A 72,089-nucleotide genomic window follows, 5' to 3' on the forward strand; every position below is an offset into this window, starting at 1 on the left:
ATGACAATAGTGAGGGGTGTGTCATAATTATTAAGTTAATTAGAATGAATTGAGTGACTGTTAAATATTTAATATATTAGGCTATTGTTATCATATGGAAACATAATTAAATATTGTACATATTATTAGCATTAACATACATTATTTAATTCAATTTCACATATATATTTAATAGTTTGCTATTTCATTTTTTTTAGCAACATGCTCAATGCCTGTGTATTTGAGGTAGGAGATAGGATGGTTAGCTTCAACAAACAAAACTATACATGAAATAGACTACAAAACAAGAAACATGAAAACCTGAAACAGTCCCGTGTGGTACAAACACTGACACAGGAGACAACCACCCACAAAACCCAACACAAAACAGGCTACCTAAATATGGTTCCCAATCAGAGACAATGACTAACACCTGCCTCTGATTGAGAACCATATCAGGCCAAACATAGAAATAGACAAACCAGACATACAACATAGAATGCCCACCCAGCTCACGTCCTGACCAACACTAAAACAAGGAAAACACACAAGAACGATGGTCAGAACGTGACAAGAGCACAGATTACTTTTGTCTTTCTGAAGAAAATGTAGTAATTTGATACCAAATAGAACACAGTTTGCTTCATGAATTCTTGGGCTTTCTCTAAGGTATAGCCCACACTTGATTTTGATACTTGAGTGCAGTCGATATATACCAGAGCTTGCCATGTAGTGTGTACGATTTCCCAAATGGGTAATTATCTGAAAATGCTATAATTCTAGATAAGAGGTATATGTTATACAGTGCCTTGCAAAGTATTCGGCCCCCTTGAACTTTGCGACCTTTTGCCACATTTCAGGCTTCAAACATAAAGATATAAAACTGTATTTTTTTGTGAAGAATCAACAACAAGTGGGACACAATCATGAAGTGGAACAACATTTATTGGATATTTCAAACTTTTTTAACAAATCAAAAACTGAAAAATTGGGCGTGCAAAATTATTCAGCCCCTTTACTTTCAGTGCAGCAAACTCTCTCCAGAAGTTCAGTGAGGATCTCTGAATGATCCAATGTTGACCTAAATGACTAATGATGATAAATACAATTCACCTGTGTGTAATCAAGTCTCCGTATAAATGCACCTGCACTGTGATAGTCTCAGAGGTCTGTTAAAAGCGCAGAGAGCATCATGAAGAACAAGGAACACACCAGGCAGGTCCGAGATAGTGTTGTGAAGAAGTTTAAAGCCGGATTTGGATACAAAAAGATTTCCCAAGCTTTAAACATCCCAAGGAGCACTGTGCAAGCGATAATATTGAAATGGAAGGAGTATCAGACCACTGCAAATCTACCAAGACCTGGCCGTCCCTCTAAATTTTTCAGCTCATATAAGGAGAAGACTGATCAGAGATGCAGCCAAGAGGCCCATGATCACTCTGGATGAACTGCAGAGATCTACAGCTGAGGTGGGAGACTCTGTCCATAGGACAACAATCAGTCGTATATTGCACAAATCTGGCCTTTATGGAAGAGTGGCAAGAAGAAAGCCATTTCTTAAAGATATCCATAAAAAGTGTTGTTTAAAGTTTGCCACAAGCCACCTGGGAGACACACCAAACATGTGGAAGAAGGTGCTCTGGTCAGATGAAACCAAAATTGAACTTTTTGGCAACAATGCAAAACGTTATGTTTGGCGTAAAAGCAAGACAGCGCATCACCCTGAACACACCATCCCCACTGTCAAACATGGTGGTGGCAGCATCATGGTTTGGGCCTGCTTTTCTTCAGCAGGGACAGGGAAGATGGTTAAAATTGATGGGAAGATGGATGGAGCCAAATACAGGACCATTCTGGAAGAAAACCTGATGGAGTCTGCAAAAGACCTGAGACTGGGACGGAGATTTGTCTTCCAACAAGACAATGATCCAAAACATAAAGCAAAATCTACAATGGAATGGTTAAAAAATAAACATATCCAGGTGTTAGAATGGCCAAGTAAAAGTCCAGACCTGAATCCAATCGAGAATCTGTGGAAAGAACTGAAAACTGCTGTTCACAAATGCTCTCCATCCAACCTCACTGAGCTCGAGCTGTTTTGCAAGGAGGAATGGGAAAAAATTTCAGTCTCTCGATGTGCAAAACTGATAGAGACATACCCCAAGCGACTTACAGCTGTAATCGCAGCAAAAGGTGGCGCTACAAAGTATTACCTTAAGGCTGAATAATTTTGCACGCCCAATTTTTCCGTTTTTGATTTGTTAAAAAGGTTTGAAATATCCAATAAATGTCGTTCCACTTCATGATTGTGTCCCACTTGTTGTTGATTCTTCACAAAAAAAATACAGTTTTATATCTTTATGTTTGAAGCCTGAAATGTGGCAAAAGGTCGCAAAGTTCAAGGGGGCCGAATACTTTCGCAAGGCACTGTATATGCAGGATAGATTCAAGCTCTTGGGTAAACAGCTCTCTGCTGGCCTGTCTATCTTCACAGGTAATGTCTTTGGAACATGGATGACATTAAAGCTTGACCGCTGAAAGTTGTTTGCAGTATTACATGTTTTACAAATGTTGTTTTCTTGGGATGCTTGCAGTGAAAGGAATTCTTTGATGCCTCTTTCTGAAATATGCCCTAGTTGAACTATTCATTTTTGAACCTGGCGATTCATGGCTTTCTTGCACTGATTGCAATTTTGAGGGCATAAACTGTGAATATGGAGGAGATCATTGGCTAAGAAATGTGCAGGTAGCATTTCCTTCACGAAATATTCTATAATGTCACACATATCGCTGTTTTGAAGCCTCTGTTGAAGCAATGGTGCTGTTGTCTGTCCTGGTTTCACTGCATCCAACTGTGAAATGACTTTGCTGAATTGTTGATTTGGACTCATACTGTTTGTTTAAAGTAATATTTTGTGACATTCTTTGAAAGCGGATGTTTTCTTCAGAAATGTCACAACAGGAAAGGCTTTACGCTGATAGGATAACGTCAATATCTGAATCTGACTCACAGAAATGTACTTGCTCAGAGATTCTGTAAGGGCCCTCATTAAATATTTCATAAAAATATATAACTCTTGCTGTGTCCTGAATGTTTGTAGATTCTATAGAGATCATCTCTATAGAGATCATCTTAAATCTTAAAAGAGTCAAATATAAGATGTGCCTTGGAGTGTCATTTTTTGGCATTTATCCCTGAATGACAGATTACTGAGCTCAATATGTAGGTCAATCTCACATTACCAACTGCTGAAAGATCAATAAAGCAAGATGAGGATACAAGGTTTCACATTACAGTGGTGACTTTTGACCTTACACGCGAAACATAAAAGTACAAGAATATCTGGAGTGCTGGTCCAAATAGTTTGTCTATTGAGTACGGCTGCACATTTACTGCATGTGCGTGATGCTTCTCCCTTTGCAATCATTTGCTTGAAAAGAATATCAAGCGTGCCTTTTATGTTTGGAAGTGAAATGCTAAACATTGATGTTTCTAATAAGGAGAGATGTGCTGTGATCCATGGATCAGTCCAAAACCCAAGTCCAAGAAACCAACCTTTGGATTGGTTGTGACCGAGATGGGTTTAAGAAAATTATTGGAAGGCTATGGATAATCATGGTAATATAAACCTATAGCAACATGATTTTACTTGGATACAACCTAAAAAAAAAAAATATTTGTCAGGCCAAGCGATTGAGCTGATGCATTAACCATTAGGTTAATCTAGGTCGTTAACAGGTATGTTAGTCCAGTATTATTTACATTGTGTCTTTGTCTTTGTTTACATTTGATTTCACACTGGAAGCAAACAAGGCAGTTTTCTCTCTACAAGCACATATGTATGCCATGTACAGTCTATTACAGTGTATTACATTGGGGACTATGGAGGGGGTGGAGAACGAAGTGTTGCTGGACATGTATGACACTGTCCCCCTCCAAAACTAACCATTTTTGGTTAGTAGAGACCCTACTGAGTATTTTTCACCACACTTTAGCTGAGACAGGTAGAAACGTGTTCTCTTTACAGTCCAATATTCTCAACATACTAGTGTCAACAATTGTACTTTCATTATTTTTTTTATTTTTTTTTTTTTACCTTTATTTAACCAGGCAAGTCAGTTAAGAACACATTCTTATTTTCAATGACGGCCTGGGAACAGTGGGTTAACTGCCTGTTCAGGGGCAGAACGACAGATTTGTACCTTGTCAGCTCGGGGGTTTGAACTCGCAACCTTCCGGTTACTAGTCCAATGCTCTAACCACTAGGCTACCCTGCCGCCCCAATTGGTCGGCGGTCTTTGGTCTTAGAAAATATATTTGTTACATTTGTTTTCAGAAATGACATTGCAATTTCTTGTTGGCACAATAAAAGTGTCCATTGATTAAAATGCAATATAATTTGAATGAGTTATACACGTTGACATTTTTTCAAATGCGGGCTTTTATTTTGAATGTTTCTTACTTTGCCCATACTAAAGTGACGTCATCGTCTGAGCTTCTGGCAAAAATACTAGTGCGTGTACTAATGTCAATACTATATTGACATAAACAGCGGCTGTTCGTGACCAAGCATATGTAAAGCAATTCTGCGTGAATATACGCAAAGGTAAGCAGATGAATCCAATATCGAATGTTGCCAGTTTGATCATATCCGTCGTGCGTGTGTAATACCGCACAGTGGTGCTTTGATGTTGTCAAAGGAGCCGGGCAACATTTTCCAATATGGAAACATTTTATCCATGCTAAATGCCCTATGCAAGTATTCTACACAATGATTTACATCAATAACTTAACACAAAATAAAAATACAACAGAATATCGGAACAAATACGCAACAATGTATTCGTGAGTTTTGGATTAAAATGGCAGGCGTAGTAACATTGTGTACCATGTAGCATAATGGTCGTCTGCACATCAGCACAGTATCTCGACCATAGGTGCAGCGCACAATGTATAGCAGGAACAGAAGACACGGTGCGATGTGTTTTTCTGGCTAGGCTACATATATTTGGTCCAGATCAAACTTTGGTCAGAAAAAAAGATATGTATTTTTATTTTTATTAAGAAATATCAACAAACAAAAGAGGAATAGTCACATGCAAACAAGCTTACATACTATTTACATTGCCAGGAATCCTAAACCAAGAAATCATATTCATTAATAATACAACAAGTTTTAATTGCCTTTTTGTTTTTCATTTTAGTTAAAGTAGTGCCATATTGTTTAACTTCATTTATAAAGTGGGAAAAAGTTAGGTTTTGAATTAGACCATTTGCATTTGTGAATTTGAAATGTACCTAGTATTATTAGCAGTTGAAATAAATATACTACATCTTTATCTATGTCAGAATTTATTTATTGGTATTTTAAACTTTTCAAGAAATTCCCCATATGAGAGTAGATATCCATCCTCATTCAGTAACTGACCAACCAAAATAATTGTATTCTCATTCCAGTTACGAAAAAAGAGACTTATTTTTAAGTCGTATATCTTTGTTGTTCCATAGAGAGTATCTGAGGGGCCAATTTTACTGGGATTTTATCAACATCAAAATTATATTGAAGCAAAAATTCTAAACCACCAACAGAGTCAAATAAATACTTAGGGAAGACATTCAAAATACTGTTCTGGTTCTTAAATATACTTCAGAATCCAATTTATTTTAAAAGTATTATTTAGAGTATTGAAATCTAAAACCTCAAGACCTCCTTGTACTTGGGTATTAGTGAGAATATCTTTCCGTAGACAGTGAGGCTTGTTCCTCCAAATGAAATGATAAAGAATCTTATCTAAGTCCTTTACAATTTTAGGGGATAAGTCAAGTGATAACGAGACATAAACCGATCTGGATATCCCTTCAGCTTTGGACAATAAAACCCGACCGTATAACGAAATATCTCTTAGCAACCAGAGGTTCAATTTCTTCTTTGTTTTCTCAATGATGGGGTTAATGTTTAGTTCACTCCTTTGTTTTTCATCCTTGCGTATAAAAATTCCAAGATAAGTAACCTTATCTTTAATTGGAATACCATATACTTCCTGTAAAACACAATCCTTGCGTGGAAATAAGACTGACTTTTTGATATAAATGTTCAAACCCGAAACTAAGGAAAAGTCTTCAATACAGGAAACTGCTTTAGAAACCTCATTCCTGTCTCTCAAAAATATGGTGGTATCATCAGCCAGTTGACATAGTTTAAATTCATTGCCAAGTGCTGAAACACCTTGAAAATTCCCTTTCTTGATATGAAAAACCATACTTTGAGTAATCAATACAAATAAAAATGGACTAATTGGGCAGCCCTGCCAAATGCCACGGCCTGAACAAGTGTCTTTTGTTTGACAGTAATTGTTTCAAACACGCATGAATTACATAAACAGTGCACACTTGATAAGAGTTTTTGGGGAGTTGGTGTAAACGGGTCTAAACAAAACAAAATAATCTATGCAAAAATGGAATAGGAGAATGGTATCCTTTATACAATATAAAATGGCTTTAAAACCTGTCATGACATGGTCATGACATAGGCAGGTACATTGTTATAGTACAGAAGTAGTATAAAACAATTTGTGTAAACTGACCATAACTACCATGTAAATATCAAATGAATATGTGGCATGAGTTTTCACTACCAACCACACCTACTTATTAGATCTTACATGTTTTATTCACAGAAAGCTCTAGTGATGGGGAAGTCACACTCCCACTTGTTGAAGGGGAAAGATGACCGTGGCAGTCAGAGTGGCCTGACGACTGGTCCAGAGTACATAGATACACAGAGTGAAGAGGATGGAAAGAATGGAGATGTGTCTCAGTTCCCCTATGTGGAATTTACTGGCAGAGACAGTGTCACATGCCCCACATGCCAGGGCACTGGCAGAATACCACGGGGTAAGGGGATAAACACGAAACAAATACATTCCTACACAGTAATAAACATGAACCCTCACTCACTGACACAATACACATCTGTAGTAAAACTGTCCCTTGTGAGCTGCTAATAATTTAGCCTCATTTGCATTTTGACTTGATATTCAAACAAGAATGCAAAACCAGAAACGAGGCTACCTAGAAACACTGACTTCCAACATCAATTGAAAATGGAAAAGACATAAGTTGAACCAATATCAGTTTCCTCTGTAAATGGCTTTGTCATCACGTCTCTAATGCAGGCCAAGAGAACCAGCTTGTGGCTCTGATTCCATACAGTGACCAGAGGCTCCAGCCAAGGAGAACGTAAGTCTCATCTCACTCAGCCAGACGTCTCTTTATTGAAAGCTGTGCAATTGAATGATTCAACTGTGGTTGACTGTGGTCTATATCCAACTCTTTTAATGGCGCTTCCTCCCCTTTCTCTTGCAGAAAGCTTTATGTCACTGTGTCCGTGTCTCTTTGCCTTCTGCTGTCTGGCCTGGCGGTGTTTTTCCTGTTCCCTCGTTCTATCGACGTCTCCTATGTGGGCGTGAAGTCTGCATTCGTCTCCTATGACCAGGACAAACGGATTGTCTATCTCAATATCACGGTAAGCTCCTCGCTCTGGTGTTAGTTGTCCTTCTTGTGTTTCCATTTCAGGGTTGACATGGATTCAAATCAAATTGTATTTTGTCACGTGCTTCGTAAACAATGGGTAGACTAACAGTGAAATGCGTACATACCGGCCGTTCCCAACAATGCAGAGAGAAAAATAATAAAACAACAATAAAACGAGGAATAAATACACCGTGAGTAACAATAACTTGGCTATATACACGGGGTACCAGTACTGAGTGAATGTACAGAGGTATGAGGTCATTGAGGTAGATATGTACATATAGTTAGGGGTAAAGTGACTAGGATAGATAATAAACAGTAGCGGCAGCGTATGTGAGTCAAAAGAGAGTCCTGGTTATTATTTGATTAACAATGTAGCAGTCTCAAGGCTTGGGGGATAGAAGCTGTTCGGGGTCCTGTTGGTTCCAGACTTGGTGCATCGGTACCGCCTGCCGTGTGGTAGCAGAGAAAACAGTCTATGACTTGGGTGGCTGGAGTCTTTTACCATTCTTAGGGCCTTCTCTTACACCGCCTGGTTCGGAGGTTCTGGATGGCAGGAGCTTGGCCCCAGTGATGTACTGGGCCGTATGCACACTACCCTCTGTAGCACCTTGCGGTCGTATGCCAAGCAGTTGCCAGACCAAGTGGTGATGCAGCCAGTCAAGATGCTTTCAATGGTACACCTGGAGAACTTTTTGAGGATCTGAGGGCCCATGCCAAATCTTTCCAGCCTACTGGGGGAGAGGTGTTGTCGTGCCTTTTTCACAACTGTGTTGGTGTGTGTAGACCATGTTAATTCCTTACTGATGTGGACACAGAGGAACTTGAAGCTCTCGACCCGCTCCACTACAGCCCTGTCAATATGGATGTGGGCGTGCTCGGCACTCCGTTTCCTGTAGTCCACAATCAGCTCCTTTGTCTTGCTGACGTTGAGAGAGAGGTTGTTGTCACTGAGGAGGAGGTGATCAGGCCTACCACCGTTGTGTCGTTAGCAAACTTAATGATGGTGTTGGAGACGTGCGGTCACGCAGTCGTTGATGAACAGGGAGTACAGGAGGGAAATAAGCATGCAGCCCCGAGGGGCCCCGTGTTGAGGGTCAACGTGGTGGATGTGTTGTTGTCTACCCTCACCACCTGGGAAATACTTCTTTTTTTTTTTTAAACCTGGAGGCGGCCCGTCAGGAAGTCCAGGATCCAGTTACAAAGGGAGGTGTTCAGTCCCAAGGTCTTGAGCTTAGTGATGAGCTTGGAGGGCACTATGGTGTTGAACGCTGAGCTGTAGCCGATGAACAGTATTCTCGCATAGGTGTTCTTCTTGTCCAGGTGGGAGAGGGCAGTGTGGAGTGCAATAGAGATTCCGGCATCTGTGGATCTGTTGGGGCGGTATGCAAATTGAAGTGGGTTCAATGTAATGACACTCTTTCCAACAACTGTTGTGCCGTATGGCTTTTCTTCTAGAACACTCTGAACATCACCAATAACAACTACTACGCTGTATCCCTGACCAACATCACAGCCCAAGTGCAGTTCTCTAAGACGGTGATTGGGAAGGCCCGTATTAGCAATGTGATGACCATCATACCACTGGATAAGCAGCAGGTGGGTCTTTACCATGTGTATTTTAGAGTAACATGCCTTGGTGTAACGGCTTGTTATAAACATATTACAGTGTATGACGTGTGCATCAAAGTTGCACTTTGAAGTGCTTTTCTATCCCTCGACACAGCAGCTCATTGTTCCACCCGCTTTGCTGCAAAATCTAGCAACAAAATCAGGCAACATTGATAATGAACCTTGTTGTTGTTGTTGAATCCACTAGAACACCTGTCCCTGTTCTGAGGGCATCAGTAGAAGCAAGGATGGAATAAGGATGGCATTTTTGGACTGTTGCCCTCAAAAGTGACTCATTACTTAGTTAGCACTCAACTGCCCTGTTCAATATGGGAGATGGATAACTTCTGCATTACAACATATTGCTTATTTCAGATTGACTACACGGTTCCCACAGTCATTGCTGATGAGATGAGTTATATGTTGTAAGTATTTATTGTAAGTGTTTCACAGCTAACTACATTTTATTGTGTGGTTGACAGTACAAATCGTGACATTTCTTTAATACATGTTTTGTGTTTGCAGCGACTATTGCACCCTGCAGTCCATAAAGGTTCACAACATTGTGGTCATGATGCAGTAAGTACAGGGTGCATTCGGAAACTATTCAGACCACTTCCCTTTTTCAACGTTTTGTTACGTTTACAGCCTTATTCTGAAATGTGTCCCCAAACATTTCTTTGCTCATCAATCTACACACAATACACCATAATAACAAAGTAAAAAGAAGGCTTTTAGACATTTTCGGGAAATGTATTTTAAAAAACAACAACTGAAAAACCTTATTTACATAAGTATTCATACCCTTTGCTATGAGACTCAAAATTGAGCTCAGGTGCATCCTGTTTCCAGTGATCATCCTTGAGATGTTTCTACAACTTGATTGGAGTCTACCTGTGGTAAAAAAACAATATAATTGGACATGATTTGTATAGGCACACACCTGTCTTTATAAGGTTCCACAGTTGACAGTGCATGGCAGAGCAAAAACCAAGCCATGAGGTCGAAGGAATTGTCCGTAGAGCTCAAAGACAGGATTGTGTCGAGGCACAGATCTGGGAAGGATACCAAAACATTTCTGCAGCATTGACGTTCCCCAAGAACACAGTCACCTCCATCATTCTTCAATGGAAAAAGTTTGGAACCACCAACACTCTTCCTAGAGCTTTCCTCCCGGCCAAACTGAACAATCGGGGGAGATGGGCCTTGTTCAGGAAGGTGACCAAGAACCGATGGTCACTCTGACAAAGTTCCAGAGTTCCTCTGTGGAGATGGGAGAACCTTCCAAAAGGACAACCATCTCTGCAGCACTCCACCAATCAGGCCTATATGGTAGAGTGGTCAGACTGAAGCCACTCCTCATTAAAAGGCACATGAAAGCCCACTTAGAGTTTGCCAAAAGGCACCTAAAGACTCTCAGAACATGAGAAACAAGATTCTCTGGTCTGATGAAACCCAGATTGAACTCTTTAGCCTGAATGTCAAGCGTCACATCTGGAAGAAACCTGGCACCATCTCTACGTGAAGCATGGTGGTGGCAGCATCATGCTGTGGGGATGTTTTTCAGCAGCAGGGACTGGGAGACTAGTCAGGATCAAGGGAAAGAGGAACGGAGCAAAGTACAGAGAGATCCTTGAACGTAACCTGCTTCAGAGCGCTCAGGACCTCAGACTGGGGCAAAGATTCAACGTCCAACAGGACAATGACCCTAAGCACACAGCCAAGACAACGCACAAGTGGCTTCGGGACAAGTCTTTGAATGTCCTTGAGTGGCTCAGCCAGAGTCCGGACTTGAACCTAATCGAACATCTCTGAAGAGACCTGAAAATAGCTCTGCAGCGACGCTCCACATCCAACCTGACAAAGCTTGAGAGGATCTGCAGACAAGAATGGGAAAAACTCCCTAAATGCAGGTGTGCTAAGATTGTAGCATCATACCCAAGAAGACTCAAGTCTGTAATCACTGACAAAGGTGCTCAAACAAAGTACTGAGTAAAGGGTCTGAATACTTATGTAAATATGATATTTCATTAGTATTATATATATATATTTGCAGAAATGTCTAAAAGCCTGTTTTTGCTTTGTCATTATGGGGAATTGTGTGTAGATTGATTAGGGGAAAAAAATATTTAATACATTTTTATACGGTTGTAATGTAACAAAATGTGGAAAAAGTCAAGGGGTCTGAACACTTTCTCTATGCATTGTACCTTTTCAAATATTTCTACTAATACATTGAGTTTACACATTTTACTGTACCTACTCTATTTATTTTGTTCAACCTCACACGCCCATGTGGGCAGCCATTTTGGGGAAACTGACTACTGTCTATTGACTGGTTTTCAGGGTGACTGTGACCACATCCTACTTCGGGCACTCGGAGCAGGTCTCCCAGGAGATGTACCAGTATGTGGACTGTGGGGGCAACACCACCTCGCTGCATGGACATGTGAAGATGTATCAGTAAGGCAGTAAAAACACAGCCATAATGGAAGCCCGTCGATCTAAAGGTCGACAAAAGGGTTTTTACGGAGTTCCTTTGGGCACACGCCTACTGTAGAATAGGAGGAACCATGTCTCAGAGAAAGTGATGTTAGCAAGGTGCCAATATACAGTTTCATGAGGGTTTGATAATGTCGCAGGTAGAAAACCTCTCGTGCAAATTCTTCCTAATAGAATGATCCAATCCAATGTGTACAGGCATTTGAGATAAAGATGCACTCAAGCTTTGTATGGGAAATGTAATCATCAGAAAGTATTTATACGGCAGAGGTGTTGATGTAATTTAGTCTGTACCACTAACCATACCACTAACCATACCTAGTGGTCTGGGACATGCAATACAAATAATAGGACAGCATCCATTAGATTATTTTGATTATCAACACCACTAATCACCCCAAACCACTTTTTGATGGCCTTTTTATACCAGCCATTTTGTTTTCTTCAAGGATTGTTTTGTACATAATGGTACTTACTTCCTGATGTGTGTCGTTACTCTTACATTTTCATTGTAATGATAGTTAGATATACATCTAATTCTGAGGTGACATATCATGTCGGGGTGATGTCAGAGTAATTATGATGACTACGGACCTTAATTAGATTGCAACATTTAGGTATTTTAATGAGAGGAATCTTGTATTTTTATATCATTCAAATACAGTACCTATAACTATTAGATGTGTTGTTTATGATGTGAATTACTCTTTAATTGTAAACCTCTATGAGTTGTTTGTTTTTAATGGGAATGTTACGTGTTTTTTTCTAACTTGAGTAGTAGACGACTACCTATTTCGAAATATGATATTACATAAATACCCTCAAAGGTGTTGTAAAATTAGGTTTTTATTTTATCTTTGAAAATGGATTTTAAGAGGTTATTTTCTCTTTACATTTTTTGTTTGATGCCCTTTGCCGCTTTTAATTCGTCATAGTTTATCACAGAAATTTGCAAGTAAATTGTGATTTTTGAGTTTGTGTTCATTTCTGAGATTATTAAATGCCAGGATACTGTAAGTATCCATTTGTTATATTCCTTGAACATTTGTTATAGCTTTAAAGTATTTTGTGCATGTACAGAAGACTGAACTGAGGACAATAAAAATGGCCAATATAAAATATCAGATGCTTACATTGTTTAAATGATCTGATATACTCTATGGAGGAATTACTCTGTGGAGGAACAATCACACTATATACTGTTGGATATGTCAAAGTGCCATATTATGTCCCAAATCATCCAAGAAGAAAACTTTCATCAGTTTAAAGTCCGTTCTGAATCCTCACTGAGGTACGTTGACTGTGTACTACTGTGTAATTGTGGATACTGGCCATGTAAGCCACTGCCAGTCATACAGTACATGTAACAATGTTTTTTCCTTGCATGAAACTGGGAATATTTTGAGGTTTTTGTTTGGTGCATTTATTGATAGTTTGTAGTTGGGAGAGAATTCAAAGGTTGGAGAAATGTGCAATACCAATCACTATCACAGGGTGGCGCCTAATTTAACGAAATTAACTTAGAAATTAGTAAGTGTTGGATGAAAATATAGTTTCTGTAATGACCAATGACCAAATGCACAGGTTTGCATAAAAACCTTACCGTACTCACTATTGAAGTCCAAGTAATTAACAACACAATGCATGCTATTCATGTGTAAAACACACCAAGTCCAATATTTAGCATCTTAAAAATAGCATGACGTTACATTTAAAGTCAAACAGAATAGACAGGCTTAGGTATGTTTGACAGGGTGCTCTAGTGAACAAATGTACTTTTATTCTAAATGGACAGTATACAGCATGTGTTTGCTGTCATACAGTATTGTGTCAATGTGGTTCTCTGTTCTACAAGATCCTAAACAGGTTTGTTTGCTGTATTGTGTAATGCATGTGTATTGTAATGCATTTACTAATCCTGTATGACCTTGGAATTTATTTGTAGACTGTTCTGGATGTGTGTCAGTGTGTTACTTTGTTTGCTTCCAGATGCTCACCGGTGCTTGAGGTCTCCAGTGTGTACCGGTATGCTTACCTCACATCTGTTGCTGTCGTTAAAACGGCAGTTGACTTCCTCTATCCACCATTCATGTCAGGTACTTGGAGCGGTTCCTATTTAACCAGGGCCCAGTTTCTTAAAATCAGCGATAGTTCACCCAAATTACAAAATTACACATGGGTTTCTTTACCCTGTAAGCAGTCTATGGAAAAGGTATGACAGCAATCCATGATTTAGTTTAGTTTCCCTGGCACTGTTTCCACATGCTAACGTTCTAGCATCTGTGGCACAAGTCCCATTCAAGTCATGGGACCAACATTAGCATTTTTCACGCACCATGTCCAAATCATCTGAAAGTATCTGAAATTGATTGTAAAAGCTCAACAAAGTCAATTATAGATGTTTTGAACATGATGCGCAAAAATGCTAATGTCGTTCCATTGACTTCAATGGGATTCGTGCCTCAATGGTTTACCAAAACCATTGTTACTAAAGTTTCACCTGAAAACACGTTAGTTACCGACTGCCTCAGACCACTCGTAGAAAGCTAAGTGAGTCGTTAGATGCTTTTTTGCCCTTCCGCGTCACTTTATAACACAGAAGATCTCCACTAAACATACAATAAGGATGTTTGTACACCTCTGTGACCAAAGTTCAACAGAAATACAGAATTGCCAATGGCTTTGCAATTGTTACAAGAAGCAGAGGATAAAAATATTCTTCAAATGAAAACCGAGATGACTGCATTAAAATGTAAATGCAGTATAGGCTTCATAGGCCTATGTATTTCAATCATATTGAAATCAAGTTCATGTTCAATCAATTGAGTTCTATTTTGATAATCGAAGGCTACTGCCTCAATTTTTCTGCCTCAATATATCTGATGATGTGTAACAACATGTTTGTTACTCGTCAGCTTAAATTCCATCCATATCGGGAAACCGGGTCCAGACACAGACAAAATGCAGTCACGTGCTGTGCTCACTGGCACCATTTATGACCACCAACTCTGAGGGAGATTGAGTTTTACTGTATTTAGAGTGTATTGAAACTAATGGCCAAGATTCTGAGCTATTTGTAATGGTGTGCACGCTACTGTGCTTCCTCAGCATGATACAAGACATCTGGAAAATAAAGTAGACTGTGTGAGGATGTGAATCTGGTTTCAGACTTCTGGGTTAAGCAGTTCATGCAATGTTCACAAAATTGAGTTTGTGTGGAAATATGGTCGTTCTTCAGGGAGAAAATGTGCAAATGGTGAAAGTAACATGATGCTTTTACAGCTATTGAGGAAGTACATTAACCCAGGGATGTATGGATGCCAGTGTATGGGTTCATGTTTCAGGGATGTATGGATGCCAGTGTATGGGTTCATGTTTCAGGGATGTATGGGTGCCAGGGCATGGGTTCATGTTTCAGGGATGTATGGATGCCAGTGTATGGGTTCATGTTTCTGGGATGTATGGATGCCAGTGTATGGGTTCATGTTTCAGGGATGTATGGATGCCAGTGTATGGGTACATGTTTCAGGGATGTAGCCTAGACAAACAACAAGTGTATGAAATAATTATCTAAATACAATTGTGTTTCTACAAACAACCCTAAATATCATAGCACACCGAAAAGGACATTTAGATATCAGTGTAAGGTAGGCTAGGAAGTTAGAAAGGGGAGCAGACTAGACTAGGGTTGGTTGTGTAAATGTCATCTTAACCCCATAGATCATATATACTTTCCCTTTTCCAGATGTAAGGAAATGACTTTTCCAGGTGCGCTGTCGATGGAATCCAACAAAACATTTATGTTCTACCTCTAGCCTATTCTCCCTTCCATGATCAAATCAAATCAAATGTTATTTGTCACATGTGCCGGATACAACAGGGTCGAGGTAAATGGTGTCGAGGTAATTGAGGTAATATGTACATGTAGGTAGAGTTATTAAACTGACTATGTATAGATAACAGAGAGTAGCAGCAGCGTATAATTGGGGGGGGGGGGGGGGGCCTGCAAATAGTCTGGGTAGCCATTTGATTAGCTGTACAGGAGTCTTATGGCTTGGGGGTAGAAGCTGTTTAGAAGCTTCTTGGATCTAGACTTGGCGCTCCGGTTCCGCTTGCCATGCGGTAGTAGAGAGAACAGTCTATGACTAGGGTGGCTGGAGTCTTTGACAATTTTTAGGGCCTTCCTCTGACACCGCCTGGTATAGAGGTCCTGGATGGCAGGAAGCTTGGCCCCGGTGATGTACTAGCCATACGCACTACCCTCTGTAGTGCCTTGGGGTCGGAGGCCGAACAGTTGCCATACCAGGCCATGATGCAGACCCGTCAGGATGCTCTCGATGGTGCAGCTGTAAAACCTTTTGAGGGTCTGAGGACCCATGCCAAATACTTTCAGTCTCCTGAGGGGGAATAGGTTTTGTCGTGCCCTCTTCACGACTGTCTTGTTGTGCTTAGACCATGTTAGTTTGTTGGTGATGTGGACACAAAGGAACTTGAAGCTCTCAACCTGCTCCACTACAGCCCCGTCGATGAGAATGGGGTCATGCTTGGTCCTCCTTTCCTGTAGTCCACAATCATCTCCTTTGTCTTGATCACGTTGAGGGAGAGGTTGTTGTCCTTGCACCAAATCAAATCAAATTTTATTTGTCACATACACATGGTTAGCAGATGTTAGTGCGAGTGTAGCGAAATGCTTGTGCTTCTAGTTCCGACAATGCAGTAATAACCTACAAGTAATCTAGCTAACAATTCCAAAACTACTACCTTATAGACACAAGTGTAAGGGGATAAAGAATATGTACATAAAGATATATGAATGAGTGATGGTACAGAGCGGCATAGGCAAGATGCAGTAGATGGTATTGTGTGCAGTATATACATATGAGATGAGTATGTAAACAAAGTGGCATAGTTAAAGTGGCTAGTGATACATGTATTACATAAGGATGCAGTAGATGATATAGAGTACAGTATATACATATACATATGAGATGAATAATGTAGGGAACATTATATTAGGTAGCATTGTTTAAAGTGGCTAGTGATATATTTTACATCATTTCCCATCAATTCCCATTATTAAAGTGGCTGGAGTTGAGTCAGTGTGTTGGCAGCAGCCACTCAATGTTAGTGGTGGCTGTTTAACAGTCTGATGGCCTTGAGATAGAAGCTGTTTTTCAGTCTCTCGGTCCCAGCTTTGATGCACCTGTACTGACCTTTCCGTCTGGATGATAGCGGGGTGAACAGGCAGTGGCTCGGGTGGTTGCTGTCCTTGATGATCTTTATGGCCTTCCTGTGACATCGGGTGGTGTAGGTGTCCTGGAGAGCAGGTAGTTTTCCCCCGGTGATGCGTTGTGCAGACCTCACTACCCTCTGGAGAGCCTTACGGTTGTGGGCGGAGCAGTTGCCGTACCAGGCGGTGATACAGCCCGACAGGATGCTCTCGATTGTGCATCTGTAGAAGTTTGTGATTGCTTTTGGTGATAAACCGAATTTCTTCAGCCTCCTGAGGTTGAAGAGGCGCTGCTGCGCCTTCTTCACGATGCTGTCTGTGTGGGTGGACCAATTCAGTTTGTCTGTGATGTGTACGCCGAGGAACTTAAAACTTACTACCCTCTCCACTACTGTTCCATCGATGTGGATAGGGGGGTGTTCCCTCTGCTGTTTCCTGAAGTCCACAATCATCTCCTTAGTTTTGTTGACGTTGAGTGTGAGGTTATTTTCCTGACACCACACTCCGAGGGCCCTCACCTCCTCCCTGTAGGCCATCTCGTCGTTGTTGGTAATCAAGCCTACCACTGTTGTGTCGTCCGCAAACTTGATGATTGAGTTGGAGGCGTCCGTGGCCACGCAGTCGTGGGTGAACAGGGAGTACAGGAGAGGGCTCAGAACGCACCCTTGTGGGGCCCCAGTGTTGAGGATCAGCGGGGTGGAGATGTTGTTGCCTACCCTCACCACCTGGGGGCGGCCCGTCAGGAAGGCCAGTACCCAGTTGCACAGGGCGGGGTCGAGACCCAGGGTCTCGAGCTTGATGACGAGCTTGGAGGGCACTATGGTGTTAAATGCCGAGCTGTAGTCGATGAACAGCATTCTCACATAGGTATTCCTCTTGTCCAGATGGGTTAGGGCAGTGTGCAGTGTGGTTGAGATTGCATCGTCTGTGGACCTATTTGGGCGGTAAGCAAATTGGAGTGGGTCTAGGGTGTCAGGTAGGGTGGAGGTGATATGGTCCTTGACTAGTCTCTCAAAGCACTTCATGATGACGGAAGTGAGTGCTACGGGGCGGTAGTCGTTTAGCTCAGTTACCTTAGCTTTCTTGGGAACAGGAACAATGGTGGCCCTCTTGAAGCATGTGGGAACAACAGACTGGGATAGGGATTGATTGAATATGTCCATAAACACACCAGCCAGCTGGTCTGCGCATGCTCTGAGGGCGCGGCTGGGGATGCCGTCTGGGCCTGCAGCCTTGCGAGGGTTGACACGTTGAAATGTTTTCCTCACGTCGGCTGCAGTGAAGGAGAGTCCGCATGTTTTAGTTGCGGGCAGTGTCAGTGGCACTGTATTGTCCTCAAAGCGGGCAAAAAAGTTATTTAGTCTGCCTGGGAGCAAGACATCCTGATCCGTGACGGTGCTGGTTCTCTTTTTGTAATCCGTGATTGACTGTAGACCCTGCCACATACCTCTTGTGTCTGAGCCGTTGAATTGAGATTCTACTTCGTCTCTATACTGACGCTTAGCTTGTTTGATTGCCTTGCGGAGGGAATAGTTACACTGTTTGTATTCGGTCATGTTTCCAGTCACCTTGCCCTGATTAAAAGCAGTGGTTCGCGCTTTCAGTTTCACGCGAATGCTGCCATCAATCCACGGTTTCTGGTTTGGGAATGTTTTAATCGTTGCTATGGGAACGACATCTTCAACGCACGTTCTAATGAACTCGCACACCGAATCAGCGTATTCGTCAATGTTGTCGTCTGACGCAATATGGAACATATCCCAGTCCACGTGATGGAAGCAGTCTTGGAGTGTGGAATCAGATTGGTCGGACCAGCGTTGAACAGACCTCAGCGCGGGAGCTTCTTGTTTTAGTTTCTGTCTGTAGGCAGGGATCAACAAAATGGAGTCGTGGTCAGCTTTTCCGAAAGGAGGGCGGGGCAGGGCCTTATATGCGTCACGGAAGTTGGAATAGCAATGATCAAAGGTTTTTCCCGCCCTGGTTGCGCAATCGATATGCTGATAAAATTTAGGGAGTCTTGTTTTCAGATTAGCCTTGTTAAAATCCCCAGCTACGATGAATGCAGCTTCCGGATATATGGATTCCAGTTTGCAAAGAGTCAAATAAAGTTTGTTCAGAGCCATCGATGCGTCTGCTTGGGGGGGAATATATACGGCTGTGATTATAATCGAAGAGAATTCCCTTGGTAGATAATGCGGTCTACATTTGATTGTGAGGAATTCTAAATCAGGTGAACAGAAAGGACTTGAGTTCCTGTATGTTGTTTTGGCCACACCACGTCACGTTAACCATAAAGCATACGCCCCCGCCCCTCTTCTTACCAGAAAGATGTTTGTTTCTGTCGGTGCGGTGCGTGGAGAAACCAGCTGGCTGCACCGTCTCCGATAGCGTCTCTCCAGTGAGCCATGTTTCCGTGAAGCAAAGAACGTTACAGTCTCTGATGTCCCTCTGGAATGCTACCCTTGCTCGGATTTCATCAACCTTGTTGTCAAGAGACTGGACATTAGCGAGGAGAATGCTAGGGAGTGGTGCACGATGTGCCCGTCTCCGGAGTCTGACCAGAAGACCGCTTCGTTTTCCCCTTTTTCAATGTCGTTTTTTGGGGTCGCCGGCTGGGATCCATTCCGTTGTCCTGGGTGAAAGGCAGAACACAGGGTCCGCTTCGCGAAAGTCATATTCTTGGTCGTACTGATGGTGAGTTGACGCTGCTCTTATGTTCAGTAGTTCTTCTCGACTGTATGTAATGAAACCTAAGATGACCTGGGGTACCAATGTAAGAAATAACACGTAAAAAAAACAAAAAACTGCATAGTTTCCTAGGAACGCGAAACGAGGTGGCCATCTCTGTCGGCGCCGGATGTCCATCCATCAGGTCTCTGACCTCCTCCCTATAGGCTGTCTTATCGTTGTCGTGATCAGGCCTATCACTGTTGTGTTGATCAGCGTGGCGGATGTGTTGTTACCTACCCTTACCACCTGGGGTTGGGCCGTCAGGAAGTCCAGGATCCAGTTGCAGAGGGAGGTGTTTAGTTCCAGGGTACTTAGCTTAGTGATGAGCTTTGAGGGCACTATGGTGTTGAACGCTGAGCTGTAGTCAATGAATAGCATTCTCACATAAGTGTTCCTTTTGTCCAGATGTGAGAGGGCAGTGTGGTGTGCAATAGAGATTGCATCATCTGAGGATCTGTTGGTGCGGTATGCAAATTGGAGTGGGTCTAGGGTTTCTGGGATAATGGTGTTGATATGAGCCATAAACTGCCTTTCAAAGCATTTCATGGCTACAGATGTGAGTGCTACGGGTCGGTAGTCATTTAGGTAGGTTACCTTAGTGTTCTTGGGCACAGGGACTATGGTGATCTGCATGAAACATGTTGGTATTACAGACTCAGATAGGGAGAGGTTGAATATGTCAGTGAAGACACTTGTCAGTTGGTCAGCGCATGAAGAAATATAGTTACCTAGTACAACCTAAAAGGGTTCTTCGGCTCTTTGAATAACCCCTTTTGGTTCCAGGTATAACCCTATTGCGTTCCATGTAGAACCCTTTTACCAGAGGGTACTAAATTTGACCCAAAAGAGTTCTACCTGGAACTAAAAAGGGTTCTTCCTGAAACCAAAAGTGTTCTCCTATGGGGAACCAATTTTTCTAAGAGTGTACCTACCATTGTGAATTAGGTCTACTTCAAGCTCAGCAGACTATACTTTACAGGCTATAGCCTACATTAGGCCTACATTCTGACTAATAACTATCACATCATGGATAGAATGTAATACTGAAGCATTGATAACTTGTATTTTTAAATATTTTTTTATTTCACCTTTATTTATCCAGGTAGGCTAGTTGAGAACTCGTTCTCATTTACAACTGTGACCTGGCCATGATAAAGCAAAGCAGTGTGACACAAACAACAGAGTTACACATGGAATAAACAAATATACAGTCAATAACACAATAGAAAAAAAGTATATATACAGTATGTGCAAATGAGGTAAGATAAGGGAGGTAAGGCAATAAATAGGCCAATAGTGGTGAAATAATTACAATTCAGCAATTAAACACATAAGTCATAGATGTGCAGAAAATGATTGTAGAGTAGAGATACTGGGGTGCAAAGGAGCAAAAAATAATAATAATAACAGTAGGGGGATGAGGTAGTTGGATGGGCTATTTACAGATGGGCTATGTACAGGTGCAGTGATCTGTGAGCTGCTCTGACAGCTGGTGCTTAAAGTTAGTGAGGGAGATATGAATCTCCAGCTTCAGTGATTTTTGCAATTCGTTCCAGTCATTGGCAGCAGAGAACTGGAAGGAAAGGCAGCCAAAGGAGGAATTGGCTTTGGGGGTGACCAGTGAAACATACCTGCTGGAGCGCGTGCTACTGGTGGGTGCTGCTATTGTGACCAGTGAGCTGTGATAAGGCGGGGCTTTACCTAGCAAAGACATCTAGATGACCTGGAGCCAGTGGGTTTGGCGACGAGTATGAAGCGAGGGCCAGCCAACGAGAGCATACAGGTCGCAGTGGTGGGTAGTATATGGGGCTTTGGTGACAAAACTTATATTGAAGTATATCATGTGAACACGCTAGCCAGGTTGCAGTATCTGTTCAGCTATTACATTCCACTCCTTGCCACTTGTCATTTTCCAAAGAGGCCGGCCTTTCGGCAATCTTCAAATATGAACATTCTATCATTAATGAGCTCGAGGAGATCAGAGGATTTGATCCTGATTCGATAACCCTCACAGCTATCCAATCACAATGTTCATGCAAATTAGATTGCATTTAAAAAAAAAAAATCATACATTTGATTGGAAACATAACATTCAGCATTCTGACATAATTAATTTAATTGTAAACATAAACATTTGGCGCAGGAGAACATAGCATTCCTGTTCATTGCTTTTGTACCACCAGCCAATGTGATCACATCACACCAGAGAAGCTTCCCCACCACTTCCGCACCACTGTGAACACTGTAGCATATTTTATATCCAGCAAGCAAGAGCAAGGTGCTTCTTTGTCGAATATATGTTTTAATTGCTCAAAATAGGTGACCAAACTACATTAAGTGTACAAAACATTAGGAACATCTGCTCTATCAATGACATAGACTGACCAGGTGAATCCAGGTGAAAGCTATGACCCCTTATTGATTTAACTTGTTAAATCCACATCAATCAGTGTAGATGAAGAGGGGGAGACAGTTTAAAGAAGGATTTTTATGCCTTGAGACAATTGAGGCATTGATTGTGTGTGTGTGCAATTCAGAGGGTGAATGGGCAAGACAAAAGATGTAAGTGCCTTTGAAAGCGGTATGGTAATAGGTGCCAGGCCAACCGGTTTGAGTGTGTCAAGAACTGCAACGCTGCTGGGTCAACAGTTTCGCATGTGTATCAAGAATGGTCCACCACCCAACAGACATCCATCCAACTTGACACAACTGGAGTCATTGGAGTCAACATGGGCCAGCATCCCTGTGGAACGCTTTCGACATCTTGTACAGTCCACGCCCTGACTAATTGAGGCTGTTCTGTGGGCATAAGGGGATGCAACTCAACATTATGAAGGTGTTCCTAATGTTTTGTACACTCAGCGTATTGGGACACACATTGGGCTAGACTACTGGTTCAAGAGTTATAAGAGGAATAGAGAGAGGATGGATGTAAGAGAGGCAAGTGGAGATGCCAGCGGAGATGCATGAATTGCACAATAATATTTTTGGCTGGCACCCGTTTTGTGCCAATGAACTGAAGTTGAACATCACCAAATGCGTTAGTTTAATTAAATGTGCAATAAAAAAAGTATAATGCCTAGGCCTATTTAATGAAACCCTGGCTGTTTATGTAGGAACCTGACAGGAGTGTCAAGGAGTGGAATGTTAGCTAAAAAGACTGGTAGCCAGACTATGAGCACGTGACATAGTAGCTATAACTATTCAAATGTTTGTGTGAACTGGAAAAGGACCGCTACTGGGTTTCTCTAACATCAAGGAAGTCCCTTGTTGACCTTTCACATTAGCTGGAAAAGTCCAGACAGAGTTCAGAGACAGCTGTCAATAAATCACTTCAAAACAGTGAGTGACTTCTGTGCAATGGTAATTTCGGTTAACCCAGAACTAAAGTCTCAAGTAATTTGTCAGCTGCCCACCCATGAGAGATTAGTGCAATGGTAAATCATTTGTAAATGTTCAGCATTCAGGCTATCTCAATTCTCTAAATCAACAAGTCTTCACTTTGAATGGCAGGCATTCCTCTCTGCAGAACGACTTAGCCCAGAGAGACTGGGAGGAAATTGAGGCCACCTTCAAACTCCCCAATCCCACCCTGCCCTCACCAATGTGAAGCTTGCCACAATAACTATTACCAACAATGATTTGCCTTCAAAAGAAAAGTCCCGCATTGAAAGTGACGCAAACGGATACAAATAGTGGAACTATGCCATATTTGGACTAGATAATGCTAAACAAGTATGGCTTGTGGTAATATAATATATATATTTTTTTATAATAATTCAATACATTTTTATATAAATACTAAAACAAATATGAAATCCCACTGTGGATGTGTTAGACTGCATAATTGCATTTGGGGTATACATACAGTATATGCACTGTACAGCGTTACCTATGGAGTGTGCACTGTCTGTGCACCCATGCAGAGGGGTCTCGGCCTATTCAGTGACACCCACAGATTACAACTCGGTACAGTTTACACAAACATTAGCGTCAGAGCTCTTACTGTCATTGGTGATCAGTCCTTCTACCGTTGTGTCATCAGCAAACTTGATGATGGTTTTGGAGTCAAAATTATTAGCGTCTTATTGCAGGACTTTGACTGTGGCAAATGACCTCCTCAGTCAAATCATTGTGCATATTGAACATTCATTCATATTGGACTGTACAGCCTTAACCGAATTTGGATATCAGCCTACTCAGTGACACCCACAGATCATAACTGTAGAGTTGACACACATATTCAAAATCGAATCAAAATGTTACTTGTCACATGCTTCGTAAACAACAGGTGTAGACTAACAGTGAAATGCAGAGTTAAAGATAAAAGACAAAATAAAAAATAGTGACGTGAGGAATAAATACAGAGTGAATAACAATGACAAGTAAAAATAACAGGGCTGTATACAGGAAGTACCAGTATGGTCGGTGTGCAGGGGTACAAGGTAATTGAGGTAGCTATGTATATATAAGTAGGGTTACTGTAAAGGGACTAGGCAACAGTATAGAATAACAGACAGTAGCAGCAGCAGGCAGCCATTTGATTAGCTACAGTGTCAAGAAAATGTTTGTGAACCCTTTGGAATTACCTGGATTTCTGCATAAATTGGTCATAAAATGTGTTCTGATCTTCGTCTAAGACACAACAATAGACAAACACAGTATGTTTAAACTAATAACACGCAAATTATTGTATTTTTCTTGCCCATACTGAAGACAACATTTAAGCTTTCACAGTGTGGGTTGGGAAAAGTGTGTGAACCCCTAGACTAATGACTTCACTAATTGGAGTCAGGAGTCAGCTAACCTGGAGTCCAATCAATGAGACGAGATTGGAGATGTTGGTTAGAGCTGCCCTGCCCTATAATAAACGCTCGCAAAATGTGAGTTTGCTATTCACAAGAAACATTGTCTGATCTGAACCATGCCTTGAACAAAAGATTTGTTGACTTGCATAAAGCTAGAAATGGTTATAAAAGTATCTCTAATAGCCTTGATGTCCACGGTAAGACAAATGGTCTATAAATGGAGAAAGTTCAGCACTGTTGCTACTCTCCCTATGAGTGGCTGTCCTGCAAAAATGACTGCAAGAGCACAGCGCAGAATGCTCAATGAGGTTAAGAAGAATCCTAGAGTGTCAGCTAAAGACTTACAGAAATCTCTGGAACATGCTATCATCTCTGTTGACGAGATTACGATACGTAAAACACTAAACAAGCATGGTGTTCATGGGAGGTCACCACGGAAGAAGCCACTGCAGTCCAAAAAAAACATTGCTGCACTGAAGTTCGCAAAAGAGCCCTGGATGTTCCACAGCGCTACTGGCAAAATATTCTGTGGACAGATGAAACTAAAGTTGAGTTGTTTGGAAGGAACACACAACACGATGTGTGGAGAAAAAAAGGTACAGCACACCAACATCAAAACCTCATCCCCACTGTAAAGTATGGTGGAGGCAGCATCATGGTTTGGGGCTGCTTTGCGGCCTGTGGGCCTGGACAGCTTGCTATCATCGACAGAAAAATGAATTCCCAAGTTTATAAAGAAATTTTGCAGGAAAATGTAAGGCTATCTGATGAAGCAAATTGAAGGTCAACAGAAGTTGGGTGATGCAACAGCACAACGACAAAAAACACAGAAGTAAATCAACAATAAATTGCTTCAACAGAAGAAAATACGCCTTCTGGAGTGGCCCAGTCAGAGTCCTGACCTCAACCCGATTGAGATGCTGTGGCATGACCTCAAGAGAGTGGTTCATACCAGACATCCCAAGAATATTGTTGAACTGATACAGTTTTGTAAAGCGGAACGGTCCAAAATTCTTCCTGACCATTGTACAGGTCTGATCCGCAACCACAGAAAAGGTTTGGTTGAGGTTATTGCTGCAAAAAGGAGGGCCAACCAGTTATTAAAACCAAGGGTTCACATACTTTGTCCACCCTGCACTGTGAATGTTTACACAGTGTGTTCAATAAAGACATGACAATGTATAATTGTTTGTGTTTTATTAGTTTATGCAGACTGTGCTTGTCTATTGTTGTGACTAGATGAAGATCAGATCCAATTTTATGACAAATGTATGCAGAAATCCAGGTAATTATAATGGATTCACATGCTTTATCTTGTCACTCTATTTAGTAGTCTTGTTTAGCAGTCATATGGCTTGGGGGTAGAAGCTGTTCAGGGTCCTCCTCTCCACCCTCTCAAGGCTGGGAATCTCAGGTTCTGCACACTTTTTAATTGCATCCTACCTAGCAGGATGCTCCTACCAGGTGAAGTGGAGAGGATCTGTGACCATGTACTCTCACTACTGGTGTCCTCCAGGGCTCGGTTCTAGGACCTCTCCTTTTCTCTATATACACCAAGTCACTCAGTTCTGTCATCTCCTCAGATGCTCTCTCCTATCATTTCTATGCGGATGACACAACTATCTTTCTCCTTCCCCCCTTCTGACCCCCAGGTGGCAACATGCATCTTTGCGAGCCTGGCAGATATCTCAGCTTGGGTGTCGGCCCACCACCTCAAGCTCTTCCTCCAGGGGAAGGTCTACCCGCTCCAAGACTTCTCCATCATGGTTGACAACTCCATGGTGTCCCCCTCCTAGAGCTCAAAGAGCCTTGGTGTGACCTAGGACAACACCCTGTCCGTCTCTGCAAACATCAAAGCAGTGACACACTCCTGCAGGATCATGCTCAACAACATCCGTAGAGTATGATCCTACCTCACACAGGAAGCGGCGCAGGTCCTAATCCAGGCATTTGTCGTCTCCCTTCTGGACTACTGCAACTCGCTGTTGGCTGGGCCCTTCATTTTTGCCATGAAACCTCTGCAACTTATCCAGAACACTGCAGCCCACCTGGTGTTCAACCTTCTCAAGTCCACCATGTCACCTTGCTCCTCTGCACACCCCACTGGCTTCCAGCTGAAGCTCGCATCCACTACAAGACCATGGTACTTGCCTACGTAGCAGCAAGAGGAACTGCTCCTCCCTACCTTTAGGCTATGCTCAACTCCTACACCCCAACTGAGTACTCCGTTTTGCCACCTCTAGTCTCTTGGCCCTCTCATTCCTACGGGAGGGCAGCTCCTGCTCACCCCAGTCCAAGCTCTTCTCTGTGCTGGCACCCCAATGGTGGAATCAGCTTCACCCTGAAGCTAGGATAGCAGAGTCCCTGCCCATCTCCCAAAAACATCTGAATGTCACGGGATACTAGGAGTGGTGGATTGGAATCAGGCGCAGAGAGCAGGGTTCAGTATATCGTGAATTTATTCTCCAGCAAACAAACGGTCCAGCAAACAAACGGTCACGCCAACACACAGGGCGCATAGAATAGACCAGCCCAAACACAGGACAAAACAGTCCGGAGAATAGCGCACAAAACAATAGGGAAGCTAATTAAACTAAAATACACACAGGTGAAACTAATAAGACAAAACCAACAGACAAACGAAAAAGGGATCGGTAGCGGCTAGTAGGACGGTGACGACGACCACCGAGCACCACCCGAACAGGCAGGGGAGCCAACTTCGGCGGAAGTCGTGACACTGAAACCCTACCTATTCGAAGAGTTTCTTAAATAATCCCACAGCACCCCCTCCTCACCCCCACAACACAAAAAGCCCTTTGTGAACTAACACTTGCACTTGACTTTCTTCCCCCTCACTAGCTCTGAATTTCCTGATAGCTACTTTATTGAGGAAAAATGTACTTACTAAATTACTAAAATGTCAAATGTTTCAGACTTACTGCTTGCAGTGCGGTGTCAGAGAAAACAGTCTATGGCTTTAGTGGCTGGAGTCTTTGACAGTTCTTTGGGCCTTCTCCTGACACAGCCTGGTATAGAGGTCCTGGATGGCAGGGAGCTCGGCCCCAGGGATGCACAGGGCCGTACTCACCCCCCTCTGTTGTGCCTTGCGTTTGGGTGCATTGCAGTTGACGTTCCAAGCGGCGATGCAGCCAGTCAAGATTCTCTCGATGGTGCAGCTGAACAACCTTTTGAGGATCTGAGGAACCATACCAAATCTTTTCAGCCTCCTGTGTGTGGATCCATGTTAATTCCTTACTGATGTGGACGCAGAGGAACTCGAAACTCTTGACCCACTCCACTACAGCCCCATCGATGTGGATGGGCGTGTGCTCGCACCTCTGTTTCCTGTAGTCCACGATCAGCTCCTGTGTCTCACTGACGTTGAGGGAGAGGTTGTTGTCTCTGATCTCGTCCCTATAGGCTGCTTCATTGTCATCGGTGATCAGTCCTACCACTGCCGTGACATCAGCAAACTTGATGATAGTGTTGGAGTCAAAAATATTAGCGTCATAGCTCATATTGCAGGACTTTGACCATGGCAAATCCCCCCCCCAGCCAATCTATTGTGTGTATTGAACATTCATATTGAACTGCATAGTCTTACCTATGAAGTGTGCACCCATGAAATGAGGAGGGGATTTGCCGCCATTGGACTCTGGAGCAGTGGAAATGCGTTCTCTGGAGTGATGAATCATGCTTCACTATCTGGCAGTCTGAGGGCGAATCTGTTTCGTCCATTGGAATCGTCCGTCTATAGCAGCAAAAGGGGCACCAACTCCATATTAATGGCCATGATTTTGCAATGAGATGTTCGGATAGGTGTCCACATACTTTTGGCCATGTAGTGTAAGTATGCCCCCAATGCAATCATGCTGCCTAATACATCCACAGTCAGATTTCAACAGTGTTTTTTACTGCATATTGTCAAATATGTCAAATAATTAAATACATTTTATAATCAACCTTTTTTTTGTTGTTGCATTTCCTAGTCCAATATGTCATAAAAACCACTATTTGTATCCATTTGCGTTACTTTCAATTAGGGACTTTTATTTGAAAGCCGAACAGCAATATCTACTACTGTTGTTAATCGATATTGTGGCTAGCTTCACATAGGTCCCGTCCTCTCCATACCCTTTCTCTCGACTGACTAACATCTGCTGTAGTTTCTCTGTTCATCAGTGGGGGCGACGTGGAGAGAAGCCTTGCGGTGTCATTGCTCGAAGGACTTGGTTTCAACCCCAGTTCCCGTTGTCCACCAAGTGAAGAGGATGGTGCTCGCTCGCTGCTGCTTTACCGCGTCGATAAAGGTCAACCTCGCGCTGCTGGCCTGCTCGGTTGCGCTTGTGGGCATCTGCTTAGCGCGCTCGGACGCTCCGCGAGGGGTGGCGGTGCCCTTTGTTTTTGACCTCAAAGCGACGTGCCACCCTCCGTGCCAACATGCTGGCATCTGCATCCGAAACAACACCTGCTTCTGTTCTCGCGGCTATGAGGGAGAGACCTGCCAGTATGGTGATGTTACTTTATATTTGCCTAGAAAGGAAACAGTAAACAAAATAGCCAAACTACAAAAGACAAGTGATGCATTGAAGAATGTATGAAATATGTATATCATATATTTTTTTAATCACAACATGTATGGAAAATATGCATGATTTTACTGAATGAGTGCTGATGCCTCTTGTTTTGAACAGCTAACTGCTATCCCAAATGTAAGAATGGAGGAGAGTGTCTTCGCCCTGGAAAATGCAGATGTCCTTCTGGATTTGGAGGAAAATATTGTCATAAAGGTATTTATTTATTTAACTAATTCTGTTAACCTTCTAGATATACAGTATGTTGGTGCTTGGTTAATGTTACACATCTGATTAAATATTGTAATAATATATATTTATTGGTAACTACAGTAGTACAAGTAACCTAATGTTTTATTTGGAGAGAGTGTGGTTTGAAAAGGGTAGGGAGTTAAGTCTTAGTCCTATACTACAGGTTAGGAACATGGAGAGGTAAGTGGATGATTTGATTGTATGTCTGTCTTTTCCAGTGAAATGTGATAGTGGATGCTGGAACGGTGGCGACTGCATCGCTGTGAACGGAGTGGCCAAGTGCATCTGTCCCTCCAGCTGGACTGGCTCCAAATGCCAAGAGGGTTTGTTTACCTCCTAATTAGCCTAATTCATACAGAGGTGAAACCAGCAGTGAGACTGGTTATTCAGCTGGCCTATTAATCAACAGTAGCTTATTAATCCTCTCCGGAACCCTCTGACAACTTCATTGAAATGCCAAGATACCTTCACACGTACTAAAACAATAAAGAAATAGTTGATTTAATTACTATCGAATGGGACAAAGAAAACGCTTCACATGGCCAAAGGTATAATGGTGATTTATTGGTTCCCGGAGTGTTGAGAATGCGTTGTTGCGATGTTTCCCCAGCGATCTGTCCCCAGGGGTGCAGGAATGGAGGCAGCTGTGTGGCCCCAGGAATCTGCAGCTGTCCAGAGGGCTGGCTGGGTGGAGCCTGCCACACTGGTGAGTGAGATCTTAAGATAAATGCACTAACTGTAAGTTGCTCTGGATAAGAACGTCTGCTAAATGACTAAAATGTCATGTAAAATCTCACAGATTTGGCACACACACACAACCAACATAAACTACATGCATTTTCAGGTATGCACTTTTTTACTCTCACCGCAACAGACTCACAAACACGGTAAATGATGCACACACTTGCAGACACACTGACACAGATACAGGCAACAGGCCAAATAAATGTATAACCCATAACTGGAGCCTAATCACTGATCTGTTCTGGATGTGTGTCAAGTGTGTTAATTTGTAACACACTGACACACTTGGGTCAAACGATAGATAGCAGAGAAGTTAATCAGGCATGCTAAAGAATAACAAATATAAATCAGACTGTCAGAAAATTAAGGAATTGTTAACAGAAGTGTTTTTTTTTATCCTGAAAGAATCTACTGAGTGAGAAACCTGTCAGATATGTTGAAAATGACTGTTTTGAGATTTTGTTCTGTTGAGCAGTTTCCCCAGATGTGAAGAGGCCACCAGACTACATAATGAGCCCTCCTTCCACTTTCTTAATGTAACATCTCTTTTTCTCATTTCCCCCTCCCTCTGTCTCTTTCCCCCTCCCTCTGTCTCTTTCCCCTCTCTCTATCTTGCAGCTGTGTGTCACCGGCCCTGTCTGAATGGAGGCAAGTGTTTGTCTCCCGATTCGTGCCGCTGTCGCCCTCCTTACTCTGGACCACGCTGTGAGGAGAGGAAAAAGGTGTTTTAACCCTTTAGGGGTCAGAGGTCAAAGAGGGCCAGTCAGAGGCCATGTAGTACTGTATTCATTCCAAATCTGGTGCTTTAGATATCATCTCTGCCTTTTGTAAAAATGTTTTTGTAAAGAACCACAGATTTGTGTTAACAATAACATTTGGCTGTTAACTTAATATCTACTATACAATTTTGGGTTTGTGCTATATAATGAATAAAATGTGGATAAAAGGTTTATTGTTATTTTCTTATCATGCAGTCAGATGATTTACAGTAAAACAACACTTAGCGAACTGCTTTTACTAACAATATAGTGTAGCCAATTAATAGTACAACTAAACTGTTACAAAAGTGTTCGTCCATCTCTTACCGTATTGTATTTCAACCAATCAACGTGTTACTTAAAGCAAGTTACACAATAACTTTTTATTTTGTTTCCATATGCGTGATTTACAACAACGCGGTGTAAATGTTAAAATAATGTTTTGACCTATGTACAGTATAATGTACAAAAGTGATCAAGTATATCTGAATTGATACTTACATCAGATCTCGTCAACAGTCACAAAACAGTTGCAGGCAAGTGGCCCTAAAAATCAAACAAGCTAATAACATTTCCAAGGCAGGTGTGACGTAAAAAGAAGAATATTATTATTTCTCCATACATATTAAGTATGAAACAACAGTGCACAATAGTTTAGGAAAAAAAATAAACACTTTCAGTACCACAATAAACCAGAGTGGAAAAAACTTAGGTCAAATCAATAACAAGGAACAAAACAAATAGAAAAGTGGGTATTAATATCATATAAAGCCAGATTGTTCTTCAATAAACCATCAACTAAACCATCAAGTAGTTTTTCATCTGATTCTCTTCTCTTACTCCAACATAATACTGTGTGCAGTAACACTTTTGTATAAAAGCCTAGGATAAGGATTATAAAACACATTTTTATGCATTAAAATACATGAATTAATGTCTATGTTAGATTATATAGTTTGGCTGCGTTTTACAGGCAGAACATTTCTGATCTTTTGCCCAATTACTGTCAAAAGAGCAGATCTGATTGGTCAAAAGATCAATTAGTGGAAAAAGATCAGACTTGGCTGCCTGTGTAAACGTAGCTTTTGAGACATCAACACGATTGGCATAAACATTTCTGAATGAATATGCAGTGTTTTAGACAGTATTATGCATTGTTTATGAATATGTTATGCATTTCTTATGCAAGGGCATTACATCAATATGCTACCTTGAGCATTGAGGTAGTAACAAAACAGGGACAATTAGATACGTGCAATATATCCAGTCCCCCTGTTCATGTACAAAGACACACACACACACACACACACACAGGCACACACACAGAGGCACGCACACACACACACAGGCACAAACTCCACGATCACACACTGCCTAATAAGACTCCATTTGCGCTGTGTATTTTGTAAAACTTCTGCATCTTCAGTAATTTCCCTTATGCAAGCGGGGCCTACAAAAGAGCAAAGAGATTTTACAGTATATAATCTCCCAACAATAAAAAATTAAAAAACTGTTAATGAACATCCAAACTGTGACCCAATGCTCACCTTTAACCCACAGGTGACGCCAGTGTACCCGTTGCGGCAGTGGCAGAAGTTGGGCAGGACACACCTTCCCCCGTTGAGGCATCTCTGCTTACAGATGGCTGTCCGTCAAGCAGAAGGAGTAAATAGTATAGAACGCAATATAAGTACAGGATAAAATTATATAGCTATGTATTGAAACTTGGCAACAATATATCATATTGAATGTGAGAAGGACTGACCGGACTGACACTGTAGGCCTTCCCATCCTGTGGGACAGTGGCAGGTGTTGGGTCCCACACACTCACCACCGTTCTTACACTTCTGCAGGCACACGGCTAAATACACACACGCACACAAACACACAGAGTTGCTTAGCATTGTAAAGGCATCTTTACATGGTGACAGGTTCAGGTTAACAGTGGTTGTACATTATGTTGACACTCACGAATGTTACACCTCTTCCCCCTCCACCCAGAGGCACAGGAGCAGGAGTTGGGCCCCACACACTTCCCCTTGTTCATGCACATGGGGTCGCACACACCTGAAAGACACAATGCAACATGCATTTTTGGCTCAATTAACATAACTGCATGTACATACTAGCTTGCTGCAGGGTTATTACAATTAGGTCCTTTCACGTGCATTTATGTTGGTATAGGGCCTATAACTATTTAATACTGCATGCATACAGTGATGTGGGGTGTTTGGTTGTGTTGGGTGGCAGTGGCTCTTACTCTTCTGACACCGCTTCCCTGTGTAACCCCCGGGGCAGGAGCAGACGTTGTTCCTCATACACTGACCTCCGTTCTTACAGGGAGGGCTGCACACAGCTGGAGGGCACGGCGCACAGTGACACAGCTACAGTTATACCTCACTAAACCACATTACCACCATGCAATAGACTTCTGTGCAAATTGCCGGATCACTCACTAATAGGGGAACAGTAGAATGTGTCATAATCAATTGAGGTTATTGATTGTCAGTGTGATGCCTATTCTTACCAATCTGACATCGGGAGCCATAGAAGCCACCGGGACAGGCACAGATGTTGGGTTTGATACAAGTCCCACCGTTCAAACACACTGGATTGCAGACAGCTGGAGGTGAAGACAATGGAATATTGAGCCCATAGCTAAACATACTGTTGTCGAAAAGAGATACGTTCGTCATGGGCTTCTAAGTAGGAACATGTGGTGTTGATTGGCGTTACCTGAGTTACATGTTGGTCCGTACCAGCCAGACTTGCACTTACACACATCGGGAGAAATACACTCCCCTCCGTTTTCACAGTGCCTGTTGCACACCACTGAACAGAAACACACACACAGACACAGTTACACACGACAACTCCTAACCCCTATACACACATTCCATTTTTTTTAGGCAAGCAGACACTGGTTTAGATAATTGTAGGGAAACATGATATACGCAAGAAAGGATCAAATGGATTATCTCTCACTGATTTCACATCTTGGTCCCACGTAACCGTAGGGACAGGTGCAGAGATTCCTGACCAGACAGGTTCCTCCATGCTGGCAAGATGGCTCACAGTTAGCTACAAACACAGCAACCAAGGGGTGTACAGAGCATCCAGTAAGACAAGGAGAATATATACAATATGTACAATGGAGAACATATAGCCTGTACCCAGATCTGTTTGTGCCATCTTGCCAGCTCCTATTACATCATTGTCAAGCCACACAATGAGTGACAATGAGTTGGCAAGTTAGCACAAACAGATTTGGGGCCAGGATATAGAATACATAGTTAAGAGTTCAAATATGTGTGGGATGATATGTTTACCTTCCTCACATGTTGGTCCGCTGTAGCCCACGGGACAGACACACACATCTGGGCTGACACACTTCCCTTGGTTCTTGCAGTCCGGTCGGCAGACAGCTGAGAAGGTAGGAGGTTAATAGACTAACTGAAAACAACTTATTCTAATTTACAGACATTTTTGCAGAAGTTATTTTGTAACTCTCATAAAGAGCCATAAGAATATAAACTCATCTGTCTCGTCCAACCCTGACTGTTGTTCCCACCTATGTGGCAGTTATATCCGGTATAACCTTCTTTACAAGTGCAGGTGTTGGGTAGAGAGCACTCCATATTCCTTCCACATGGATACCGGCACACAGCTGGAAAACACCACAAACCGTTTCATAGGAACCTACAGTATACGTCCATGTAAGGATTTGAATGTGAAAAATGAATGAAAAAAGAACAAAGACCATATGAATGAAAAACAGACAACAAGAGTGCTAACCGCTAACCTTTGCAGGTGAACCCATCTCCAGTGTAACCATATGGGCAGCGGCCACACTTGAAGGAGCCTGAGACTGTGGGCTCACAGGGAACACCGGAGAAGCAGGGCGAGTCTGCACATGTCACTATGGGAGACAATGACCCCCACCTAAGGTCAGGGGTCAGGTCCACCTTGCTGCTCTGACCTCGGTTGTGATTGGTGGGGGTGGAGACTCTGGTGATAGTTTGGTCCTGGGGGCTAATAGGTGTCTTTCTCTCCACGGAGGGGACTCTCTTGCTACCCGATGAGGGCCCCTCAGTTATCCTCCTGTACTGGGAGGAGGTGGTGCCAGTAATTTCCCTACTGGAGTCTTCTGTCACTTGGGAACGTCCATCTTCTCTGTTGGTGGTAACTGGCCTCTGTCCTGTAAAACACTGGAAGTTAGAGGACAGAGCTTGAAAAGGAACTCAAATGGGATTTGTATAGAGCTAGTATAACTCAAATCACCTCTATCAACTAACCCTGATGACCTAGCTAAATAATACTGGCATAACAGTTAGCTTTACTAGAAGCCAGCTATGAGCCATCAATAAAACAATGGACTAATCCCATATAAGCCCAGATATTTAATAACATTATAATAAACACCTAATCACATGAACCCTGTCAATCATCAGCTAAGTGATCAGGTGACCCTTCTCACCTGTTGTGGTGCTTCTACTACAGGTGTGTCCGTTTCCATGAAGCCCAGGTGGACAGGGTCCACAGATGTACCCTACGGATATGTGTGTGCTCTCGAAGCACTGCACCCCTGGGTAGCATGGTTGTCTGGAGCAGGGGGTCTGGCTTGATGGTTTAACCGTGCCAGAACCCTGGTGACCTCCTGTGGGTACAGCGGGTACAGGCACGGTCACTCTATGAATAGGCTTATAGTCATCACCCTTACCACTGGACGGCTCCAATTTAACTACAGGAGAGGAGGAGGTAGAATATAATTATTCACAGTCAATATAAATATATTGATAAAAGAATGAGGGGTGGGGGTGAGAGGATAGGGGTAGAGAAAGAGAGATACAGAGGGAGGGATAGAAACAGACAGGGAGAGTGGGACCCACTGCAACTCTTCCCGTCCCCGGTGTAACCCTCTGGACAGGAGCCACAGGTGAATGAGCCCAGTGTGTTGTTGCAGCCCACCCCAGGGAAGCACGGCTCTGCGGCACATTCATCCACATCCTCTCTACAGGTATGACCTGGAACACAAAAACAACATCAATGAAATCTCAGCCTTCCCCACACACACACACACAGGATGTAATCCACTAACAAAACATCAACATCTAAATTCACTGAACCAGAAAAGGAAATCTGGCACTGCTTGTATCCAAACACTGAAAGAGTGGCCATAAGGAGTACGGTTCCTATAATGGAGTGTCAAAGCACAGCTTTCTAATTGAATGTTTAAAAATAAGCTGTCAAGAGTCATAAAAGCATCCGAGACCCACAAATGAGCTGCAGTATTAACATGGACAGCATGTACAACGTACAGTGTGTGTTGTAATTCTATTTCTGTCAAGTACAGTACCGGTCATTCCGGGGGGACAGATGCAGGAGAAAGAGTTGGGTCCGTCTATACACTTAACCAGACGGCAGGGGTTGGGTTTACAGTCGTCTATGTCCTCCTCACACCTGTCCCCTGTGAAGCCAGCGGGACAGACACACAGATACTCCCCGCTGCCAGGGGGGAGGTTAATGTTTGTAACACAGGAAGCTCCGTTCAGACAGTCACAGGGCCGCAGAGAGACCTGGACACACACACACACACACAAGTGGGAAGTGTTAGTAGAGCTTAAGTTTAATTCACAAACAGTTTGAAATGAACATATAAGTATGAGGAACAATGATTGACAATCCGTGAGTAATTACTGCATTTTAGTTTTGAATGTCCTGCTAACAGACATACAAAGGAACAGACGCAGAAAGACTAGTGCAGCGGCAGGCTGGACAATAAGGATTGTACATCTAGAGCTCCCTCTCGCTGTAGACAATCAAGAGAAATCTCTAAGAATCCCCATTCACGAAGAGTCAACATAATCAGTCAAGGAATTCGCATCCAAAGTTTCTTATTTTTGCGAATATACTTATTGAACAGTGTTCTCCTCTTTTTAAACCTACCTGTACAGAGGCAAGCGTCTCAGCACTACAATCGTCTGTGATAGTGAACTGAAAGGTCTGTGTGGAGGAGGAGGCAGTAGTGTCAGTAGCCTTCCAGGTGAGCAGGCCAGCGGGGGAGAGGGAGGAGTCACTGGGGCCTGACTCCAGAGTGAACAGCACCACGGAGCCTTCTGGATCCTGAGCCTGCAGCTGGTACACAAAGTTTTCCCCCTGGAATGTCTGCAGACGCCCCTGGGCTGACTGAAACACTGGTGGCTCATTCTCTTCCAGGAGCAGAATAGTCATATTTAGTAATAACCTTAATCATTTCATCATTAATGTCCATATCATTATCTGAGGTACATAATATACAATTATTTTTCCTTTATTTCAACTTGTTTTATTTATATGTTTATCTATCTTTGTAAAAATGTTCTGTTCCTAGTTTGAACCAGTTGTATTCATTTCATGTACTCTGATTGATCTGGAGTGATTTGACCTCATTTTGTATGAAGACTCAAAACACAGCACAAAGAACACATTGAGCCAACCACAATTACAATACCCAGAGGCCTGAAGGTACTATAATGTCTCTGACCCAAATAACACCTTGTTCCCTATAGCACGACCAACCGCGAACTATAGACATACTGTAGACATATTGCAGAGACCTTGCAGCCATGTGTGTTCTCTGTGACTGTGTGCTGTCGTCAGTAGTGGGTGGCAGCAAATACCTTTCAGTTCGCGTGGTATGGATTTGTTTCGAGATGCTGTTGTATAATGTAAACAGCAGTTGTAGAGTAAAAGTACGTTATAGGTAAGAGGACATTGTACTTACTCTCAGCGATGGACCATGTGTATTTGGAGGAGTCTGGTCGGCATATCAGGCAAGGGCTGCTGGGATTGAGGTCTCCCTCTCCATAACACACACTGTCAATGTTGCATGTTTTCTCCTGGGGATTGATACACAGTAACAAAATGTGCATGTACACTACCGTTCAAAAGTTTGGGGTCACTTAGAAATGTCCTTGTTTTTGAAAGAAAAAAACATTTTTCTGTCCATTAAAATAACATCAAAATGATCAGAAACAGTGTAGACATTGTTAATGTTGTAAATGACTATTGTAGCTGTAAATGGCAGATTTTTTATGGAATATCTACAGAGGCGTACAGATGCTCATTATCAGCAACCATCACTCCTGTGTTCCAATGGCACGTTGTGTTAGCTAATCCAAGTTTATCATTTTAAAATGCTAATTGATCATTAGAAAACCCTTTTGCGATTATGTTAGCACAGCTGAAAACTGTTCTGATTTAAATAAGCAACACAACTGGCTTTCTTTAGACTAGTTGAGGATCTGGAGCATCAGCATTTGTGGGTTCAATTACAGGCTCAAAATGGCCAGAAACAAAGAATTCCGGGATGCTGGCGTTCTAGGCAGAGTTGCAAAAGAAAAAGCCATATCTCAGACTGGCCAATAAAAATAAAAGATTAAGAAAAGCAAAGACAAAGCAAAGACACTGGACAGAGGAACTCTGCCTAGAAGGCCATCATCCCGGAGTTGCCTCTTCACTGTTGTCACGCCCTGACCGTAGTTATCTTTGTTTTCTTTAGTATTTTGATTAGGTCAGGGTGTGATGAGGGAGGTTTGTTCGTTTTTGTACTGTCTAGGGTTTTTTGTATGTCTAGATTTTTTTTGTAAGTCTAGGTGTTTATATGTCTATGGTTGCCTGAATTAGTTCTCAATCAGTGGCAGCTGTTAATCGTTGTCTCTGTTTGGGGACCATATTTAGGTAGCCATATTCCTTGGGTATTTTGTGGGTTCTTATTCTATGTTTAGTTGCCTGTCTGCACAACTCATATTTGCGTCACGGTTAGTTTTGTTAGTTTTGTTCAGTGTTCTTTCTTTCAATAAAGAAGTATGTACGCTTACCACGCTGTGCCTTGGTCTCCTCCATATGACGACCATGACAACTGTTGAAACTGGTGTTTTGGGGTTACTATTTAATGAAGCTGCCAGTTGAGGACTTGTGAGGCGTCTGTTTCTCAAACTAGACACTCTAATGTACTTTTCCTCTTGATCAGTGGTGCACTGGGGCCTCCCACTCCTCTTTCTAATCTGGTTAGAGACAGTTTGCGCTGTTCTGTGAAGGGAGTAGTACACAGCGTTGTACGAGATCTTCAGTTTCTTGGCAGAGAATGCCAAGAGTGTGCAAAGCTGTCATCAAGGCAAAGGGTAGCTATTTGAAGAATCTCAAATATAAAATATATTTTGTTTTGTTTAACAATTCTTAGGTTACTACATGATTCCATGTGTTATTTCATAGTTTCATAGTTTCTACAATGTAGAAAATAGTAAATATAAAGAAAAACCCTTGAATGAGTAGGTGTTCTAAAACTTTTGACCGGTAGTGTACATTAAATTACAAACAGAGCATTGGTCACTTTTTGTTTGGGTGAAAAATGTTCTTCAGAATAAACTGGTTGGCATGCATAACTAGTAGGAGTGGTGCTCATATAGCACATGGGGATGTGTGAAACGTACTCCGCAGCCTGAAGTGTCTCTACTTGCGCCACGTAGCTAGCTTTTTTGTGTGGCGCCGATTGGTAAGACACTTCAGGCTGAGGAGTACGTTTCACAGATCCCCATGTGCTACACTCACAGTTTTAAGAGGGTCCGGGCCCATGTGCTGTTTTTTCCTGGTGGGAAAGGGGCCTGAAATTTGAGATAGCCTGAACATCTGTTGAATGTTCCACAACATAATGTACAGTATCTGTTGAATGTTAGTGGCTGAAAAAGAACCCAAACTACGAAAATCTGAGAACATGTTCTCAATCAACTTGGAAAACACAAGGAACAAGGACATGAAAAAAAGTGGAATTGTTACCTTGTTACAAGTATTGAATCATTTAAAGTCAGATTCGAAATCACTAAACAACACATTCTGATCATGCTATCAGAAACATTGTGATTCCATTGAAACCCAGAGAAAAAAACACAAGAGAAACCCACCCTGGATGTACAGAGAACGTCAGCGTTGAGCGTGCAGATCTGACAGGCTCCATCGAACAGGGTCAGGATCTTGGCGTTGCTGTAACCGTAGCCGTCGTTGGACACCTGCCAAGACAACGTTAATGACTTACCTATCAGTGGACTACTGGTAATAAATATTTACAGAAGCTCCTACTATAAGTAAGGGTCTCTTGTCCAAGTTGCACCATCTTGAAAACATCTGGTAGGTGTGCAAACAAACCATATTACAAAACTAGGCCAGAACCCTGCCCTGCTGCAAACAGTACTCTTGTTTAGATCTCTGTTATCCAGCTGTATTTTATGGGTGATTTGCCCTTTCCCAAATGAGTCTGGACCCAAAACATTACTGAGATGTGCTGCATAGCGTTGTTCCACTGACTTTGATCTGCCAGCGTGCCAGGGGTCTGTCGGTGGGCGTATCCAGGTCCAGGCCTGCACTGGGTTGTCTGTACTCCAGGGGGAGCTGACACTCCAAACCTGACACATGCAGGAAGGTAGCCAGGGAAAACTGAGGTTCGTCCAGGGTCCACTCACCATCCACAAACTGGACACACGCAGACAGAGACAGGCGGGGACACTTGGGTCAGAAGTACTGTGCTACAGAAAATAATATCATAGGTATGGAGGTGTGTGTGTGTGTGTGTGTGTGTGTGTGTGTGTGTGTGTGTGTGTGTGTGTGTGTGTGTGTGTGTGTGTGTGTGTGTGTGTGTGTGTGTGTGTGTGTGTGTGTGTGTGTGTGTGTGTGTGTGTGGTGTAATATGGTACCTTTTCCTTCAAAAATTCACACTTGAGTTCATAGGAGTCTTTGAAGCCTTGTCCAAAGACCTGTACAGTGGAGCAGTCACTCTGTCTGACATCACACAGTCCCTCATTCTCCAGCTCTGTGATCTCTGGAGTCTGGTCTTCACCATCCCAAACGACACCAGAAACAGACACAAATGAGAAGCAAAATAAATGTCAGCAGGTTTTTAACAAATCGCTTCACTAGGATTAGCAAATTACTGTGATATGTCTTTCATTTTGATGAGCTATGAGCCAAACCCTGGCCTAGTGTTGACTTACAATATGTATGATTGACTTAGAATATAGATGTGTGTTACAGATCCAACCCTCCCCTCTTCTCACCAGAGATAACGCTGCAGTCGTAGGAGCCGAACCCGGGGAAGCACACACACCCCCACTCTGAGCACTGGCCATTCCCATTACATAGATTAGGACACTTGAGGAAGGACAGCATCTCCTGGTGCTCTCCCTCTCTCTCGCTCTCCTCCACTAGCCTCCTCTCACACTCGTTCTCAAGCAGAGGCAGAGTAGCACCCACCCAGGCCTGGTCGTCCTTTAGCTGGAGGTCGCTGACGCACATAGCCACCGCCTGGCTCACTATGACCGGGCCTAACAGCCGGCCGCAGCCCAGGGCCACGCTGGAATTAGCCACCGCCCGCTGGCACTGCACCCTGGCCTGGTGCTGTGTTAGCCCAGACAGGGTGGGCCAGGTGGGGGCAGGGGAGGACTCGGGCCGGGCAGTCAGCTCGTGGTCCTCAGGGAAGAAGTAGGTGAAGTCCTCCAGGTCGGACTGGCTCAGGCCCTGGTACGGCGTGTTGGGGAGGAACTGGTAGGACTGGCGCCTTCCACGGCTCCTCTGGTTGTTGGTTCCATGGCTGGAGCCTGTTAGGGTAGAGCCTCTCTCTACAGGCTGGGGGGCGGTGTCCTCGGCCCGGCCGTGCTGGTTGGAGTTCCATGAGGGGTGGTCGTGGTGGCCTTTGAACAGATCTACTGAGTTGTATTCGGCGGTGACATCCAGAGTGGGGATGATACTGTGGAGTCTCACGTTGCCATGGTGAGAACAGGAGGAGTCAAAGCCAGGGATTGCCTGAGACCTGGTTCGCGGGGACGTGGGGCGGGACTCTTCTTCACAGTTACAGTACCTGTGAGGGTTTGGGGCGCTCTGATAGGATGTCACGGTGTCAAACAAGCTGCTACCAGGAGGGAGTCTGCCAGAAGAGAAATAAATACTTAAATAAATAAATACTATCAAATAGGATCTCTATGGAAATACATTCAACAAGTAATAATGTAACATAACCACAGCTGAAAGAGCTCATGTAAAATGTTCAAAATGATTCATATCCATCATTTGAAAGAACAGTCTCAGGTCCGGACTTTGTCATTGCACTTGGGACAATGGGACAAAGCTCCCGCTTTGCAGATCTAAAGAAACTGTACAGAAATAGGAATTACAATGAAAGCTGCAGTGCAATCATTGATAGGCTGGTTAGAACCATCACCACATATCTTCTTCAGATCTGCAAAACGTTAGGGGCTAGAGGTTGATTTGAGACTTGGCATCAGACTAACTTCCATTCAGAGATGAAGGCTGCTACGTCTTCGTTGTCCAGCGCTGCGCCCCCTGCTGTGTGGAGGTCATTGTGGGTCTGTCCGTCATACGTCCCACACAGGCCCTGGGTTTGGCTCCAGTCTGAGCTGGGGGCCCTCAGGGTCAGACTCATGCCCCAGTCAGACACATCGGCACGCACAAATGCCCCAGACGAGAAGGTCATCTACAGCACAGACAGAAATGGCATTAAATCCTATTCTATTCTGTTGTATTTAATTTGATTTTGCTCTATTCTATTACAACTAAATTATTTTCTGCTTTCCAGTGCGTCGCCATATCATCACAGTCTGTATCATATCATAATTAGCATAAACAATTGAGTACCGACTTTGCACTGTAAGTTTACACTGCCTTTCTCAACACCCTATTGGCTAATGACTACTTCCTGTGGGCGTGGGCTTCAACTCAGTGACCTTTTATTTTTCCTGCCACCACCAACTCATCGGAGGACAACTTTAAAAAAAAAAAATTGTTATGTTACACTTTATTTATTTATTCACTCACTGTGACTTTGCGTCCTTGGTAAGACTCAGTGATGCGGATGCCGCTCTTGCCCACGTCCCTGTTCTTCACCGACAGGTGCGGCCTGGTGTCCCCCAGCTCTCCATTGCACATGTCGAAGGCTATGACGTCACCGCCGTCTCTTGCCACGAAACCGCACGTGCACGAGGCGTGGTGGACAACGCTCCCACACTCCCATTGGCGCACATGGACCTCGAATGGCTGCCTCGTGCTCTTGTACAACACAAACGTCCCGATCTGGTAGTTGTCATACTGCCTGGAAGGAAAAGCATGAAATACATAACAGTATCAGCTACTTTAATGGGTATTCATGTGATTGTTATCATATTTGCAGGCTAACATTGCCTTGACTGCATCGATCATTATGGCTGACTATAAAGGAGTGACTGAAGTACCTGCCATCAAACGTGATGATGTGAGGATCAGTGAAAGAGTAGCAGTATGCAGAGGGAACATCCGTCACTGTGATCTGAAAACACAGAGCAGATGTCACATATCAAATATCATTTATTTCATTTTCACATTCAGCTATCTAGATGAGAAAATAAAGTGCAAACAGTACATGCTTATATGAGTAGGTTGGCAACTTACAGTTTGTGTATGGGCACTGTGGCAGTGAGAAAATGTACATTATATAGTATATACAGCATCATAGCATATTCTGCATTGAGTGAGTTAAGTGTTACAACCTAGACTGGTCCCAGATCTGTTAACAACCTAGACTGGTCCCAGATCTGTTAACAACCTAGACTGGTCCCAGATCTGTTAACAACCTAGGCTGGTCCCAGTGTCACACCTACTCCTGCTCCCCTCCCTCCCTGCCTCTGGCGCTCGACTTTGTCGGTCTACTAACCACCATCATTATTACGCACACCTGTTCCCCATCATTATGCACACCTGGTCGTCATTCCCTCCCTGATTACCTCCCCTTTATTTAGCCCTCAGTTGTCTTCAGTCACTAGGTGTTATTGTTTTCTCTCAAGTTCAGTACGCTCCTCATGTTTGTTCATCTGTATTATTCAACTCACTTCTGCACCGGTTTCCTGACTCCCGGCCTATACATTACACCCAGATCGGTTAACAACCTAGACCGGTCCCAGATCTGTTAACAACCTAGACCGGTCCCAGATCGGTTAACAACCTAGACCGGTCCCAGATTGGTTAACAACCTAGACCGGTCCCAGATCTGTTAACAACCTAGACCGGTCCCAGATCGGTTAACAACCTAGACCGGTCCCAGATCGGTTAACAACCTAGACCGGTCCCAGATCTGTTAACAACCTAGACCGGTCCCAGATCGGTTAACAACCTAGACCGGTCCCAGATCGGTTAACAACCTAGACCGGTCCCAGATCTGTTAACAACCTAGACCGGTCCCAGATCTGTTAACAACCTAGACTGGTCCCAGATCTGTTTATGCTGTCTTGCAAAGTTTTATGCCAAACAGTGTGACAATGACCATAGGAGTTGGCAAGACAGCACAAACAGATCTGGGACCAGGCTAATAACAACCGCCACTCTCCTCCCAACCCATCACAAGGGTGTTTTTTTCCAGTTCCAGTACCTGGACACTCTGTGGTGTGTAGCCACTCCAGAGGAAGTTGGATGTGACGATGGGGTTGACAGAGATCTGTGTCGTCCTGTCCCCGTCCCTGAGGAAGTCTGTGACCGCACTGAGGTGAACCAGGGCCTGGCTACACACCCCGTTACGACACCCCAGGCTCTGGGAGAGATCCACCCGGCACGACGACAACACCACGTCTGGACCCAGCAGATCGTCTCCTACGGAGGAACAAATAGATCATTTCATGGTTGTTGTCATTGGCTTTGTTTTTGTCTATTTTGTAGGGATACCAACATGTCAATATGCGTTGTCACTGGAGAATCAAGACACTTTGTAAATAAAACGTATTGCCGAAATCAGTAATAAAAAATACAACGTTTTGAACAATCTAACTTTACTGTGGTGATACTGTGAGTACGCAGGATTACTTACGAAGCATTTACCTTGATTGTTTGTACTCAGGTGTAAGGAGAGAGTACACTCCTCTGTGGTGGAGGAGGAGGCATCGCCAGGACAGGGGACAGGGATGGTACTCTCCACAGTCAACTCATAGTCCTTCCCATCCTCAGACACAGTAGTCACCTCTGGTCTCAACTGCAGAGACAAGTCACAAGAGAAATTCTGACTAACCAGTGACTATTTAAAACAAAGAGGAGACACACAAACCCAGACCCAGAGAGAGACAGACAGACAGGCATGCACGCACACACGACTTACACACTTTTACACATACTCAAACACCAAATCCTTGAAATAGTATTCTCTATCTCTTTGACTTACCCTGATCCCGGCGAAGAACTCTCCGCTCTCCGCTGGGGCTCCCTGGATGTCCGGCGAGTCCAGGAAAAAACTGGAGCAACTGCAGTAAATCTGCCAGAGAGGGAAGGACAGCCACAGCCGTTCAGGAGGAAGAGAGAGGCTACAGTTCAGGATGTAGAAAAGCCTTTATAGTTGAAGACAGGTGATAGACATGATACCACAGTAAAAAAAAAGCAACGTGTATGACAGAGATAAAAGGATGACATGACAATATACTGCCAAACTTTGATGACCGGTGGCAGTCTAGGTTTTCAACACGGCCAGCTCTATTGCCCATAACCTCACTTGTAAAACATATTCACTTCAGTTTTGAGAGAGAGCTCGGAAGCGAGCATTATTTTTTTTGCGTTTGACTGTTTTACAAGCGAGGTAGAAGCGACCCGTAACCACAAGTCTCGGGTCAAATTACACTACCCTCGATCTTAACTTTAACCATTAGAGAGAGGAAAAATATCTGACCCTGCGTCAGTGGTTAGGGGTAACTTCTACCCACCTTGTCCCCCAGTCGGAGGTTGATCCCATCCAGCTCGATGAAGGCAACGGTTTGGACAGTAGTCTCCTGTTTCAGTTCCTCTTTGATGCCTTGGGGGGAGAGGCGAGACCAGGCAACCACATAGCCTAGGGAGCTGTTCAGGCTATGGCCCTCGAAGCTGCACTTCAGGTAGACGATGCTCCCAGAGAGCTCTGCTACTATCACAGGTACCGCTGGGGAAGGAGGCTGTTTGGCTGGAAGGGATAACGGAGTCGTGTTCAGTAGGGTACACTGAAGCAAAATGTTTAGCAACATATTTTATTGGACAAAATTAGACAAAATGGGTAGTTTCACTCAGTTTTCTTCCTACTGAGCATGTAACTGGTATTTACATGGATATAGCAGGTAACAATGTATACAGCATGAGATGGTTGTGTATAATAGAAGCTTGGCTGAATGTTTTTGTCCGTGACCCACCAAGTAATCAAAATCTATATTTCAGGCAAAGATCCAGTGATCAGCCACTGCCTTCCAGTGAGTCCCGACATGTTGGTATATTTCTGTAACTCTAATCAGGGAAAGGGGCCAAACATAACAAACCAAAACAGTAGGTACCTAAATGGTAGGTACCTTCTCCTACTCATAGTATCGCTTCCAACTTGATAACTTCTTTTGTGTGAATAAAAGTTCATTAAACCATCCACCTATGCCCCCAGCCCCCCTCCTCCTTCGCCCTAAAACCGTCAGAGGGATCAATCACGACCTCGCCGAGAGATGTCGTCATGGAGACAGGGCGAGGGAGGCAGGACACACATGCTTAGCTCATTAAGAGGACCTGAGAAGGGCCTGTTGCTGCATTCCACACCGCATGGCAATTCTGACGTGGATTGTTGTGGTGCCTGACTTTAACAAGGGCCTCCTATAGAGCCAGACAACACACAGGAGGCAGAGAGCTCACTCACCTTTACACGCTCCATCAACCTCCACCTCGTCAGGACCACACCCCCCCGTCGCAGAGTCTGACACCTCTACATGGTGAAAGACAGCAGGACAATCAACAACGGTGGTCTTAGCAGTTAAGTCACAAGCACAAGCACATAAATAACAGTTTAATGAGTTACATGCAGTTTGTGCTAATTCTTTAAAGTTTTTACAGTTGTATCATGTCACCTTTATATACGCTATTACCACTATAATAATAATAACATTTGTTATATTCTATTTTAGGAGCATGTACAGCATTTAGCAAACACTTGTAAAAGAAACCTAAAGTAATGTCTTGTTTACATTGACACATACAGTAAGAGATCAAAGCATAGACCATTGGCAATACGCTATGAAAGTGATGCACTTTGGACTGCACTTCTGGGGTCAGCCCTAATCTTTTGAATGGGCTTGACGATTATATCATCAAATTCATGAAAACACGTTTGTTTATACAATTATATTTGTGTTTGTGGATGAATGAACTTTAATGACATTTTGGCGCTGAAGACCATAGCGCTCCGTTTTTGCCCATTGAAGAAAGAAAAAACTACAAGGCTACTTCCTGGGAAATGCAGTCTCACTTTCATAGCGTACGGAGCTCCTCATTGCCTCCACCTAAACAGACTATCGTAAACAGCTGCTGTACCCTGTGCGCAGTAGCCCATGCAACCCTGGGTGGGCTGGAGCAGGTAGACGTAGAAGTCTCCACAGTTGCGCACGGTGACAGGGATGCGGAACAGGCAGCAGTCCTTACTGCTGCTGAGGAAGAACTGCCAGGTGGCACAGGCCGTCAGCTGTGTCACCTCCAGGGGCCGCGGAAGACTCTCGCCCTCCCCCAGAGACAGCCAGACTGGGGCCTGGGTCCCACAGTGGTTCACCTGGTGGACACAGATGAAGAAAATAGAATAAGACTACTTTAGCCTGGTTCTAGATCTGTTTGCACTGTCTTGCAAACTTCTAGCCACTCATTGTGATAATAAGTAAAACAGCACAAATATGTCTGGGACCAGGCTAGTTTATACTGGGTGGTAATAAAACAAGCACATTGGTTATGATTTGTAGGGCGAAACTTTGCAGGTAACAACGGCAATATGACACATGATAATGCCCTGGGAAGAAGAGGAAGCTGACACCTCTGATGAATCCTTCAGTCGGAAGCACAGCAGGCAGCCCAGAGAAAATGAGGAACATCTTTCTCTTGCTCTCTGTCTAACCATGTCTCTCTCTAACCCTGTCTCTCTCTCTCTAACCCTGTCTCCCAGTCTCTCTCGTTTCTCTCCTGTCACTCCTGTGTCTCTAATATCTCTTTCCTGTCTCTCGCTCTCTTTGGTCCTGTGCTTAATGCTGATACCATCCCAGTCTCCTTGGAACAAAGAGCCTATGTTCACTTCAAAGGGCAAGACTAGCACTCATGTTACCACTGCAATGACTTGGCTACTCACTGAAAAGTACTCAAGTGCAAGAAGAGCTTAAGAAAAGAAAGAAAATATTTACTAAATAAACTAAAGTAAAAAATGTTAATGAATTAACACAGTAAAATAACAATAACGAGGCTATATACATGGGGTACCGGTACCGAGTCAATGTGCGGGGATACAGGTTAGTCAAGGTAATTTGTACATAGGGGTAGATAGGGGTTAAGTGACTACGCATGACCAGAGCCGGTGTAGTAGGATTCAATCTTAGTCCTGTATTGACACGTTGCCTGTTTGATGGTTCATCTGAGGGCATAGCGGGATTAGTGCCCCGCTCCTTGAAAGCGGCAGCTCTAGCCTTTAGCTTGGTGTGGATGTTGCCTGTAATCCATGGTTTCTGGTTGGGATATGAACGTACGTTCAGCGGGGATGACGTCTTCGATGCACTTATTGATGAAGCCGGTGATTGAGGTGGTATACTCTTCAATGCCATTGGATGAATCCCGTAACATATTCTAGTCTGTGCTAGCAAAACAGTCCTGTAGCGTAGCATCCGGGTCATCTGACCACTTCCGTATTGAGCGAGTCACTGGTACTTCTTGCTTAAGTTTTTATTTGTAAGCAGGAATCAGGAGGATAGAATTATGGTCATATTTGCCAAATGGAAGGCGGGGGAGAGCTTTGTATACATCTCTGTGTGTGGAGTAAAGGTAGTCTAGAGTTTTTTCCCATCTGGTTGCACATGTGACATGCTGGTAGAAATGAGGTAAAACAAGGCACCCCGATCTCCGCCCCCTGTATTTCCATATTCACTTCACGCGAACGACGGCATTTGGTCCTGGTCTCGGAGAAGCAAAATATCCTTCACGTCCGTCTCATTAAATAAAAAGTATTCGTTACGTTTGAGGTGAGTTATTGCTGTTCTCATATCCAGCAGCAATATTATGTACAAAATAAGTTACAAACAATGCAAAAACACCAAAAAAAATGTTACAGTTGGTTAGGAGCCCGTAAAATGGCAGCCTCTCCGGCGCCATTGTAAGATCTTATATCATGAGGACAATATTTTTCTGTACTGTTCTGACTGAGGCATTGCTATGAAAGACCACCTAAACCAGGGGTGTCAAACACATTTTTCTCTGGGGGCCACATTTCGGTGATTATTAGTGAGCTGGACACAGTCAAGAAATGGGTGTTAGTCGACACGGAGGGGGATGGGTTGACCTCCATACATTGTAACATGGTTTGAGACCTAGAGAGAAAAAGTACTATGAAATAAAATGTATCCTCTGTATTTACCTCCACACATTGTGTGGGCATGCTGGCGGGCTTGTCAAAGATCTGGAACTGGTACCAGCCTGGTATGAGGGAATGGTCACAGATGAAGTCCTGGAGGGCTGACTGCTGCAGGCTGCGGGAGCTGAAACTGGTGCTGCGGTATGGGTTCTGGAGCAGAGAGTGACCCCCCGGAGCACATTCTGGGGGAAGCACTGAGGATAGACACAAGCAGACAAACATGCAGCACGAACATGAGTGAATAAGGTGCTGCTGTGTTTTCCACTCAAAGCATGTACACACGCAAGCATATGCACATAATTTGATTTGAAGTTACCGATCTCAAGTTACCCCCCCCCCCCCCCCCAACACACACAATCAACTGAGTTAGCAATGAAACACTGTCAATACTAAGTTGCAGCCATGTAATAACTAGGCCTAACCTAATCATTATGGGAGTTATGGGATTATGAGACAAATTAATGTTGAAAATATGCTGATCTTGGTGATCTTGTTTGTACTTTTGTGCATAAAAACAACATTTATTTGGAGATATTAACAAAACAACAATTTTTTGGAGTTGGAACGTCGAGGAGTTGTGACTAGAGGCAGTACAACTACGACCGGAAGTTACTTTTCGCATGCAGGTTAGGAGAGCATTTTAGCTAAACCTAACCTTTTTCTAACCTTAACATAAGTCTCCTAACCGGCCACATTAATTATCCTAACCTGCTACGAAAAAGTAACTTCCGGTCGTAGCTGTACTCCCACTAGTTAGAACCAAAAATGGTGACATCATAGACCAACATCGACATTCTAGGTGCATCAATCAAACAATTACTTAACTAAACAACAAAGTACTGTACTTTCAAAAAATAGTGTTAAAATAACTGTTTATAACTATGGAGGATCATAACCCTTTCCAGAGTAACGCCTTCACATCTGACTCAACACAAGGTAAGCATTTTATGTTCAATTACTATTCCAACCTCTCAAAACTGTCTGTTAGCTTTTTAGCTCTCTAACTATCTATGCTTTATGCTTTATTCTAAATTTAGCATGAAATTATCATTTTGGATGACAGAAACTAACAAGGCAAAGGCATAATGACTTTACAAATGCATTTATTCATAATATACTGTACAAAATATTTTGTGAATCAAAAAATGATCATCGGGTTTCCTTTCAGGGAAGAGGGGAGACAACAAAGAAGACGGCCATCATTGGAGAGGTTGGTGACTGGTGATGGCGTGAACAGTGCAAAGAGGGAGGTGAAAAGAGGGATGGTGAAAGGAGTTTAGGTGAGAGTAACCCTAGTCCTGTGACGTGTGCTGTGAAGGAGCTGGTCCAATGTCCAAGGAGCGGCGCTGCAGATGGAGGTGGGGACAGAACAGGTTCAGACATTTCCTCATCCAGGAAGCAGAAAGGTAGCGTTAAGGGGGGTACGTTTGGGGCAGGGCCTACCCCAAAGGCTCCCCAACTGCCAAGGAGCCGTCTGGGTCATCAGATGATGCAGTCTGTTCAGGTCTTCCACAAACTTGGGGTAAAAGCACAGACATCCAATAAGTCCAACCAGTCCATTCCCAATGAACAAATGACAGAAGACAATCTGCTAGACTTTGATCTGCTAGACTTTGATCTGCTAGACTTTGAGACGATTCATGTTACCGTAGCAAACAGTAACTCCTCAGTGGTGTAAGTAAGAATACAAGATGATGTAAATACTATTGGGGCATCCCAAGCTGAACATCCTTCGTCTGCAAAACCAACTGTCTTTGACAACCCAATAACACTTGACAACCTATCACAGACGTCTGCTAGCTCCACAACCAAGTCCGTCTCCCCATCCTGTCAAGAGTAGGCAACCAACTTAACCACGGGGAACAATATACTCCCAACCCTTCGCGCCACCCACTACCCAAAACTACACCCTGTTCAAAGCCCCCAACCCTCACCCAAGGAGAAGGTACCGTGGTTCTCGCCATCAGTTTCCCTCGTTACCCAACACGTGCCATCACCCAACCCCTCCTGGGCAGTACGGGAGGTTACCCCCGCCTGATTCCCTCTACTTCCCCAGCCCGTGGCAGGCTTCGGTGTCCATTTCTCTGTGGCAGAGGGAGGAGAGGGATACTTCCCCAGCCCGTGGCAGGCCTTGGTGTCCATCTCTCTGTGGCAGAGGGAGGAGAGGGAGGACAGAAGACCCAGCAGCAGATCCAGTGTCCCGGATCACCAAACAGGGCTGTTCATCAACAGGGACCAGTACACTCTGGAGAAATACCTGAGTATTCCCACAGTACCTCCATGCTGAAGGGCACCATGAGCGCCTGGTAAAAAAAACCTCATGGATCTGGAATAACTGAATGGCATTTTTGGTTTGGTTTGAACATGTACTTCGTGTATCTTTTCGTAAACTATAGTGGTGCACGGGGTATACTACAAAAGATGGTAAAGATGGTTCACGTCTATGTTTTCCACATTGACTGTCACTGTACTGCATGCAAGTCACGGGCAGTCATGTTCCACTAATTCATTGATTTACATACAGGGAAGTGTTATTGTCAAATCCACTATGCAGAGTGAGGAGATCCACTTTGAACGTGATTGTCTTCTACTTCCCCTACATCTATGTTGTAATTGAATGTATCCAATGACAGTCCCAGCTGGGAGCAGTCAGAGTGGAAGTGTCTAGTATGAAAGGATCCGTTACCAAACATGGCGTCTCCAATATTGATCAGGAACTAAGTCGTAGCCAAAGCTAACAGCCGTATTATTTATAGGCTTCCAAGTCAAGTAGAGACACTTCAGCTCTGGCAGGATGTGACTGCTAATGTCCATATGCTCCGCTTTAATATATGCCATCACATGAGAGGTATCATAAAAGGGGGAAGGAATATGAGGTACTTGCTATTCAATGGCATGTGGTAAAAAACTGCTGTGGTGATCAGAATTTTGCTTACGATAAGCATGTTTAAAGCAGCATCAAAGACAGTCTGACTTCTCGGTTTAGGGTGAAATGTGAAATTGAAACAGGAGGGAAAGAATTTATTTGGAGCATACCGAAGCAAGACCCTTGGGTGTTGGACAGAATCTAAATGAAAGACATCCTCTTGAAACTTTGCTGAGAGGGAAAGTAGGGCCTACTGCAAATACAGCTGTTCTGAAGCAGGAATGTTTGGTAGTTGCCACAGTAACACCAGCTGTGTTCACCTGAGTAACAATTCTGACACCACAGTCAGGTAATGGTGGAGCAACATTGTAAAAAAATTCAAGAATGTGCTACTGATGCTCTTGATTTTATGTAGGTGTGCCCTTTACAATGTATCTGGCATAAGAGCAGAGGATAAAAATGAACATTCAGTACAATTACCAACAACACTTATTAGAACAAGATCATGGTAAGTGTGTTGTTTGAACGTCTTTTAGAAGCATAACCACAAAACAAAAAATGATGAAACAATCAGAAATTGCTTAACAAGGAAAAAGTGTACTTAGGTCATACTACCATCAAATATGATTACTATTTAATTGCAAGCCTAACAAAAATATAATGTCATGATTTCTCAAATATTTAATATCAAACTAATTTGATTGTCTTCAATATACAGCACAGAATATGGGCCTAGATTCTGCTCTTCCAAACATTTCCACAGAGGCCTACACCTCTGGAGGTTTTATCCAGCCATCTACTCCGTGTGAGAGCTGTGGGACTTAAAGGCCAAAATGAGATGAGTGAGAGTATTCGCAGCCAAGTGAAAAGTCATAGCCCAACAAACTATGACATAGTGACGACAGTCGGACAAGCCGTTGCAGGTGACGACAGGAGCTTTCAGAGCTACCCTATCACCGTTCACTGTCAGCAGCGCCTGGTCAGCCCGTCTCTCTTCGGGCCAAGACGGGAACTCTCATAGTCAGTGTCCTGGGATACCCTTCAGCACCATATCCCTGTCAGAGTAGGCGGCCCTCATGGACACTGTGTCTCTTCCCACCTTGGCCACAGGGTTCAAAGGCTTGTGTGGTTGGAGAAGGAACAGACAGGCTTGGCCCCTGCTGCCTCCAATGACAGGTCAATAGACTGCCATAGCAATGAGAGTCGTAGGTATGTGCCCTTAGATGACAGCACCTCGATTGAGGTATGCATGCCACAGATTTACACCATTCTTACCAGATGGACAAGACTAAGGAATTGAGAGAGCAGGTACAAAAAAATCACCCGAGACTTTATCTGGCTGAAATAAATGATATATTTTCAGCATTAAAAACGGTATTGCCACATTTTCTTCCATAGCTATGCTACATGTATCCCCCAGTTCATAAAGTAGGCCTACTGTTTTCATAATATTAATCGTAAACCATGTCCGTTGAAAAAATAAGCTTGAAACCCATTGGTAGGCTACAGGTCATTTTAGCACTTCATTTTACGGTCTACATACAATTTAGTCCCAATTTGGCATGATCAATTAATTACATTGGCATATCACTCACCTGTTTGACAAAACGTTGTATTGGGGAGTAAAATTATGAGGAAATACAAAAGATCCAAAACTATTTTAAGTTTCATCGCTCACGACCCAATGTGAAGCCTTCCAAAATGACCACTGACAGACCACGGTTTTACGAAGGTCCTTGGCTCCTCAACGGGTATGCTCAGTTCAGCTGTTTTCGGTTTTCCAATAGCCTACAAAAAAAGAGTAGGGAAATAGAAATAAACGACAATCAAAGACACAACCGAGCGTTAAAGAAAGTCAGTTTCTAAGAGGTTCACAAGAGCTGATAAAAGCACTTTCCCCGGCACACCGGACTGCGGCGCGTGACCACAAACTCCAAGAGGAATAGCAGCATCATATTAGGAGGAGCGTCCACGAACCTTATCTCCACCGAATCTACAGCCGCGACTGTTTGGACAAGGACAAGCGATGACAGGATTAAAGTCGGGGACTATTCAACTGCATCAGCAGGAAAGTGGTCAAGTCGTCATCATGATTGTGGTCATTCATTCACTGAGAACGGATGCAGCTTTCCATTTTGAGCAAATGTAAAAATGGTAGGCTTAAATTAATGAAATAAAAGTAGAATGTGTGGCTTTTTTGTTGTTGAAAATAATGGACAGTTATTACAATGTTTGTTCTAATTAATGACTAATAACACTATTAGTCATTAATGATTTTTCCTATGGACTGTAATTACCACTCAACAAACTGAACTCTAGCCAAAACACATAATTTTGTCACGGCTGTTACTACTGAGTCGATGACATTGTTGTACACTATCACATTTACAAATGCATAATAAACAAAAACAACCATGGAAATGAATATAAGCACTAAAATGTATGACAATACCATTAGTTGATTGAACGTGACCGAGCTCATTATTCTGCAGTAAACAATAATCCATCCACTATGCAGTCATGGGATGTTTAGTCACTTCTCCAATCCACTAAACCAGATGGTCATACTGTATCTTTCAGGAAAATGACTCGGCCAGATATCACTTAGGCCAATATAGCTCACTCTAAACGGTATATTGTGCAACCATACCTTACTGCATTCCAAGATATCTTTCAGTGTTTGGATTTGACCCGACAATGATCGCTCAGTTTGAATTGTTTATACACAGATGTAGGATCTTAATTTGAGCCAATTTGCTACAGCAGGAAAATAATCATGCAGCAACATGTGGATTGTAATATGGAAATGTTTTATAGGGGCTGATATGTTTCTTTGTTATGGCAAATCAAGTCTGAAATTTAAAAAGTGGAAATTACTAATGTTAGAAGAAAAAAATTCTCACATACACTACATGTTTGATTTTCCTGATGTATGGGGAAATTCTCAACAACAATAGTGATCAAAATTAAGATCCTATATTGTGAAAAATGGGAAATACTATTCATTATTGAGCCCCAGCTTAACCTATGATATAAAGGCAAATCTGTTCAGTGATGTGTGCGAGACAAAAAGGAGTCAGATCACCAGAAACCAGCTGTTGAATTGTGTTTATAAAGACTGACATTTTAACATAGCTGTGGACATCATTCAATAACACACTGAAATCCCACACTGACATTTGTTTGAGAACTGTTGAAATTACATAACACAGAATTACGCTATAAAGACAGGACTGATCGGCTCAAAGAGCTTTTGAAAAACAGACAAACCAATCAGATGGGTGATATTTTTTTCTGAAAGTTCTCCTTTTGACTCTCAGGCAGAGGGAGAAACCCCCATCAACCTGTGAGAGTCTGGAAAATCTATCAGGTAAAACACAGCTACTTCCCTCATGAAGTTTCTCTCCCATAACAAGTAATTAGGTCATATCTCTATCGTGCATTCCTAATCACTTAGTTTTTCAACCATGTAAACACTATATATAATCATGTATAAGTCTAATCTTGGGAAAGAATACGTGATCTGACCCATTAACAAATACAGGTAATTGACAATTTGATAGTTTAATCTAAACACAAACTCATTTTGGGCAATTTTCCCCATTACAATCAGTTATGCATGCATGGAGGGAGGAGGAAATGACACAACTTCCTATACCTGCTGTGGGAAATCTGATAGCTAATGGAACACTGGTGTGTAATTACCTCGACCTCCACTTCCAAACCCTGATTGCACAACTTCATGTACACACAACATGGTTTTGGTATTTATACTTTTAGCACCTAATTTGTGCGACACAAAACGTGGCCCTCTCACAAACAATATTTTCAAAAACAGTGTAAAGCCTACTACTAAAGCACACACAGTTTTAACTATAATCACCAACAGAACAAAACAAAGGAAGCAAAATACTAAAGATAAAGACAGAACAAGCTCCATGATTTATGTCAGTAGGAAAAGTAACGGATAGATCTAGTGACAGGCCTTATAGGACCATTACCGGACTGACCTTGTCCATGTAGCCCAGTGAAGTTGCAACAGGGAACCACTCCAGAGGCCAAAGCCACACACGCATCCAGACATGGGCTCACATGCCCAGCCCACTTCTGATTATTGATAGAAAGATGGCACTATAGAGAAATGGAGAAAGTGATGCTCATTATAATCAGTTGCCAAGGAGGAGGTACTGCTGAGCAGATTTTCAATTGTTATACAGACAAAAAGGATGGAAGGCTATTAGATAACATGGTGAAAACTATGGAAATAGTTCCATTATTTCACTAGACACTATTCAGTATTAAAGCTGTCGATATACATGACCTTGCTTCTGGTGCCCTAGCTATACAGGAAATAAAAAAGAACCCAAACACGGCTTGTGCTCCAGAAACAACCTAAAATATGTCTTCATCAGGTCTCATGTTAGTTGCTGACCTCTGACCTTTTTAAATATGCATACGGTGTTCTACCCTTTCTGACATGACATCTAAATATGACATTGACCCAGCATCCTGATTTACACTGAAATCTGTTCACTGAATTGAAGGAGAAAAAGTGCTTACTTAAACCCAATGCACTGGGGAAATGAACCTCCCCTTTACCCTTTGAGAACTATTTCCAGACATTGAGCACTTCATCATACTGCTACTTCACTTTAGGTCTTGTATAATAATTATGTTTTTTATTTTATTTAACCAGGTAGGCCAGTTGAGAACAAGTTCTCATTTACAACTGCAATCTGGCCAAGATAGAGCAAAGCAGTGCGACACAAACAACAGAGTTACACATGGGATAAACAAACGTACAGTCAATAACACAATAGAAAAGTATATATACAGTGTGTGCAAATGTAGTGAGATTAGGGAGGTAAGGCATTAAATAGGCCATAGAGGCAAAATTGACAATGACAATTTAGCAATTAAAAACTGGAGTGATAGATGTGCAGAAGATGAATGTGCAAGTAGAGATACTGGGGTGCAAAGGAGCAAAATAAATGAATAATAACAATATGGGGATGAGGTAGTTGGGTGGGCTATTTACAGATGGACTATGTACAGGTGCAATAATCAGTAAGCTGCTCTGACAGCTGATGCTTAAAGTTAGTGAGGGAGATATAAGTCTCCAGCTTCAGTGATCTTTGCAATTAGTTCCAGTCATTGGCAGCAGAGATCTGGAAGGAAAGGCGGCCAAAGGAGTTGGCTTTGGGGGTGACCAATGAAATATACCTGCTGGAGGGCGTGCTAAAGGTCGGTGTTGCTATGATGACCAGTGAGGTGAGATAAGGTGGGGCTTTACCTAGCAAAGACTTATAGATGATATGGAGCCAGTGGGTTTGGCAACAAATATGAAGCGAGGGCCAGCCAACGAGAGCATACAGGTCGCAGTGGTTGGTCGTATATGGGGTTTGGGTGACAAAACGGATGGCACTGTGATAGACTACATCTAATATGCTGAGTAGAGTGTTGAAGGTTATTTTGTAAATGACTTCGCCGAAGTCAAGGATCTGTAGGATAGTCAGTTTTACGAGGGTGTTTTGCAGCATGAGTGAACGGATGCTTTGTTGCGAAATAGGAAGCCGATTCTAGATTTAATTTTGGATTGGAGATGCTTAATGTGAGTCTGGAAGGAGAGTTTACAGTCTAACCAGACACCTATGTATTTGTAGTTGTCCACATATTCTAAGTCAGAAACGTCCAGAGTAGTGATGCTAGACAAGCGGGTGCGGGCAGCAATCAGTTGAAGAGCATGCATTTAGTTTTGCTTGCAGTTGGAGTCCACGGAAGTAGTTTTGTATGGCATTGAAGCTCGTCTGGAGGTTAGTTAACACAGTGTCCAAAGAAGGGCCAGAAGTATACAGAATGGTGTCGTCTGTGTAGAGGTGGATCAGAGAATCACCAGCAGCAAGAGCGACATCATTAATGTATACAGATAAAAGAGTCGCCCGAGAATTGAATCCTGTGGCACCCCCATAGAGACTGCCAGAGGTCCGGACAACAGGCCCTCTGATTTGACACACTAAACTCTATCTGAGAAGTAGTTGGTGAACCAGGCGAGGCAGTCATTTGAGAAACCAAGGCTGTTGAGTCTGCAGATAAGAATGCGGTGATTGACAGTCGAAAGCCTTGGCCAGGTCAATGAATACGGCTGCACAGTAATGTCTAAATTAACTACGCAACCAATCCCAGTCGAGGCGAGCGATGGCTTCTCCACTGTTGCATGTGTTGCTTCTTTTATTTCTAAGACCAAACATCCTGTTTCCTAACAAAGATAAAAGTAGACCTACTTAAGGGAGGAGGGGTGAGAGGGTAGACAGTTGAAGGGATGGGGGGGAATGGCTGGATCTAGGACCCAGACGCTTTCGTGACCGAGCTTAAACAACGTTAAAAACAGACGGCGGGACCTGGAACGCGGTCAGAGATGGGCTGTGGCCCAAGCAGACAGGCGGGAGTTGAGCTGGAGGAGAATGGCAGGGGAGGAAATAGGAGACAGCTTAGTAATGAACCCAAGCAGTTAATGGGAGAACCATTTCCACAGCCCACCTCCACAGTCCACACATATACCATCGGATGTCAGTTGTTCTTTGTATTCTCCATCTGTATTTAGCTTTGGATGTTTTTCTTTCTTCCAGTACACCTACAGCTACCAGAGATATCTCTCGGTTTCACAGCATGATTGGTCTGGGCTATTCACTTGTTTGTGTTCAGACAATATAGCAATTAGGCACCGTTGACAGTTCTCTGCTTTGGCACTCTCCAATACACTTACTGTGGGGTTAAGTGGGATATGTTTAAGTGCACTTAAACAGAGGGTCAACAGTGGCCTCTCAGGTTGACAGCTTTAACAAAAACCCACAATAATTTGATACAACCGAACCTTGAGGGCTTGGTAGCTGTAAATGACACTGGATACAATGGCGAGCACTACTCTAAGACACAGCTGAAAAGGCAAAGGTTGAACACAGTGCTCTATCTCAGCTTTATAGGGGCATTCGGGTCAACTCCTTTACAGGGGCTGTATGGCCTGGATCAGGTTTCCTGTTGCCTTTAGCCTCCCCTGTCAGCTGTCCTGATGGGCCCAAATAAAAAGGCCACCACAACAACTGCGTGGGTAAACTCTCCCACATGCAGATAAATATTTGTGTAAGGGGATACCCTCCACTTTACGTCTGACCCCAATAAATTGCAGCTGTGACCTCTGACCTCCTCTGTCTGTGTCAAGACCTGAGGTTCCATCCTCCTTCGACCACAGGATATTGGGAATCTACCAGGGGGAAAAAATAGAAAGGTTTCTTTCAGAATATCCAAAAATGTTTTACTCACAGCACAATTGACCATTATAGATGGCTGACTTAGCATAGCACAATGGCAACTGAATACAATGATGAATGCAGTTCATAAAGCTGACAAAACACTGAGATGCAACCAGATCCATTTCACAATGACCACAAAATGTTGATGAGGGGGCTACTCATTTTACTATTGGGACGGTTGTTACAAAGACATAATTAAAGATGGAAATGTATTGTGCAGGGCAGAACATGCTGCTGACAGTCTGACTTGTCTGGGAGGTTTAGTCTGTAAAATTATCTCCATGTAGCTATAATAGACATAAAACAGCTGTCTGATTCAGAGAATGATACTGTAGCAAGTCAGGGTCTGGAAGAGGCATAATCTCTGCATGCCCTGGCATGTCTCTAGGGGGTTTCTGATGAAGCATTCATTATAAACTCTTTGCTTACCAAGTAGGCTACACTATGTCTTACTGATGGAAATACGCCTCGGAATTTAACTGAAATAGTGGGAACTGCTGAAATATATATATTACATATAACAAGAGACATTCACTCTCTACACCTATGCAGATGCCTCTTTCTCTCTCGCGCGCGCACGTGCACACACACACATGCACACACACAGAGCCTCCTCAACTGATGTTATCAACACACACTACATACTTTTCACTTAAAGTATGTAGTGCCATCTAGTGGTTTCTTATTTAACTCACCCCACCTGACAAGAGGTAGACGATTGGAAAACAAATGAATAATTCAGAAATAATTAGAAATGCCCTCTGTCAACCTGGACTCAAGGGTAGACATAACATAGTAAAGGTAAATCAGGGATACTCCAATTAGTATGATATGTTAGGTTTCGTATGGTATGTATACATTTGTGGATGTCCATCATCAATTTTGTATGATATGTTACGAATTACAATTCGTACAATATGTTACGAATCTGGACACCCCTTCAAATTAGTGGATTAGACTATTTCAGCCACACCCATTGCTGACAAGTGTATAAGATCGAGCACACAGCCATGCAATATCCATAGACAAACATTGGCAGTAGAACAGCCCTACTGAAGAGCTCAGTGACTTTCAACGTGGCACCGTCATAGGATTGCACCTTTCCAACAAGTCAGTTCGTCAAATTTCTGCCCTGCTAGAGCTGCCCCGGTCAACTGCAAGCTGTTATTGTCAAGTGGAAATGTCTAGGAGCAACAAAGGCTCAGCCGTGAAGTGGTAGGCCACACAAGCTCAGAGAATGGGGCCGCTGAGTGCTGAAGCGCATAGATAAAAATCATCTGTTCTCGGGTTGCAACACTCACTACCGAGTTCCAAACTGCCCCTGGAAGCAATGTCAGCACAATAACTGTACGTCGGGAGCTTCATGAAATGGGTTTCCAGGCCGAGCAGCCGCACACAAGCCTAAGATCACCATGCGCAATGTCAAGCATCGGCTGGAGTGGTGTAAAGCTTGCCACCATTGGACTCTGGAGCAGTGGAAATGCGTTCTCTGGAGGGATGAATCATACTTCACCATCTGGCATTCCGACGGACAAATCTAGGTTTGGCAGATGCCAGGAGAAATCTACTTGCCCAAATGCATAGTGTCAACTGTAAAGTTTGGTGGAGGAGAAAAAATGGTCTGGGGATGTTTTTCATGGTTCGGGCTAGGCCCCTTAGTTTTAACACTACAGCATACAATGACATTATAAACTATTCTGTGCTTCCAACTTTTTGGCAACAGTTCGGGGAAGGCCCTTTCCTGTTTCAGCATGACAATTCCCCTGTGCACAAATAAATCATTGGTCGAGATTGGTCTGGAAGAACTTGACTGGCCTGTCAGTCTGTTAAGCCCTGACCTTAACCTCATCGAACTTACTTTGGGATCAATTGGAACGACGACTGTGATCCAGGCCTAATCACCCAACATCAATGCACAACCTCACTTATGTTCCAACATCTAGTGGAAAGCCTTCCCAGAAGAGTGGAAGCTGTTATGGCAGCAAAGGGGGCACCAACCCCATGATTTTGGAATGAGTTGTTCGACAAGCAGGTGTCCACATACTTTTGGTCATGTAGTGTATGTAGTGTATGTTACAAATTCCAATTTGTTGTGACTGACGTTAGCTAACGCTAATATTGACTTATGTTAGCTTGGCTAGGGGTTAGGGTTAAGGTTAGGGTTAGATAACTTGAGTAGTTGCAAAGTAGCTAAAAAGTAGTAAGTCAAATCAAACTTTATTTGTTACATGCGCCGAATACGACAGGTTTAGACCGTGAAATGCTTATGTACAAGCCCTTAATCAACAATGTAGTTCAAGAAAGAGTTAAGAAAATATTTACCAAATAAAATTTAAAAATTCTAAAAAGAAACACAATAAAATAACAAGGCTATATACAGTGTACAGGGGGTACCGGTACCGAGTCCATGTGCGGGGGTACAGATTAGTCGAGGTCATTTGTGCATGTAGGTTGGGATAAAGTGAATATGCATAGATAATAAACAGCGAGTAGCTAAATTAAATAGGGTTGCCATTTGATGAATTGTTCAGCAGTCTTGTGGTTTGGGGGTCCTAGACTTGGCGCTCCGGTACCACTTGCCGTGCGGTAGCAGAGAGAACAGTCTATGTCTTTCCTCTGACACAGCCTAGTATATAGGTTCTGGATGGCAGGAAGCTTGGCCCAAGTGATGTACTGGACCTTACACACTACCCTCTGTAGCGCCTTACGGTCAGAGGCCGAGCAGTTGCCACACCAGACAGTGATGCAACTGGTCAGGATGCTCTCGATGGATCTGGGGCCAAATCTTATAGAGAGGGGAAAGGTGTTGTCGTGCCCACTTCACGACTCTCAGTGTGTTTGGACCATGATAGTTCGTTGGTGATGTGGACTGGCGACCCTCTCCACTACAGCCCCATCGATATTAACAGGGGCCTGTTCGGCAAGCCTTTTCCTGTAGTCCACAATCAAATCCTTTGTCTTGCTCACATTGGGTGAGAGTTTGATGTCCTGGCACTACACTGCCAGGTCTCTGACCTCCTCCCTATAGGTCATCTCATCAATTTTGGTAATCAGGTCAACCACTGTTGTGTAGTCAGCAAACTTAATAATGGTGTTGGTGTCGTGTATAGGAAGGGACTAAGAGCACACCCCTGAGGGGCCCCAGTGTTGAGGATCAGCGTGGCAGACGTGTTGTTGCCTACCCTCACCACCTGGGGGCAGCCCGTCAGGAAGTCCAGGATCCAGTTGCAGAAGGAGGTGTTTAGTCCCAGGGTCCTTAGCTTAGTGATGAGCTTTGTGGGCAGTATGGTGTTGAACGCTGAGCTGTAGTCAATGAACAGCATTCTCACATAGGTGTTATTTTTGTCCAGGTGGGAAAGGGCAGTGTGGAGTGTGATTGAGATTGCGTCATCTGTGGATCTGTTGGGGTGGTATGCGAATTGGAGTGGGTCTAGGGTATCCGGGATGATGGTGTTGATGTGAGCCATGACCAACCTTTCAAAGCACTTCATGGCTACCGACATAGTGCTACGGGGTGGTAATCATTTAGGCAGGTTACCTTCGCTTCCTTGGGCAAAGGGACTATGGTGGTTTGCTTGAAAAATGTACTGTAGGTATTACAGACTCTGTCAGAGAGAGGTTGAAAACGTCAGTAAAGACACTTGCCATCATTTTCAATTACGAAAATAATCATGGCCTCTAAACATTCAAGCTGCATACTGGACCCTATTCCAACTAAACTACTGAAAGAGCTGCTTCCTGTGCTTGGCCCTCCTATGTTGAACATAATAAACGTCTCTCTATCCACCAGATGTGTACCAAACTCACTAAAAGAAGCAGTAATAAGGCCTCTTGAAAAAGCCAAACCTTTACCCAGAAAATGTAAAAAACTATATCGAATCTTCCATTCCTCACAAACATTTTTGAAAAAGCGGTTGCGCAGCAACTCACTGCTTTCCAGAAGACAAACAATGTATACGAAATGCTTCAGTCTCGTTTTAGACCCCATCATAGCACTGAGACTGCACTTGTGAAGGTGGTAAATGACCTTTTAATGGCATCAGACCGAGGCTCTGCATCTGTCCTCGTGCTCCTAAACCTTAGTGCTGCTTTTGATACCATCGATCACCACATTCTTTTGGAGAGATTGGAAACCCAAATTGGCCTACACGGACAAGTTCTGGCCTGGTTTAGATCTTATCTGTCGGAAAGATATCAGTTTGTCTCTGTGAATGGTTTGTCCTCTGACAAATCAACTGTAAATTTCGGTGTTCCTCAAGGTTCCGTTTTAGGACCACTATTGTTTTCACTATATATTTTACCTCTTGGGGATGTCATTCGAAAACATAATGTTAACTTTCACTGCTATGCGGATGACACACTGCTGTACATTTCAATGAAACATGGTGAAGCCACAAAATTGCCCTCGCTAGAAGCCTGTGTTTCAGACATAAGGAAGTGAATGGCTAAATACTTTCTACTTTTAAACTCGGACAAAACAGAGATGCTTGTTCTAGGTCCCAAGAAACAAAGAGATCTTCTGTTGAATCTGACAATTAATCTTGATGGTTGTACAGTCGTCTCAAATAAAACTGTGAAGGACCTCGACGTTACTCTGGACCCTGATCTCTCTTATGACGAACATATCAAGACTGTTTCAAGGACATCTTTTTTCCATCTACGCAACATTGCAAAAATCAGAAACTTTCTGTCCAAAAATTATGCAAATTAATCCATGCTTTTGTTACTTCTAGGTTAGACTACTGCAATGCTCTACTTTCCGGCTACACGGATAAAGCACTAAATAAACTTCAGTTAGTGCTAAATACGGCTGCTAGAATCCTGACTAGAACCAAAATATTTGATCATATTACTCCAGTGCTAGCCTCCCTATATGGGCTTCCTATTAAGGCAAGGGCTGATTTCAAGGTTTTACTGCTAACCTACAAAGCATTACATGGGCTTGCTCCTACCAATCTTTCTGATTTGGTCCTGCCGTACATACCTACACGTACGCTACGGTCACAAGACGCAGGCCTCCTAATTGTTCCTAGAATTTCTAAGCAAACAGCTGGAGGCAGGGCTTTCTCCTATAGAGCTCAATTTTAATGGAATGGTCTGCCTACCTATGTGAGAGACGCAGACTGGGTCTCAACCTTTAAGTCTTTACTGAAGACTCATCTCTTCAGTGGGTCATATGATTGAGTGTAGCCCAGGAGAGTGAAGGTGAATGGAAAGGCTCTGGAGCAACGAACCACCCTTGCTGTCTCTGCCTGGCCGGATCCCCTCTCTCCACTGGGATTCTCTGCCTCTAACTCTATTACTGGGGCTGAGTCACTGGCTTACTGATGCTCTTTCATGCCGTCCCTAGGAGGGGTGCGTCACTTGAGTGGGTTGAGTCACTGATGTGATCTTCCTGTCTGGGTTGGCACCCCCCCTTGGGTTGTGCCGTGGAGGAGATCTTTGTGGGCTATACTCGGCCTTGTCTCGGGATGGTAAGTTGGTGGTTGAAGATATCCCTCTAGTGATGTGGGGGCTGTGCTTTGGCAAAGTGGGTGGGTTTATATCCTTCCTGTTTGGCCCTGTCCGGGGGTATCCTCGGATGGGGCCACAGTGTCTCCTGACCCCTCCTGTCTCAGCCTCCAGTATTTATGCTGCAGTAGTTTATGTGTCGGGGAGCTACGGTCAGTTCGTTATATCTGGAGTACCTCTCCTGTCTTATCCGGTGTCCTGTGTGAATTTAAGTATGCTCTCTCTAATTCTCTCATTCTCACTTTCTCTCGGAGGACCTGAGCCCTAGGACCATGCCTCAGGACTACCTGGCATGATGACTCCTTGCTGTCCCCAGTCCACCTGGGCATGCTGCTGCTCCAGTTTCAACTGTTCTGCCTGCGGCTATGGAATCCTGACCTGTTCACTGGACGTGCTACCTGTCCCAGACCTGCTGTTTTCAACTCTCTAGAGACAGCAGGAGTGGTAGAGATACTCTTAATGATCGGCTATGAAAAGCCAACTGACATTTACTCCTGAGGTGCTGACTTGCTGCACCCTCGACAACTACTGTGATTATTATTATTTGACCATGCTGGTCATTTATGAACATTTGCGTCACGCTCTGGCCATAGAGAAGCTTTTTATTCTCTATTTTGGTTAGGCCGTGGACCCCGCCCACTGCGGGGTCCACGTCCCGCACCTGAGCTTCCGCCGTAGGAAGGCCCACCCAGACTCCCCCCTTTAGAGTCAGGTTTTGCACCTTTTGGGGGGGGGGGGGTTTACTGTCACGCCCTGGCCATAGAGAGGCTTTTTATTCCCTATTCTGGTTTGGCCAGGGTGTGACTAGGGTGGGCGTTCTATGTTATTTTTTCTATGTTTTTGTATTTCTTTGTTTTTGGCCGGGTATGGTTCTCAATCAGGGACAGCTGTCTGTCGTTGTCTCTGATTGAGAACCATACTTAGGTAGTTCTTACCCACATGGGTTTTGTGGGTAGTTATTTTCTGTTTAGTGTGTTTTGCACCTGACAAAGCTGTTTCGGTTGTTCTTTTGTTACTTGTTATATTTAGTGTTCAGTTTAATAAATAACATGAACATGTACCACGCTGCACCTAGGTCCTCACCTTCTTCAAGCCACGACAGGCGTTACAATTTGAACATCTTGGCCATGTTCTGTTATAATCTCCACCTGGCACAGCCAGAAGAGGACTGGCCACCCCCCATAGCCTCGTTCCTCTCTAGGTTTCTTCCTAGGTTTTGGCCTTTCTAGTGAGTTTTTCCTAACCACCGTGCTTCTACACCTGCATTGCTTGCTGTTTGGGGTTTTAGGCTGGGTTTCTGTACAGCACTATGAGATATCAGCTGATGTACGAAGGGCTATATTAATACATTTTATTTGATTTTGATTTGCCAGTTGGTCCGCGCATGCTTTGAGTACACGTCCTGGTAATCCATTTGGCCCTGCGGCTTTGGGAATGTTGACCCGTTTAAAAGTTCTTGCTCACATTGGCTACCGAGAGCGTGATCACACAGTTGTTCTGAACAGCTGGTGCTCTCATGCATGCTTCAGTGTTGCTTGCCTCAAAGCGAGCATAAAAAGGGCATTTAGCTCGTCTGTTAGGTTCGCGTCACTGGGCAGCTCTCGGTTGTGTTTCCCTTTGTAGTCCGTAATAGTTGTCAAGTCCTGCCACATCCGAGGAGAGTCAGAGCCAGTGTAGTAGGATTCAATCTTAATCCTGTAAGTAATTAGCTAAAAAGCTAAAGTTGTCCATGATGAGATTCAAATAAGCAACCTTCAGGTTGCTAGACTTTCATGTTATACGCCCACCAATCCACCCCAACTGAGTAACCTTCTGTAACCATACCAAACGTAACATATCATACTAATTTGAGTGTTCCGGATTTATATTTACATTGTTACTTCTAGTGTACGAGACTAGGCTGCCTCTGTCTACACATCCTGACTGTGTAAATTACCATATTCTTTTCTATTCTGTTACTCATAACAATACAGTGATCAAACACATTTGTGAACAGACAAACACTGTAGATTTAGTTAGTTTCAGGACTGTGATATCACAATGACCTCTAACAGTTACTTGGATCCTTCGACATCCGTTTATTTTAATAAAAAGTGGTAAATTACCTTTTAATGGTATCAGACCGAGGCTCTGCATCTGTCCTCGTGCTCCTAGACCTTAGTGCTGCTTTTGATACCAAGTTCTGCCAGCCTGAACTTGGCCATCATAAGAAGCAAAGGTTTTATCCGTCCTCATTATTCACATCAGGTTGACCCATAGAACTTGAAGCTGCCTGATTTCTCTCCTAAACTCTACACATCTCTGAGTGTCCCTCGAAGGAAGAAGACAAAAAATACACACCAACCTTTACTGACACTTGCCTCCAGTGAGACAGCCTTCAGAGTGGACAGATTTACCCCAAACATTCTAATTCTTGAGATTGACCAGAATAAAAAAAAGCACTGCCAAAGTTCAGCACATCATACAGACCTCCTGGCTCTTCAGAATCCAAGCTGATGTTCGTTAAAACAGGGAAATACTCTCCTGTGGCCTACAAGAACCCCAAACCACATAACTTTAGACCGGTATGGTGCTGGAACATAACATAACACCTTCCTTACATGTTCTTTGTGATTTCCATGATTTGTGCAAAATACTGGTGCTAACACAAGATGGCGACAAATATGTTGAAAAACGTTTTACCCTGAAACATTTCCTTTCAGCTTGCTGATGACATGCCAAATATAGTTACTGCAGCCGAAAGGGATTCTGGTCACTTGAACTTCAAATCTCAGCACCTGAGTATAAGTAAGTCAGCTTTTCTGAATATTGGTGCGTAGCCACTGCTCTATTACTGTAATCAGACAGTTTCCTAAGCATCAACCATTTTGTGCTTACTCTTGACATAAGCAGTCTTTGGCCTTTTATCAAAGCTATGCCTACATTACACAGCAAACTCAGCAATATCCGGCCAACTGTGACACTGGTTTCCATTCTACTCCAGTTAGGCTGACCAGATCGGACACAGACACTTATAAGGGAACCCCCAAAACCTGTCTCCTACACTGTGAGTGGGCTGGTTTATGCCCAGCCTGGCTATAGGCCCCACACCATTTTAATTCAATGCTTTCATGCTACTTTAGGCCAGTAGCGTGAGTGTTGAATTGGTGAGTTACCAAGTTATTATGCTGTTTAACCCAAAAGTGCTAAAACAAAACCATTTCCCCACCCGCCACTGTTTTGGTAAAAAGATTAGGGCTGGAGAAATGTAACCACTCAAATTCATAGGCAGAGATATTGACGCAAAGATTGACCACCCATGATATCAAAATTATTGTTTTAATTACATGTTAAGGCTATACAGTTTAGGATCATCTTTCCACCATTAAAAAGCCTAGAGCATAAGGCAAACCCATAATAAATATAGTATCTTCTGCTTCAAGTTTAAATATACATTTTCTGAAATATTGTCTTCTTCTCAGAGACACAGGCACATAAGCGCTGAGTGTACAGTGCTTTCATGGACAGAGTAGAGGAATAGATCTCCAGCTCTTGGAAAACTGGCTGACACTTTGAGTCCACAGCTGTGCAGTGATATGTGCATCGGCTCCCCTAAAATTTCCAGTGTGTTAAGCCAGACAATATGTTCTAATGTGGGTGTGTGAAAGACATGGCTGAAATACGAAATACTTGCATTCACAGAAAGAAATCATGTAGGCTATAGCCTAATGAAAATACTTCAAGGTATCATGAAAATACAATAGTTCATTGCAAAACAATTGCCCTTGCCATGACTCTTTTTGAAATATGTCAGTTTTTTTTATATAGGCCTTATAAACCATTGTGTGTGTATAAATCTATTCTCTCAGACAATAGGCAACAAAGATAATCCCAGTAACTGAAAATGTAAACAAAGTGTGTCATTACAATGCCATTGAAACTCGTTTCTAAAATGTCGGCCTATATGCAATTAAAGTTCACAATTGGAGAGTAGCTAATCTCAGTTAATCCAGAACAAAAGTCATGAGTAATTGGTCAGAGGCTCGATTAAATTCTGAGTCCATACATGAGGGAGAGAGAAGGGAACAAAGAGCTCCACCCTCTCTCTTTTCAAGTTAGGGGCAAGTCTATGGGCCAAATGCTCCCTCCCCTTTCCGAAATTCTGAAGCACCAGAATTAATGCTGCTCATTATCTCACACTTCCCGTTGTATCATGACAAATTAGTGTACCATTTATGTTAACGTAGTCTGTCCACGAGAGATTAGAGAGCAGCCACACTCATTTCAGAAACTGGAACCAAATTATTGCAAATGTTTGTTCATGTTACTAGCGATTACAAGCACATTCCTATTGCTAAACATGCCCCACATTTGTAGGCTATATAAAAGTTCACATTCAAGAAAAAGGTGATGTATATTTAGAAGTTGTAGCCTACACATTGTATTCCTGACCAGGGGGTGTCAGATCACGCCAAGGAGATGTGGGTGTGGAGTCAGAGGAGGGTAGCGTGTGGGCCCACCTGATCAATCTATCACGAACACCAAGTGGGACATACCTCCAACCCGCTGGACACTGAGGAGGCCGGAAGTATGGGTGTGGGATCAATGGGCCGCTCCTCGATATCTAGACGGGACAGAGCGTCGGCCTTCACGTTACGGGAACCTGATCTGTAGGAGATAGTGAAGCCAAATCTGGTAAAAAACATCGCCCACCTTGCCTGACGAGGATTAAGTCTCCTCGCCGCCCGGATGTACTCCCGGTTACGGTGGTCAGTCCAGATGAGAAAAGAGTGTTTCACCCCTTCAAGCCAATGTCTCCACACTTTCAGAGCTTTGACCACAGCCAGCAACTCCCGATCCCCCACTTCAGCCGGACTGAGCTTCCTCGAAAAGAAAGCGAAGGTGCGAAGCTTCCGGGGCATGGAGCGATAGCACGGTTCCAACACCAGCCTCGGACGTGTCCACCTCCACTATGAATGGCAAAGAGGGGTCCGGATGCGTCAATACGGGAGCGTCTGTAAACAACGCCTTCAGACGACTAAAAGCTCTGTCCGTCTCCGCCGACCACCGCAAAAGCACCGGCCCCCCCTTCAGCAGTGAGGTAATGGGAGCAGCTACCTGCCAGCATTGCTGCCCGGATAAACCTCCGGTAGTAATTGGCAAACCCTAAAAACCGCTGCACCTCCTTTACCGAGGTCGGAGTCGGCCAATTACACGATGCCCCAGGAAAGAGAGGACTTGTTTGGAGAACATGCATTTCTCGGCCTTGACGTACAGGTCATGCTCCAAGAGTCGCCCAAGTACCTGCACCAGAGACACATGCGCGGCGCGCGTGTGGCGGAATAGATCAGTATGTCATCGCTGTAAACCACTACACCCTGCCCGTGCAGGTCCCTGAGAATCTCGTCAACAAAGGATCGGAAGACGGCTGTAGCATTCTTTAACCCATACGGCATGATGAGGTACTCATAATGTCCAGATGTGGTACTAAATGTGGTTTTCCCCTCATCTACATGACATCCACTCATCCAAGTTATATGCGCTCCTAAGATCCAGTTTTGTGAAGAAGCATGCTCCGTGGAAGGACTCCACTGCCTTAGCGATGAGAGGTAGCGGATAACTGAACCCCACTGCGATGAAATTTAGACCTCTATAGTCAATGCACGGACGCAGACCTCTCTCCTTTTTCACAAAAAAGAAACTTGAGGAGACAGGTGATGTGGAGGGCCGAATGTACCCCTGTCCCAGAGATTCGGTAACGTATGCCTCCATAGCCACCATCTTCTCCTGTGACAAGGGATACACATGACTCCTGGGAAGTGCTGCGTTTACCTGGAGGTCTATCGCGCAATCCCCTCGTCGATGTGGTGGTAATAGGGTCGCTCTCATTTTACAGAATGCGATTGCCAAAAGGCATATTCGGTGGGGATGCACACGGTGGAGACCTGGTCTGGACTCTCCACCGTCGTTGCACCGATGGAAACTCCCACACACCTACCTGAGCACTCCTCTGACCACCCCTTAAGAGCCCCCTGTTTCCATGAAATTTTAGGATTGTGATAAGCCAACCAGGGAATACCCAGCACCACTGGAAACGCAGGAGAATCAATGAGGAAGAGACTAATCTGCTCCTCATGACCCCCCTGCGTCACCATGTCCAGTGGAACCGTGGCCTCCCTGATCAACCCTGACCTATCTAGGGCGTGCACGGGGAAGGGTTGGTCTATCTGCACCAAGGGAATCCCTAACTTACGCGCAAAACCGCGGTCCATAAAACTCCCGGCTGCGGCTGAATCGACTAGCGCCTTATGCTGGGAATGAGGGGAAAACACAGGAAAGGAAATCAACACATACATATGACCAACAGGGGGCTCTGGGTGAGCCGGGTGCTGACTCATCTGAGGTGTTCGAGTCGTGCTCTGCCTGCCCTCTCGACTCCCAGATGAGCTCCTCCAGCACCGGTCAGCAGTGTGTCCTCTCCGACCACAGCTGGTGCAGGAGGAGACTCCTCCTCCGTTGGCCCTTACCAGCAGCACCCCCCAACTCCATGGGTGTCGGAGCAGGAGAGCTGGGAGGTGGGACGAACAGACCCTGATCAGGACTCCCGCGAGCAGCCAACAGGTTGCCCAGCCTGATGGACATGTCGATTAGCTGGTCCAGTGAAAGAGTGGTGTCCCAACAGGCTAGCTCCCTGCGGACGTCCTCCTGTAGGCTACACCTATAATGGTCCATCAGGGCCTTGTCATTCCATGCTGGCGGCCAGGGCCCGGAACTCCAGCACGAAATCTGGTGCGCTCCTCGTCTCCTGCCTTAGGTGAAACAGCTGTTCACTCTGGGTAATGGCTCCTCGCCGAGTCCTGGCCCTACCGGACCGCGTTGGCCCACTCCAGGGCTTTACCCTAAAGACAGGAGACAGGAGACGAGGACGTTAACACTCTCCTCTCCTCGTTAACACTCTCCTCGCCAGGTAAAGCTCCAGCTGGAGCAGGAACCCCTTACACCCGGCAGCCGTTCCATCGTAGTCCCTCGGGAGAGCGAGCCGAATCCCGCTGGGGCCAGACACCGCCGGAGAAGGTGGTGGTGCAGGCTGGAGAGTGGCTGAAGACGAGGTAGGGAGGCCGCTCCTTTCCCGTCTCTCCATTCTCGCCAGCACCTGATCCATCGCTGTCCCCAAACGGTGTAATACCGCAGTTTGCTGTTGCATAAGCTCTTCCGGGATGGGCGTGTCCGCTGCTGCTGACTCATTGGTGCGGGACTCTGTCAGATCTCCCCAA

General features: G+C 43.7%; 3 protein-coding genes across 3 annotated transcripts; 2 read left to right on the forward strand and 1 right to left on the reverse strand.

Annotated features, from left to right (window-relative positions):
• Nucleotides 1-4,440: 4,440 nt before the first annotated feature.
• On the forward strand, nucleotides 4,441-13,031 carry LOC109909121 (transmembrane protein 106B). The gene is made up of 8 exons (XM_020508063.2): nucleotides 4,441-4,586; nucleotides 6,658-6,874; nucleotides 7,156-7,219; nucleotides 7,346-7,505; nucleotides 8,972-9,112; nucleotides 9,500-9,549; nucleotides 9,650-9,703; nucleotides 11,471-13,031. Exons 2-8 carry the CDS (start codon nucleotides 6,670-6,672, stop codon nucleotides 11,589-11,591), a joined length of 795 nt encoding a protein of 264 aa, XP_020363652.1. The 5' UTR covers nucleotides 4,441-4,586; nucleotides 6,658-6,669; the 3' UTR covers nucleotides 11,592-13,031.
• A 15,523-nt stretch (nucleotides 13,032-28,554) lies between these two features.
• On the forward strand, nucleotides 28,555-30,914 carry LOC109909135 (von Willebrand factor D and EGF domain-containing protein). Its single transcript, XM_020508088.2, has 5 exons — nucleotides 28,555-28,906; nucleotides 29,089-29,184; nucleotides 29,439-29,543; nucleotides 29,831-29,926; nucleotides 30,583-30,914. The coding sequence occupies exons 1-5, from the start codon at nucleotides 28,666-28,668 to the stop codon at nucleotides 30,693-30,695; spliced, it is 651 nt and encodes a 216-aa protein (XP_020363677.1). The 5' UTR covers nucleotides 28,555-28,665; the 3' UTR covers nucleotides 30,696-30,914.
• Nucleotides 30,915-31,076: 162 nt separating this feature from the next.
• On the reverse strand, nucleotides 31,077-53,914 carry LOC109909128 (von Willebrand factor D and EGF domain-containing protein). The gene is made up of 31 exons (XM_020508077.2): nucleotides 53,614-53,914; nucleotides 49,156-49,346; nucleotides 47,088-47,319; nucleotides 46,417-46,482; nucleotides 45,476-45,708; nucleotides 44,944-45,033; nucleotides 44,607-44,757; nucleotides 44,164-44,381; nucleotides 42,995-43,068; nucleotides 42,582-42,855; nucleotides 42,038-42,240; nucleotides 40,808-41,673; nucleotides 40,448-40,584; nucleotides 40,062-40,226; nucleotides 39,662-39,766; nucleotides 37,486-37,600; nucleotides 36,669-36,931; nucleotides 36,079-36,298; nucleotides 35,612-35,746; nucleotides 35,200-35,463; nucleotides 34,525-34,920; nucleotides 34,294-34,389; nucleotides 34,052-34,147; nucleotides 33,708-33,803; nucleotides 33,459-33,554; nucleotides 33,250-33,345; nucleotides 32,983-33,078; nucleotides 32,694-32,789; nucleotides 32,488-32,583; nucleotides 32,270-32,367; nucleotides 31,077-32,172 (listed from the first exon to the last, which is right to left on the reverse strand). The coding sequence occupies exons 1-31, from the start codon at nucleotides 53,687-53,689 to the stop codon at nucleotides 32,158-32,160; spliced, it is 5,355 nt and encodes a 1,784-aa protein (XP_020363666.1). The 5' UTR covers nucleotides 53,690-53,914; the 3' UTR covers nucleotides 31,077-32,157.
• Nucleotides 53,915-72,089: the final 18,175 nt, after the last annotated feature.

The sequence above is a fragment of the Oncorhynchus kisutch genome, linkage group LG2 (assembly GCF_002021735.2).
Source record: "Oncorhynchus kisutch isolate 150728-3 linkage group LG2, Okis_V2, whole genome shotgun sequence".
Classification (NCBI taxonomy): Eukaryota; Metazoa; Chordata; class Actinopteri; order Salmoniformes; family Salmonidae; genus Oncorhynchus; species Oncorhynchus kisutch.

Coding starts and splice junctions, on each gene's coding strand:
- LOC109909121 (XM_020508063.2), top strand. CDS start 6,670: ATGGGGAAGTCACACTCCCACTTGTTGAAGGGGAAAGATGACCGTGGC. Junction 6,875..7,155: donor CACTGGCAGAATACCACGGG/GTAAGGGGATAA, acceptor TCTCTAATGCAG/GCCAAGAGAACCAGCTTGTG. Junction 7,506..8,971: donor TTGTCTATCTCAATATCACG/GTAAGCTCCTCG, acceptor CTTTTCTTCTAG/AACACTCTGAACATCACCAA.
- LOC109909135 (XM_020508088.2), top strand. CDS start 28,666: ATGGTGCTCGCTCGCTGCTGCTTTACCGCGTCGATAAAGGTCAACCTC. Junction 29,544..29,830: donor TGGCTCCAAATGCCAAGAGG/GTTTGTTTACCT, acceptor ATGTTTCCCCAG/CGATCTGTCCCCAGGGGTGC. Junction 29,927..30,582: donor GGGTGGAGCCTGCCACACTG/GTGAGTGAGATC, acceptor TCTATCTTGCAG/CTGTGTGTCACCGGCCCTGT.
- LOC109909128 (XM_020508077.2), bottom strand. CDS start 53,689: ATGAAACTTAAAATAGTTTTGGATCTTTTGTATTTCCTCATAATTTTA. Junction 44,382..44,606: donor CCTGAGTACAAACAATCAAG/GTAAATGCTTCG, acceptor GTTCCTCCGTAG/GAGACGATCTGCTGGGTCCA. Junction 39,767..40,061: donor TGGCACGCTGGCAGATCAAA/GTCAGTGGAACA, acceptor TTGTCTTGGCAG/GTGTCCAACGACGGCTACGG.